Raw genomic sequence first — 72,089 nt, 5'->3', positions numbered from 1 at the left:
ATAAGTGACACATTGAGCAACCTTATGACAAAAATGATGACAAATGAAGCATTGACCATTGCAATAGAAATTCATGGGAGTATAGTGCCTTTTTGTGTAGTTTCCCTTTTAAGTGTGGTAAGGATGTTTTACTTGAGAGACATTTGATCCCTCATTCCTTTGTTGAGAGCTAGAATTTTGTTGACTACTTCCCTTTATTGCACCAAGACAGCTTCCTGTACCTGTTTCAGAAGTTTTTACAGTCTTTGATGATTCTCCATTGTATCCAAGACCTTGTTTTTATTAGAGGAGAGCATTGTACTTTGATGATTTCTTCTAGGGTATCAAATCCTTTAGAAAATCTAAGGTTTAGACATTTTGTTTTCTCAAGTTCCTTTCTTAGACTTACTATTTCTAGTTCTAACTTTTCATTATGCCTCTCCCTTTCTAGAATTTGTTTCTTCAGTGCCTCTTCTGCTAATTTAACTTCTTCTAGACAAATTTTAAGCTGAGTTATTTCTTCAATGAGATTATCCTTTTCTTCTAGGGCATCCATAAAAACATCATCAGACTCATCAATACATTTATCTTCAAATTCCATAAGTAATTGATATTCTTGATCAGACTCACCTTCTTCACCATTTGAAAGACCATCACTATCTTTGTGTGTGTAGAAACTTTTCTTGTTTTCAAACCTTCCTCTAAAATTTACTTTTGTAGAATTCTTCCTTTTTTCATGGCTTTGTTTATAAGGGAATTTAACAACATAAATTACCAACTCTTCCACAAGCAGAGCATTTGAAGGGAATCTTACATCTAAATCTTTCAGTTCCTACTTGGAGTTTCTTTACGAAGTTCACCTCTTCTTCATCTGATATGTAACTTTATTCCTTAAGCTCCTCCTTTTATTTTCCTTTAGAACTAGCTTTGAATGTTGCTTCTCTGATATTTGAGGTACCCCCTTTTCTCATTTCTTAAGCTATTAAGATACCATGAAGATGTTCAACAGTAAGGTTCTTCAAATCCCGCCTTTCTTCAATGGCAGATAATTTCAAATCGAATTTTGGGGTTAGATATCTTAGAATTTTTTCAACAAGCATTGAATCTTTTACTTCATCAGCAAGATTTATCATTGAATTAACGATCTCATCTACCCTAAGAAAGAAACTTGAAATTATTTCATCACTATGCATTCTAAGAGTTTCATATTGAATTCTAAATGTTTGAATTTTGGCACTGTTTACCTTAGTGTCACCTTCATAACTTTGGATTATCTTGTCCCATATAGCCTTTTCTATATTCAATTGCATAACATTCACAAATTCTGATTTTGCCAATCTTCCTAATAGAGTATTGACAACCTTTGCATTGGTCTCATATTTTTTATTTTATGCTTCATCTGTGGGAATGGAGGATGGATATTGATGGCATCCTTCAACGATTTCCCAAACATAAGCTCCAAGTGATTGTAGATAAGCTCTTGTACTTCTAGCTTTCCAAAAAACCAAATTGGTTCCATTAAACAATGGTGGCTTGATAGATGCTAGTCCCTCTTTATTTCTCATCTTGATGAAACTTCCTTCAAGCAATCAAGTTTCTTCTGAAGGATCCTCTCTGAAATTAATTGTTAGGAAAAATATTGAGAGGGGGGTGGGTGAATCAATATTTTACACACTTCAATTTCAACTTATTATTTTGATTTCTATACGTGACTTTTGTAATGGAAACTAGCATGTGTACACGATTGTTACTACAAAAACCCATGTATATTCATATAACTTATCTAATTACCCATGAAGTATTAATCAATGCATTAGTATTCCATTATTCATCAATTAAACAATAATTATGAGAAATCAAGAAGAAGATAGAACATTAACCCAAAAAACCATATGAACAAAAGGATTTTTAGGTGGAAACCCATTGTGGGAAAAAACCACCACTTCTTTTGTCTATGTCTTATTAGTTTATTAAAAATAATATTCTTACAATCTTGTATTGATGCAAACTTTAACTAGTACGCAAGATCCTACCTGCAGAAGGCTACAACCTTCTCTTGTTTTCCAGCTCCTACTAGAAGAGAGTTACAACCCCCTTTCTAAAGATTGATATCCTCAACTCTTTGTGGATCACTTTTCAGAATATTTCAAACTGGATCCACTCCCAACAATTCTAAAATCAAATGCTCAAACACTGAATCATCAAATCTAGTAATGTAACGAATGCAACTAGATCAAACTAGATTAGAACAAATCATATCAATGCATAGCCACTCATCAATATACCAAGTCGAACAATGTTACTCATCACAAAAACCAACTGTTGCCACTGCAAACCCTGATTAAGCATGCATCATATTGTATATACTACTATTCTTAATCATACCTGTGTATCTACACACTTCTCCTGAAGAATACCTACGTACAGATCTCAAAATATTGATAATTGAATCTCAATCACTGTGCCACTTAATCAATCACATAAAACATACACTGAAGCTAAAATAAATCACTGAACCAAATACAAATGATCACATAGTAGCATCATCACTTAGTCAAGTTCTAATTCATAATCAGTTCAGCCCAATTAGTGTTGTCAAACATAGATTATTACAAGAGAGACTTCATTGATAGACATCAACAAACATAACATAATAGATCAACCACTATCATAAAACCATAATAGATGTACATGATTCTTATAAATCACTTCCGTGTATGTACACACTTTTCATACTTGACACCTGCTTCCAAATTTGTCCACACTGCAGAATATATACATGACTAGTCATAAGAAGATCAACATATGTACGCAATCTCGTAGAGACAAACCAATGTACAGATCTGAAATCACTAAGTCATGCTTTTGATGCAACCACATAATATACTTTGCAACCCTTACTATCTCATATTCATGTCAGAGTATCATTAGCATCACATATCTATCATAGTTAGATATGATCAACAAGAAAATCAAACAAGTACATATGATACCATACTTCAGATATTTTAGATCTGTGTCTTTTCCTTGCTCCTCAGTGCACACCTATTTTAGATCAAATCATTCATAGAAAACAAAAAAAATTCACACCTAACACTTTGATCTCCATCTTCTTATATATTTTAAGCCTTAACTAATACCTTAGGCCAATCCCTTAGTAATGCTAATGGTATTCTTTGACGGGATCAAAGATCCATTGCCGTGCTCATTACTATGGGCCAATACCATGGTAAAGACCCATGGTATTGACAATACCATGGTGCAGAAACTGTACGCGACATTTCTTCACCATATCCATGTAAGTAGCAACCTTTATTCACAGGACCCACACATACTTTCCAAACTTCACCTTTATCATTCCTCTGTCTTTGAACTGATATTCCTTTGTCTATATCACCAGTAGTATCTTCATAAACATCACATTGACATATTTATCAAGTAGGTTTCCATCAAGGAAAACATATTAGTCATACTACTAACACTTCTGAGTTGTTGGGTGTTACTTTGCTTGGGGAATTTTCTTTCTTCTTTTGCAAGGCCGAAGCAAGCTTCTCAGCCCCGAGGCCAATGGGGATGGTATCCCTTAGGGAAAGAGAAGAACCACCATCATCTTGGGACACTTCCATGACCACATAACGATTAACATCCTCGCCTACACCATCCTCCTGACTTGAGACCCCGTGGGGAGGGTCAGGTTTGCTTTAGCTCGGGCCCACATTCAGGGGGGAGGGCTTAACATTTGTGGAGGTCCCACTATGTTGCTTTATGTTTCCATTTTTTTATTTTTTATTTTTCCATTGATCGTTCACATCTCCTTGATGATTCTTTGAGATATCTTGGTATTTTAGGTAGCTTTTGGAAAAATGCCCATATTTATGGAATATTTTGCATTTGAAGGATAGTTGGTCATAGTTGAATTCCTAAACATGCATCCAACTATCCATATAGATATTTACAGTGGTAGGGAGCCCTTTTTCCAGGTCGACTTCCACACATATTCTTTTGCAAGTAAAGAGTCCATCCTTTGGTTCTACACAGTCAAATACTTCGCCAAAGGGTTCCCAATTAGGCGAAAGGTTGCATCATCCCATCAATGAAGGGGGAGGTACGAGAATTTCACCTAGACAGGGTAGAAGGGACATCACTATCCAGGTTGAAGCTGGGACTCCACCTATCCAGGTAGAGGCCTTGATATCCCATGAAATAAGGACCACTCCTAAAAGGTAGGTCTTGATCCAGCCTATTTTCAAAGTAAAAAGTGTAGAAGCCCTTACCAAAAAATGACGATATGACTTCTCCCTTGATGAGCAGCTTCCAATTCTTCTCGATCCAATACTAAATTGAGAACATAGAGGGCCAGAGTCCCATGAATTGGAGAATAAGGCCATGGTAAGAAAGCTATAGGGCATGATATAGAGCTTTAGGGGCCCTAATCGTAATCTTTAGAATTTCTTCCATCGTTTTCACAAAGAGAGAAGGGCCTTGCTTCTGTAACTTGGGTGCAACAACAACTAGGGATTTGAAGGTCACAATTTCCTCGGCCAAAGAGACATCTTGTGCCAGTGCAACCATTAGGATTAACTGACTAAAGGTTGTAAAAATGACAAACCTGGATGGGAAATGGAGGAAGAGGGGGGAACGCAGATGTAGGAATGGGAGGCAAACGACACTCAGCAAGAAGCCATGGTCGTGAAAAGCAGGTTCATTAACAAGACAATACTATCAAAATCGTATGTATAACATTCGAATGTTATTATTGAATGAAAAAGAGTAAATTAGATGTGAAGACAATCCTTGTAAAGTTACAATTTGTTTTCGATAATCTGAAATACTGGTAGTAGAAGTAACAAAGTATGTTAGATCACAACAATGAAGAATTGTGTAGATAGAGATATTGTAAGAAAATTAGTTCACAAGAGAGTACTTTTGCATGATAATATACAATTTATTGTTATACAAGAGAATAATTAAGAAACAATACATAATATAAGTATATATAAATGAAATGATAGATTAAAAGGAAGGAAAATACCATATAACAATCACAAATGTACAGTCGTTAGAATAATGAGAGAAACTTCATCCAAGGCTAGTCATGTAGACATAATTTTGGTTAATACATAAGACAAACAAGGAATTTATAAACATATATAAATAATCGAGTTTGTATGTATAGTATATTTTTTTTGAAAACTATTTTCACAAAAATACTATTTCTTTACAGAACTATCTATCTATCTATATATATATATATATATATATATATATATATATATATAAGCCATTCTAATTAAATATGGAATTAGATTAAAAAAATAAATTTTTTATTTAATTGAAAAATAATAACTGTTGTTTAGCCTTAGCTAGGCACTAATGCCTATTGACAAATAAAAGAGAGTCTTTCTAGTAGATAACAATTTCCATGGTGTACAATATAATAAAACTAGAGGGAAATTAATAAAATTACACTTAGTTATTCATCCAATAAGTCTGTATTGATTATGGAAACCCAAAAGGTTGAGAAGTATTTCCAACTTGGAGATGAAATTGGGTTATATGTTAATAATTGGAAAGTCCCAAAACAAATTTCCGAAGCTATTAGAGTCGTGAAACAATACAGGAACGAACAAGAGAGTACATGGAGCAATAGGATTATAATTCATCGATCATTATGAATACCCATGAAATAAAAAGATCAAAGTAGTAATTTAACTGAAGGATTTAGGGAAGAATATTACCTAGTATAACTGTGATGTCACTCCTGGTACCCATTAGGTAAAGGAACAACAAACAAGGTTTATAAAACAATTTTCACAACTCGAAATCAAATATAATAAATAAAAGCCCCATGGTAATGTGTGATGAAATGAATATATATATATATATATATATATATATATATATATATATATATATATATATATATATATATATATATATATATATATAGATATAATTTGGAAAGAGGAATTAGGGGTCATGACATACAATACTTTCAAACACCGAAATGAATAATGTAATCTTGTTAGGTGACTATACAAGAATAGAAACTATTTTTGCAAGTCCAGTTAAAACCTTTATATATACACATATGAACAGTCGAAACTTCCTTCTAGACTAGAAAAACCCTAGGGTTTGAAAGAGAAAGGAAACCTTTCCTCCAATCCTAATGGGTACAAAAGAAAAAGAAATTGTAGCGTAGATTTAATACACTTATACAGAGGAAAAAAAACCTCGATGGTAGCAAAATAAGACTACTGTAAATTCATTTCTGCAAAACATAATGAATAAAAAAAGGGAAATTTATGTACATGTTACCGTAACCCTACATGGAAGAAACCCTATGGGAAAACAAAAAGACATTCCTTTGAATAATCCTACTATATTGAAAATATTTGGAAAATATGTAACTAATATGAGTTTAATTGAAAATCTCCTTCAAAGAAGTAATAAAGGAAAATTCAATTAAGTTTTAGCATATACCCAAAGGGCTTTGCGCACACATGGTAATCATTCAAAGGAATAATACAAACAAGATGTTACTAGACACCCTACAAACCTAAATACATGAGTACTCAAAGGTATCAATATATAGAATGAAAATTTTACATAATAAAAGATAGGAAAAACTAGAATGTAGTAAAATGACCAACTACAAGCTCTTTAAAATAAGAAATACCATTGAGAGCATTCTCTGGAACAACCAGACAAGTAATTGTTCTCTCTTGACAGAAGGTGAGGTTAAAATGCCATTGCATGACAAATGGAGTCCATGTTTTAGTAAAAGGGTATGATTACACTTGTTCTCATGCCATTGACAAGAATTCTATACAAGAATAAAAAGAGTCATAAGCCATTATAAAAATGACAAAATATTTTGGCACAAATTCTCAATTTAAAATTCAAACACAATCCTTTTATTGTTAGCTTAATAGGATTGGAAACTTGAGATATTATGGTAGACATTTAATGTTATATCACAAACGCCTATCTCTATAGAAATTGTTGATTAGGAAATAGATTTTAGATATTAAACTAATGACGATAATTTATAAAATAAAAATAATTTTTTTTGTTGGTATTATATATTCTTTACAAAATTGCCATGGATATCTATTAGAAAGTTTGTTACAATAGATCTAATAAACGTATACTTAAAAATTTGAAGTTTACACTATTAGGGTTTATTTATATTTATATTTATATGTATGTAGTTGTATATTATTGTTTATTGTGTATGCATGAAAATGAAAATTTATGTTAAAAATAGAGAACAATGAAATAAAAACTCACAAAATGCATTTGAAACAAGAGATATCATAGGAAACCATTTGGGAGAAAACCCACTTGGAAGATGAGGTTGCTTTTATCTCTTTCTTTGAATAGAAAATATATTTGAGTACAAAGAAGTAAGGAATGTAACTCATGGATGACTACATTACACAAATCCTCTTTGTGTGCTCTCTCCATATCCCACTTGTCTATTCTACTCGTTTATGGAATAAGCACACTGGTAAAGAATGAAACCCCTTTTCCTCCTAATGGCTTGGTTATAACACAACTCTATAGCTTACTAGTGGTGAGGTTTGACTACCTCATCTCTTAACTAGAGTTATAATATGTACTATTCTAGAGTCTTCTTCATTAAAATCACATGAATAACCTCTTTTCCATAAGTTATGGAGACTGACATGGCATCCTCTCAGATTATGGTGGTGAAAACAAGAAGGTTAACTTTCAAGTGGCATAAATTTTGCATATGAAATTTGATTGAGGAAATTCTTGTGTCGTTGGAAAGATATTTGTGTGTAGAATAGGAAAAAAAGGTGTTGTGCTAAAGTAGACAAGTTTTACCCCAAAAATGTCAATTGATGCCTCAAAATTCTTTCGAAAAGTTTCGAACACCAATATGCCAAAGTGGGTACTACCAGTAAAAATGGTCCCATGAGCTGACTCCTCCACTTTTTCCACTCCAAAAACATCAAGATGAATGAAAAACAATGTAATTTTCCAATCTAGATCACATGTGGATGAAAAAATAAGAAACCATACTCGTTGATTATTACAATAGTAAGTCAAGAGGCGAGCTATCTTTTTAATCCACGTAAGGATTCTTATGATTATCTAAAGAAGTTAAAGGACTTATATGAATCACACTTAGAACATAAACTTATGAAATTGTCGGTGAAGCTTTTCAACCTAGAGTTGAAGGATGATGACCTTGTAACTTTAGCCTCTAAGATCAAAGCCATCATGCATGGAATAGATGTCATTAGAGTTAGTATAGAACTTATTCTCATAACATTCATCAATGCCTTGAACCCTACATATTTTGACTACTGTTGATGGTGCTAGACCTGCCAACATTCAAGTCTCAACTAGACCTCACACCATTTGGAGTAGGAGTCCCAACAGTAGGTGGTAATATTATGACTTGACTACGAAAACACATAGAGTGAAGTATGGTAAATTTGGGTGAGAGCAAGTGTGTGACCCTGAAGAGAGTCAAGTGTGATGCATGAAGGTTCCAACTCACGAAGGGAAAAGGAAATGTGCCCCTTGGAAGCATGTAAGAGTACACAGGAAGAAAGGAACACACGCACGTAATGACATCACAAGCTAAGATGTGGATTAGTCCATAAGTTAAAGTGATGAATTAATACAACAACACACATTCAACAAGATTCATACAAATGCAAATGAAATAGTTCATAAGCATAAGCATAAGTTAAATAACATACATTGCAAATACAAAAAGAATAGTCCTACTATATTGACAACATATGCATGAAAGCGTGCTAGCTCTGATTTTATTATAAGTGAAAGTTCCATTCATACACATACCATTGACGACCACTAGCCCCAATAGTGGAACATTAAAGTTAAGAATAGTCAAAAATGCATTTTAAACAACAAAAAATCTTGAAATTGTATTGCCAGATCTTGGTGAATTCCAGTGAAAAAGGCTATTTCATCTATATGTTAGACTATGCCTAAAAATATATATAGACAATTAAATATAAATCATAAATATAGATAGTTAAATTTAAACATAAAATATATAGATGGTTATTTTAATAAAAGTTCCATATATTGAGGGATTTCGATAAAAGTAGAAAATTAGAAATAATATATTAAAAAATTGTATTAAATCTCGTGCTAATAAATATTGTGGAACATAGATAAAAGTAAATTAATATGAAAAAATTGTCTACATGGAATTTTTTTATTAATTTGTTGATTTTTCCTTAGGAGGCCACTTTTAGGCTGAAATTTCCTCAAATGAGAGGGGGTGACTCTTCAACTCCCCTTTGTGACCTTTGGAAGTTACCCTCATAACTCTTCAACTTCTTTAAAAAATGACTCATTACATTACATAATGACTCTTCATATTCCAATATTGACAATTGGATTTTCACTTACAACATAATTACAAATAATATTACAATTTACACTCATACCCATATAGGACAAAATAGGGTAGAGACAACTTGATAGCCTAACAAGACAAAACACTATGATGCTTGATTTTGGGAACAATTTAGCTTGAAAACCTATACTTGATGCTTCTCAGTCATGTATTGATGCCAAGCTTGGTACTGTGCGATGACATCCCCAAAATTCATGATGGTTTCAACCTAGAAGCAGACTCTAGCATCCATAACATTCAGGTATAATAATTTGGAACTAGTCTTAACTTCTTTCTCAAGTAAGAGCAACATTGTTATGATCTAGACATGATCACCGATGCAATTCTACACGTTTTGTTTGTTTAGCTCTAAATCCTCGTTGGTGGCAACCTATTTCAGCTGTTCCAGGTGCTCTTCAATCTTCTTCCTGACTTTGAGTTTGCGTTTAGCTTTGATGAGTGAGCTGAATGATGGGATCTTGTGGGTTCTCACCATGAAATCTAAAATGTTGTACAACCATACATATGAGGCAAGCTATTTGTTGTTTTGAATCAACATTCAAATTCTCTCTTTCTCCATCTCTGCCTACGACTTCATCTTATTTGGAAAAGTAAGCAGTGTGCCTTTGTATCACATTGTCTATTCTTGCACAATGGTGATGGCAGTTTTCACATTCCTAAGAGTCTTGATAAATTCCCTGCTCTATTGTTGCAAACCATGCAAGTAAACAACTACCTTATGTATGGTTATGAGCTCCTCATAGAGGTCCTGCATGGTCTCTCCAAGTCTTGATACTTCACCAAGTATCACTGCTCTCATTTCCTCCAAGTAGACTTATGCAGAGACTATGTTTTGTGCTATTGTGCAGAGTTGTTCTTGTTGGCATTATGATTCTGGTATGACTCTATGTTACAGGTGTTGTACTTGATGGCAACTCACTCAAGTAGCAATGCTCAGGCTCTCAAAATGTTGGAAATTAAGAGGTACGCAGGTGAATGGTTCAAAAGGTGCGGACCCGCAGGTACGCCGGCCAGGAAGTGCGTTCATACCCGCAGGTTACCCGTTCATGAGGTGCGGACCCCCAGTTCACTCACTTCAAGGCAGAGAAGCGCGCTCACGTGGGGTTTCTTATTTTTGGCCCGTGGTATTTAGCCTGCCGTTCTTGATTCTATGGTTTTGGCCCATGGTATAGGATCTAATTTAGCCCCGGTTTGGATCCCTTGTTTTGGTTATTTGATGGTTTTGTCCCATGGTGTGAATGAGGGCTTGACTATAAATAGGGAAGGAGATCACTTGGCCAAGGTATCTTTTGCAAATTGAATATCTTAAGATCTGAAATATTGGGTTATCGGTTTAAAAGCTTGATCTATATAAAAGTGAAGTTGAAAGTGAATCTATGAAGTGTGATCTCTCGGGCGCATGATCAGATCTGGGCATCTGACTATCTATGGCACACTGGTGGACTGCCAATTTGGCCCTAATCAGAGGTTCGCAGGTAATTAATTGTGCAAGTGCGGGGGTACGCACAGCAGAAGAAGGCGCAGTGCGTGGGTACGCAGCGCGATAGAGGTTCAGGTGCGGAAGAACAGTAAAGGTACGTGGCATGGCAGAGGTTCAGGTGCGGAGGCACAGTGAAAGTACGTGGTGCTACAGAAGCCGCATGTGCGTAGATACGCAACGCGATAGCATCTGAGGGTGCGTGGCCACAGTAGTAGTACGCGGCGTGATTGAAGAAACAGTGCGTGGGTACGCGGTGCAGTGGAAGGCTCTCTGCGGGGATGTGCAGAGACGTAGAAGGTGAAGTGCGAAGCCACGCAGTCCAGATAAAGAAAAATTGCGTATCTGTCCTAAAACATTTGTTGATCATCTTCTATTTATTGCTACAGAGTTCTGGGTTTATATTTCTGGTACTATCTTTCTGTTTACAACATTCTGAGAAGTTGGGTAGTTCTTGGTTGATTGTATAAGGAGTTTGGGTAATTTGCATGTACTTGATGTTTATTTGATATTCTTGGATCCAGTTTGAAAATTTATGAAAAGTGGTCCTTGAAAGAAAAGAAGTAGGGGGTTGTAGCTCCCTTCCAGGAGAGACTGGAAAACGAGAGAGAGTTGTAGCTCTCTGCAGGTTGCAGCCTGCGTACTGGTAAAGGACTGCACCAGTACAAAATCATTGTAAAAGGAGTTTCTAATTGAAAGAAGATAGAAACATATTGCAGCAGGTGGTTTTCACCCACATTGGGTTTCCACCTTATATCTGGTGTTCTTTGGTGTGACTATCTGTTTTTCTTGTTCATGCTCATTGTTTTATGGTACTGACATACAAGAATAATTCAAAGTATAAATAAGGAAGATTTATTAAAAAGAACTTGATAATACTGATTCACCCCCCCTCTCAGTATTATTTCCAACAGTTCTATCTCTTGTCAAGAAGCCTGTAATTTCTGTGCCAATTTCTTATTCTTAACCGTCAAATACTGAGTGTTTTATCTTGTTACGCCTGTGAAGGGCAAGTTGGCTTTAGAAATGGCATTTAGATTCCTAATGGTGTCTGCCACTATCACCCTTTCTCTAATGAATGCAGGTGATGCATGACCATCTAGAAAATTCTCTCTCCACACTTGTATAATCCTCTTCTAAAGTCAATTATATGACATATTGTACACATCCATTATCGGATCATCATCAAGAGGAACTATGTCCCCTTCCTTGCTCGGGGCTAACTCTGCTGGTGGAGGTGGTGGAGACCGAACTGTGACCTGTTGTGCATTGGGCATCATGTCAACCTCTTCACCCTATGGTTCCGCTTCCAAATTCATGTACGCAACTTCAATCAGGTATTCAATCTACTAAGAAAACTCCTGATCTTGCATCTGTGCACTCTCTCCCTCTACTGCTAGTTGGTTCTATCCTTTCTCTTCAACTTGAATTGGTGTTGCTTCTTCCGCCATTGTGCCTTACCTTTCTTATTCTTCCTATGTATGCTTCTCCTCCTGTTATCTCCTTCTATATTCCTGTTCTTCCCTCAATTCTTGTTCTTCAAATTTCAATCTCAGTTCTTCTTCCCGCAATCTCTGCTTTTTTCTCTTCTTCTGCTATGCTCTTTACATCCTCTTCTTCCTCTTCACTTTTTCTACTAAATCTTCTTCCATAAGGATTGGATCCACTTTCATCTTGCAAATTTGTTCTCCCCCTAGACTATCACAACCTTTCTCTTTCCCTTTTCCTGTATGGGATTTTTGCCTTCTTCTACTGCTACTAGAATTGCTTCCATGTTAGTGTTGACTCCTTTCTGTAAATAATTGAGTGTCAACATATATTAGCAAGTTAATTGGAGCTTTCTCAATTGCTTCCCCAACACTGCTTTTAGTGGAATATTTTGAAGAAACTCTCTTTGCTGCCATGGTAATAGCGACTGCTGGAGAGAGGTTCTCAACGATTGTGGTACCTATGGGATAGAAAAGACACTCATGGCAAGCAAATATCAGTCTTAAGAAAATCTACTTACAAGGCATGATCAAGCAGCAAACCAGGAATCTAATGGGAAGGATTGAACAATTTTCACTGGCAAGAGGGATTGGATTCCTTTAGAAACTACGCAATTTGCAGTCCCAGCAACCCATGATGAATCTTGTGGCTTGAGATTGTGCAATGCGCAGTTCAGCCTAGGTAGTGGCTAGGAGAGACTATGTATTGCGTAGTCTCAGTGGCCAAGATGATAGGATGGATCCTGGAACTGTGCAATGCATAGTTGGGGCCAACATGTACTTCTCACTGCACAGTTCCAGAGGCCAAGCTTATGGTTTGAGCCTTAGGATTGTGTAGTGCCTAGTTGGGCAAAGTGAAATACAACCAAGGAAAGTACAGATCTACTCAAGGGAAGTGTAGAGAACAAGTAGATTTGAGAGATAGTGTGAGCTTGAGTGCAAATCTAATTAAGTATGAGTAAATACATGTATATCAAGTGCAAAAATGAATCAAATAGAAGGAAAATCAAGTATGTGGGGCGAGTCACCGCAATGACGACCATTGGTGCAAAAACACAAAAACTAATACGACACTTGGGAAAGGAAATCTAAAACTTAAAAAAACACTTATACAAGTTAAACAAAAGTTGAAATTCCAAAAATCATGAAGAGAAATAGATGAAACAACACTTACACAAGAAAAACGACAAAAAGCGATGGAAAAAATGGCAAAAAACAACAAAAGCGAAACTCACTTGGAAAAGTGACAACGATCACACCGAAGGTTCAATGATCTCCTCAGAAATGTTAAATCTCTAAGATCGAATGTGAAAATGATCTCTAGCATCATCAATTAAATAGATTTGAGTGAATTATGGTTTATGATGCACATGCCTAAAATCAAGGAAAAAGCAACACTTGGCGAAAGTTTCTAAAAATAGCGAAAGTGCCTCCTTCGAGATACTAAAAATAGATCCCTATTTTTTGGGGATTCCTTTTTTTTTCTTTTTTATATTTTTTTCTTTTTCCAGGGAAAATTTCCATGCACATTTCTAGGAAAGACTGTGTAGTTCTAGGGAACTTGGTAACTTACCGGCTCAGTGCCCTGCGTAGTTTCCGAGCTTAGTGAGGGATTACACAATTTCTAGGCTCAGTGTTGGGATGAATTCCATGAATACATAGTTTTTGAGCTCAAGGATGAATTTCGGTTAGGATTATGCAATTCCTATCATCAAGGCTTCTTTCCCTCAAGGATTGAGTAGTTTCTGGAGGCAAGCCTAGAAGTGTTGTGAGAGCAAGTTGGGAGATCATGAACTTGTGAGTTAGAAAGATCAGCCAAGTTTGAAAACACAAGAAAAATGAAAAAGATAATTTTCAATCGAAGCATGAATACCTGGATATTTGCAAGATGAGCTACCGTGGATAAGAGGGAAGGCTCCAAAATCAAAGCATAGTAATAATTTTGGGGGGTGGTTGTAGTCGCTACAACATTGGCGCCGCACTGGTAGAAATCCAGCTCTCTGTATGTGACTTGTCTGATGAAAAAAAAGTGTGACGATTCTAGAAGTATTTTTAAGTTCATTGATTGTCACAACTTTTTCACTTAGCTTGAGTTAAATATATAGTCCCTACCATTATCTTCATCGTAAACAAACATACCAAGGCAAGTCAAACTGAGTTGTTTTGATTGGGAATGAGGAGTATATAAATGCACAAGTAAAAGAGATTTCCAGAGTCTTAGTTTTCATCTCTGGTGTTGCTCTTCTGCCAACAGGCCTAGACAATACCCCGGTGGAGACAGTTCAGGAACACAAGCATTGCTCTGCTACCAACGAGCCTAGATAGTACCCCAACGAAGTTGCTTTCTTCACCTCCCTGCACAGGAAACCTTTCTCTTCCTTCGCCCTTTATTTTATATTTTCCTTTTTTTCATTTTATTTGTTCAAAGAACTATGTATAGGTACTTATTTATTTCATGGGGGTAGAAGAGGGATCCCAAATTATTGATAGCATAAGAGGTTGTACCTTAAGAGAAGGATATTTATGTAGACGTCTGATATTTATGTACATGTCTGACATACTTTTTAAGGTTTTCCTCCCCTCCTTACTCTACTCGACTTAGTTGACAAGGGTTAACTGAAAATAGAAGACCGATTAGAGTAGGCGGTGCTAATTAGAAGTGCAAGCATCATGATTTCACCATGACTCTCTCTGAAAGGAACACATTTTCCATCAGAGTATCATCGACTAATAGAAATTCAAGATTGACATAAAGAGAGGGAATAAATAGATAACCAAGTGTTGATAGTAGTACAACTTCTTCTTGTATTTCACTGAGCTTGTCTGTGAATCCAAACATGGTCTCATGTGGAAGCTATCCTATGATAGAAAATAAAACAAATGAAGGGAAGAAGCAAAGTGAAAGCAAAACAAAATAAAAAAAATCGAAGGAAACAATAGAGAAAAGAAAAACTACTCCTACTGCTAGCCTAAACAAAGAATATGCCAAACTTACATAAAGTGATACTTCCAATGCAACCACCGATGTATTGGCTGGCCTATGTAGGCGAGGGAATTCATGTCAAGAAAGATATACACGCATAACAGTAAACAAGAAATATAAGACAATACAAAACAAAATGTTTGAAGTTTAAATGAACACTAAGAAAAGTAAAAACGAAAAGTGCACGAAAGACACTCTACAGATGTACGATGGTGTTTAGACACATTGTGAGTCATGACATGTAGGCACACACTTTAAAACTTGAAAGAAAAGAAAACATGAATAAAGAAGAAAATTTTCACTTTGAAACCATGCTCGCCACATATTACTCCTCCAATAACAGAGAGATATGATCGTGTAACATAGATGGAGGATGGGAATATTGTAAAATAGATTGATTTTCAATGCGTACAAGAGAGTGACGAGGAGCCTTAAAAGATGCAACACACTTATGATCGAAAGTGGAACTAACCTCAAGACTACGAGAACCTGACATAACCATTAGCTCGGGCTGAAGTGCCTCGATAGCTTGGGGAGGTTCCAATTCATCGGAAGATGGATCATCAAAGATCAGTGGCTTAGAAAGATCAAGAGTGGAAAAATAAGAATCGTGATCAAAAGAATCAATGAAAAGATCATGACGGCCATGATAAAAAAGTTTAAGATTACATACAGAGGCATCCTCATGATCTGATGAATGATAAAGAGGGGATAATAAAAGATGAGAAATTTCACCCTCTATATTTCCATAAAGATAAGATGAGAGATTAGGAGGATAAGACATAACAGATTTTTCCTCTCTGCATTCAGATGAAAAACTGGAATTCCACATGTTTTGAGAATGATTGAAAGTAGTAAGATCCATAGAAACTGAACTTTCAAATATTCAACAGGAGTGAAAAAATCATGGAAAATGTTAGGATAATGCAGAAGAGGTGCGTACAAAAGGAGGTCATCCTACACCACAGATTCTTATTCAGATTCCCACACATACTCATAAAAAATGATACCACAGGTTGGTTGTTCAACACCAACTCCATCTAGAACTTGATCCTCATGAACTTCAAAGGACAGATTCAAAATAAGTGAACACAACACACCACAATTTGGAGGATCAGAAGGAACAAAGGATGGAGGACAAGGAGATAACACTTCATCACAACAGTCAAACTGACAGTCCAAACCTACACTGAAATTTTGGGCATGTGGGGTGGGAGAATATGGTGGTAGATCAATAAATGATTTTTCAACTTCTCCCACCTCGACTTTTGGAACTAGAGCTGTTCGATGAGAAGAGGATGTAGGGTCACTTGGAACAACAACCTCATCCATCGCAGACTTGGAAGCTCTAACATTGAGGTATCTTGGGAGAGGTTTAAAGGATTCAAGTTCATGTGGATTTTTTGAAATGTGAACAAGAGATTGAAATCTTCTTGTCAAGAACTTCCAATCAAATTCATCTTTCAGAAATTCAAAACAAAAATTCATGAAATGATTGTGAAAATGGTGCGGTGATTCATCAGGTGATTTTCACAATTCTAAAATTTTCTTTTATAGATGTTTACGATCGTACATGTCAAAACTATGAGATAGTTCTATGAAAAGATGTTCGAAAGAGTGTATGGAGGCACCGGTCAATGTGTGAAAAAATTTCCTTATGCACCCCTCGAACGCGAGGATGAAAAACCTATAAGAAAAATCATCACAGTGGATGTTGTGCTCTGTGTAGAATTCAAGAAAACAATTAGTGTTCTCAAGTAAGGTTGTCTCACCCTCGCCATAAAATTTGAGAGTTGACAATCCATCTACAATACTCACCGACACTTGCGGACTTACATTTCTAGAAAAACATGTCGGGGTTATGATTGTGGAATAAGTCAATAAATGAGTGTATAAATTCAAAACAGACTTCAAGGGCTCAACTTGTCATCTGATCCTCCTTTTAGCACCATAAATGTTGACGGTTCTTGACCCGCCAACATTAAGGGGATCTCCCCAATATTAAGTCCCAATTAGACCTTAAACCGTTTGGAGTAGGAGCCCCAATAGTGGGTGGTAATGTTATGCCTTGACTGTGAAAATTCGCAGAGTTGAGTATGGTAACTTTGGGTGAGAGCAAGTGTGTGACCCTGTAGAGAGTCAAGTATGATGCATGAAGGTTCCAACACATGAAGGGAAAAGGAAGTGTGCCCCTTGGAAGCCTGTAATAGTACACAACTAGAAATGAAAAAACAAGTGTAATGAAATCACAAGCTAATATGCAGAATAGTCCACAAGTTAAAGTGATGAATTAATAAAACAACACACATTCAAAAAGATTCATACAAATTCAAACAAAATAGTTCATAAGCATAAGCATAATTTAAATAACATACATTGCAAATACAACAAGAATAGTCCTACTGTATTCACAAAATATGCATGAAAGCATGTTGGATCTGATTTTTATTATTATGTGGAAGTTCCATTCATACATACACCATTGATGGCCACTAGCCCCAATGGTGGAACATTAAATTCAAGAACACCTGCTCCTCCAAATAAGTATACTCGCTCTACGCTACGGAGAAGCCAAGGCTCTTCACAATACTCCCAAGCTCATTCTAAACCTAAGCCTAGCCAAAATCTTGGCTCCCAAAAGCCTGTTGCATGAGTTATGAGGTTCTATTTATCACAAGAGGGGGTGACTCATCAACTCCCCTTTGTGGCCTTAGGACTACCCTCATGAATCTTCAACTTATTTACAAAATAACTCATTACATTAAATCATGACTCTTCATATTCCAATATTGACACTTGGAATTTCATTTACAAAATAATTGAAAATAATATTACAATTTAAACTCATACCCATATAGGAAAAAATAGGGTAGAGACAACATGAAAACCTAACAAGAGAAAACACTATGCTGCTTAAGTTTGGGAACACTCTAGCTTGACAGCTTCTACTTGATGCTTCTCGGTCACATATCGATACCAAGCTTGGTATTGTGTGATGACATCCCAAAACTACATGATGGTGTCAGGCTGGAAGAAAAATCTGGCCTCCATATCATCTAGGTACAATGATTTGGAACCAATCTTAACTTCTTTCTCGAGTAGGAGCAACATGGTTCTGATATGCACCAGACCACCAATTTAGTTCTACATGTTTTATCTGTTCAACTCTAAATCCTCCTTGGTGGCAACTTATCTCATCTATTCTAGGTACTCTTCAATATTCTTCCTAACTTGGTGTTTGTGTTTAGGTTTAGTGAGTGAGCTTATTGATGGGATCTTGTGGGTTCTCAACATGAAATCTAAAATGTTGTACAACTGTACATATGATCCCTAAATGTTTCCAATGAATGAGGCGAGCTATTTTTTGTTCTGAATCAACAATTTAACTCTCAATTTCTCCATATCTACCTACGACTTCATATTCTTTGGAAAAGTAAGTGGTTCCCCTTTGTATCACATTGTCCATTTTTGCACGGCGGTGATGGAAGTTTTCACATTCCTAAGAGTCTTGAAAAATTCCTTGCTCTTCTACTGCAAACCATGCAAGTGAAAACCTGCCTTAAGTATGGTTATGATCTCCTCATAGAGGTCCCACATGGTCTATCCAAGTGTTGAAACTTCACCAAGTATCGCTGCTCTCATTTCCTCCAAGTGGACCTGTGCATAGACTACGTTCTATGCTATTGTGCAAAGCTGTTCTATTTCTTGCTAGGAAACCTGTAATTTTTGTGACAATTTCTTATTCTTGGTCATCAAATACTAACCTTTTGATCTTGTTGCACTCACGAAGGCCAAGTTGGCTTTGGAATTTGCATTTGGATTCATGTTGGTGTCCACCACTATCACCCTTTATCTAATGAATGAAGGTGATGCATGACCATCTGAAAAATTATCTCTTTGCACTTGTACAATCCTCTTCTGAAGTTCATTATATGATAGATTGTACACATCCATTACCAAATCATCATCAAGAAGAATATGTCCCCTTCCTCGCTCAGGGTTAACTCTACGGGTGGAGGTGGTGGAGATCGAACGGTGACCTATGGTGCACTGGGCATCAAGTCAAAATCTTCATCTTGTGGTTCTAGTTCCAATTCCATGTCCACAAATTCAATCAATTCTTCAATCTGGTAAGAAATTTCCTAATCCTGCATCTGTGCACTCTCTCCATCTACTGATATTTGGTTATGTTCTTTCTCTTCAACGTAAATCAGTGCTGCTTCTTCTATCATTGCAGCTTGCCTTTGTTATTCTTCCTAATTCTTCTTCTCATCTTGTTCTCTCCTCCTTTGTTCCTGTTCTTCCCTCAATTCTTGTTCTGCTTGCTTTAATCTTACTTCTGCTTTCTGCAAGCTCTGCTTTTCTCTTCTTTTTCTCCGCTCTCTGTATCCTCTACTTCCTCTTCACTTTTGCTACTCAATATACTTTCATAAGGATTGGATCCACTTTCATCTTTCAGATTTGTTCTCCCCCTAGACTATCAATAACCTTTCTCTTTCCCTTATCCTATACAAGATTGTTTCTTTTTTCTACTACTGCTAGAATTTCTGCCATATTAGTGTTGACTCCTTTTTTGTAAATAATAAAGTGTTTTCATATGTTGGCAAGTTAACTAGAGCTTTCTCAACTACTTCCCCAATACTTCTTTCAGTGGAATATTTTGAAGCATCTCTCTTTGGTTCCATGGTAAGAGTGACTACTAGAGAGAGGTGGTCAACAACTGTGGGATAGAAAAGACACTCATGGCAAGCAAATATTAGTGTTAAGAAAATCTACTTACAAGGTATGATCAGGCAACAAACCAAGAATTTGATGGCAAGGATTATGTAATTTTCACTGGAAAGAGGGACTGGCTTCCTGTGGGAACTTCACACTACACAGTCCTAACAAACAGGGATGAAGCATGTGGCTTGAGATTGCACAATGCGCAATTTAGCCTGGGTAGTGGCTGGGAGTGACTATGCATTGCACAATATTGGTGGCCAAGATGAAATGTTGGCTCCTAGAGTTGCGCAGTTGGGGCTAGCCTGTACTACGCACTACATAATTCCATAGGCCAAGCTTGTGGATTGAGCTTTAGGATTGCATAGTTCCCAGTTAGGCAAAGTGAAAAACGACTAAGGAAAGTGCAGATCTACCCAAGGGAAGTGTGGAAAATGAGTAGATATGAGAGATAGCGTGAGATTGAGTGTAGATATGACTAAGTATGATTAAATCGATGTAGATCAAGTGCAACAATTAATTAAACAAAAGGAAAATCAAGTATGTGGGGAGAGTTTCCACAATAATGACCATTGGTGAAAAAACATGAAAACTAATATGACACTCGAGAAAGACAATATAAAACTTAAAAAAATACTTCTACAAATTAAAACAAGTTTAAATGCCAGCAACCATGAAGAGAAATAAGTGAAACAACACTCACACAAGAAAAATGACAAAAAGTGATAGAAAAAGCGGCAAAAGATGACAAAAGAAAATCTGACTTGGAAAAGAGACGACGATCACACCAAAAGTTCCTTGATATCCTTGGGAATGCTAGAGCTCTAATATAAGATGTGAAAATGAGATCTAGTAGTGCCTATTAAGTAGATTTGAGCGAATTATGGTGGTGGGCTCCAGTATTGCAGCAATAATGCTGCAACTCCTGGGACTCCCTTCTTTACTTTTATCAACCCGGTAGTTCGTAACAAACTTGGAAGCGACGGTGCTGTATGCACAAGTCTATTAGGAGCTTAAGCCAACTTCTATGAGCTCTGAGAAGAAGCTTTTTAACTGATGGATGAAAGCTAACTCAAAGAAGGTTGATCTACTTGCAGAAAGAAACTAGGAAGCTGAAAGGAAACGTAAACCCTAGCAAACCCTAATTTTACCAGCTAGCCCTACTGATGCAAGAAAGAGGATGCAAGCTACTAAAAGAGATGCCATTGACTTCTAGGAAGGTAGAATGCATGTGTCTAAGCTACTTTTACAATAACATCTGAAAAGAAACATCTTTTTGTATTTTTGAATAAGTTGCCAGAATTATCATGCATGCGATTTAACTGTTTTTGACTGTGCAGAGGTGTATTGGTGAGAGGAAATGCTTGGAGGAGGTCGGGAAGGTTCAGAGAGGGCCTAAGGGGTCCCTAACACCCTTCCAGAGAGTTTCACAGAGTTTGGCTATCAAGAAACCTCATTCGTGAGCTTCTACAGGAAGTCTACAGGGGTTCTATAGGATGTTCTGGAATTTCTACAGGATGTCTGTAATTTTCTATAGGATGCTCAGAAATGGGATTTTGGAGGATGGATGGAGAGAGAAAGGTGAAGGAGTGAGTATGGGGGTAGGAAAAGGGTGTGAGGAGGTCTAGGACTTGGTGGATGGAGCTGAGGAGAGATGAAGATGGTTGGATTTGTTCAAAGAGGAGTGAAGCAATGTTGCACAAAAATTAGGGTTATGTGAGAAAATGTGGCAAATGTGAGGCAAGAATCCACATTAGGGGATGGAGCAGATGGGATTGATGGAGTATGGGCAGATAGAGAAGTGGTATGGGTGCTCTGCAAGTTGCTTTTCCAACTGAACCAACGAAGACTTGTAAAATCAGAGACCTAGTTACGTTGACCTAATCTGATCTAGCTAACAGTAAAGAGAATGAACAAAAGTTTATTTGCACTGAAACCATGTATACCAACTATGCAGTGAAGTAATCAAGGCTCTGAACATGTAACCAACTTCTGCAAATAAAAATCAAACACTAATGATTGCATGGCGAAGCAAAGACTCTGTTTTTGTTGGCAGCAAGGTCACCTTGATCCCTGCTCATGATCCCACTGAGGGAGAGGTGAAATCAGAGGTGCTTGATGGCATTTTTCTAAAGCTTGTCCCTATTAATAACCTATCAACTCAATCTGAACATCAAAGGTATTTCTAATCATCAACAGTGACCTAGATAATCAGCAAGATTTTAATCTACTTAGCAAAAATTATTTTGCAAAGACATAAAAAGCAAATAACAATACATAAGGAAGCCCTGGCACTTGGGTTGGGCCCAACCCCAAGAGCTACAGGCTCCTATAAAGAACTCAGAACTGATGCTAAATAAATCTGCCTTTCATTACCCAAAAATAATCATGTCACAAGAAAGTTATACAACTGTAGCTACAAAAACGAGCTGAGATAATGATAGCACTGTTGGGCAATTTATTTGCTTAAATTGCTTTCATTAAATTATCGACCAGGGAAACTCGTAAGCTTGTGATGGTGCCAGCAATATATATGCAGGAGTAGGCAACTAACTCTATGTCTAGCTAAACTATTTACGATTCAATATAATATGAAAGGGAAGAGGCTCCTAACTAAGGAGGTCCTGGTTGTCCTTCCCTACAGTATCATAGAGAAATCATTGATTACATAAAACTAAAAACTTGAAATGAAGACAAGAGAATGAACTTAATTGTTGTTCAGATTCAAGTAGAGAAAGAGACTAACTTAGTCTCTTGATTGTCCTCTGTACTAATCCAAACTAAACTAAGATTCATTCATAAGCATAAGAAATGAAATAACTTGAAACATAAAAGCAAAAGAATGAATTTCATTTATCATGCAAATCAAATAGAGAGAGAGCCTAACTTAGACCCTTGGTTGTCCTCTCATATGCTGATAAGATTTAAAACTCATTCATCAATCATAAACAAATCCTCAAACATCTAAGCAATTAAATGAAATAAGATCTAATATGAAATAACATGTTCCTTTGATCCTTCTAGAGTGAGCTCAATTCTCCTAAGAACAAAGTGACAAGCTATTCCATATACTACATTAAGGCAACTTATATCTAAAACTACATAATGGAAATATATGTAAAATGAAGCTTTATTCTATTCCATCATAAGTTGGATACATGCTCCAAGAGTCCTCCCTTTGGAATGGAGGAGGTACTCCTATTTATACAATGGGATGAGATAACAAACTCATAATGATGATCCATTAATCTCTCCTTAGTTTCATACATTTCTCAACCATCTAGACACAGAACCCTATCCTCCATGATTTCCTCCATGAGGTCCATGATCTTCTCCATGAGATCATGATCTTTTCCATGAGGCTTATCTTATCAAATTCGAATTTGATCATTCAAGGCCACATAAAGATGCCCTGGAAGCTTCCTTTGTACCTACACATGTCAACAAACTCATTCTAATTGTTAGGTATAAGTATAAGCATATTATTTTCTAAAGTTTAGCCATAAATCCACTTAAAATGTTAAGAATTAATAAACTTTGGAAAAGCATTGTTATAACCCAATAATGAGGTAAATGTAATGATGTGGAGGTGGAATGGAGGTGACATGAAGGTAAAATGTGAAGGTATTGGTGAATAATGGAGTGAAAATAAGGAATATTTTGTGGCCCAACAAGCACTATAGTGCAAAACCCAACAGTTCCAAAAGTAAACTACGAAGGCTGAGGCCTTCCTATTTATACACTACGAGGGGCCTAACAGCCCTCCTTAATTCAAGGGACTCGGATGTTCAAACTGCCAGTAAACAGTCACTCTTCCCAATGCTGCTCGGCTGCCTTTAGGATTCATTTTGGTGGCTTGTTGAGCTCAGAGTTGAGGGTGGAAATTTCAAGGAAGGGCCATTTAATGCAAGAGGCAACCTCCCTACGAATCCTCACCCTTGCTTCCTCAAGCTTGGCTGTCACCTAGCTCATAATTGCTTGGCTTTGCTCCAAAATTTGTCCAAAAAACCTAAAATAACCACGTATTAGCCTCCTTGGTAAAGTGACCACCCTTATTTGTTCAAATAACATAAACATACTCAAAAAACATGCATAATCTATGAAAAATGGTGGATTGAGCAAGGACAATTAGGCAGAATGAGCCCAATAAGTTACCCAATTTGGGGCTCATCATCACCCCCCTGCTAAATGGGTTGCTCATCCTCTGAGCAACTAGTCCAGCTCATCATCCTTTATAGCTTTGACCACCTCCCCCACGTCCTAGGCCTTCACGGTGATATCTTCTTCTCGGTCGTGGAATCCTGCTTTCCTTTCCACTTCCTCCCACTGTCTGTCTTCCTCCTCTTCCTTAACTCCTTCTAGAAATCCCAAAAGCAAAGGAGGATTGAATTTCAGACTAATCCAATTGGCCTGCAGATTTTACATCAACTGTTTGTAGAGAGGTACCCTTTCCAAGGCCTCCCTCATCCTAGTGGGAGAGTGGTATTCTCTTATCTTCAAGCTGTGAGGCAGGGTGTTCCACCGCCTTGTGCAGGCATGCAGGCAATTTTCCCCCCAACAGTCTCTCCATGTCCTCAAATTGGGCAATAGCTTGAGCCTGTTGCTCAATGTATTCTGGTAAATCCCGAGGGCTGTTGGCCAAGTGCTGGTGGATGCTTATCACTGCTGAGGGGTCATCCGGCTCTACTCTGATAATTAGTGGCTCACTGAGTTCTCTGCTCATAATACTGCAGACCTCTGCTGCCCTCTTTTCCTCATGATTCATCCAAGATGCCATGGCCATAAGTTGGACATCTCCTATCATAGTGTTGGGATCCCATGCATTCATGTTTGGAAGGGATAAGTTGTGCAAATAAAATTCTGATAATTTGGCCCTGTCCTTTGATGAACTACTGCCAGATAAAGCTGCAAATTGATGATAATTTTGAAATGGAGTGATGCCCCTTTGGGCCAAGGTGTTGATCTGAAACTGCAACCACTGATCCTTAAGGTATAGGGCGTACGATTTGGCAGGCTACCTACACTGCAGAGCTTCCATCACCCAGCTGGCCATGCAGGCCAGTTGGGCCTCCTTTTCTTGTACCTGCTATTTCAGAGACTGTACCTCTTGGCCTGCTTGCAATTCCTTCCCCTGTAGCTGTCTATTCAGTGTCTCAATTTTAGCCTGCAACCCATCTCTCTTCTACTATTCATCAGGGGTTTCTTTGTCTGTTGTGGGCTCCTCTTGTTGCTATTGTTCTCCCAAGATGTGAGGCCTGTCTTCCTTCTTCTATCACTGTAGCTATAGCTGCTATTTAAGCAGCTCATTTTCTTCTTATAGCTTGACCCGCTGGCTGCTCTCCACATGCCGTACCATAGCCAATTCCCTTCTCACCTCTTTGAGTTGTTCCTCCAGGGGACCTATATCTGCCACACCCTTGGACTTAGCGATCTTCATCCAAGTGTGGGTCCTCACTCTCTCTTCTTCTAGTGCAAGGAAAAGTGGCAATGTGAATTTTTGGGGAATGATCTTTCCGGCCTCTAAGAAGTTATAGTAGGAGCCCAAGCTGGGCTGGGGGCTAGGTTCCACAATTTTCTCCACCTTTTCTTCCTCCTGTGGTGATTTAGCTGCCTCTCCTTCCATTTCTTCGGTCTCCTTTAGCCTAGCAAGTGTTTCCTGTAGAACAGTCTCCGCATCTTGTAGAGAGGCCTTTGTGTCCAACATTTTCATTCTTTCTCTCCAGGTGGATGTCTTTGAGCTTCCTCATTCATAGGTGATGGATGCCTTTGAGGGAGACCTCTCCTTTTGTGTAGCTGGGGTGTCTAAAATCGTGATTGGCTCTTTTGATGGTGGCTCGGGTCTGCCAGTCTTTATCCTCATGCTCCTTCTTGCCTTAAAATACATGGAAGGCTCCCTCTTTCGCTTCCCTTTTTGCTCCAGAGATGTGCTTAGGGTAGCTAGCACAGCTGCTGCCTCCCTGGCTAAAATCTTAGGCGATTTTTCCTTTTGTTTCCCTGTCTCCAGACTTCCTGTAGAAAGTCCTGTGCTAACTGTTTTTTGGCTTCCTATAGAAACTGTTTTCTGGCTTCCTGTAGAAACTGTCTTCACTGTTTTGGTCTGCTTGGCTGGGGGTTCCTTCCCTTTTAATTTTGGTGTGGTTGTCTTGGTTGTGTCCTCACTTTCTTGGACTTTTTCAGTCCTCTTTGCCCTGCTCTACAATCATTTCTCCCTTGGTGTTTGTGCCTTTGTTCCACCCACAGTTTTGGGCTCAGCAGCTTGGCCTTTCCCTTGTTTCTCTTCTTGTTCTTTCTGTGGTGGTCTGTCTCGGGTTTCCTTACCCTTGGATTTCTCTTCTGCCTCAATGTGCTCCCTTTCCTCACTGCTGGATGAAGTGAGTTCCTCGGCCAGAATTCGAATATCATCATCCTTGGACATGTTGTGGGAAATCTCCCAGGAAAGGGGGACAGTGTAGGTATGGAGGGCATCTTCCACTAGAAGTTTGATAAGCCCATGATGGGCTAGCTGATCTGGTGTCCCTTCCTGTTATAGACACTTTTGTGCCCTACAACTCTAAGCATGAAATGTCCATAGTCCAAGGGATCCTAAGTCCCTAAGAGTGTTGTTCCTACCCCTAGAGGAACAAGGTCAACCAATTACAACTTCTCCCAGAAGTTCTCCACCAGAAACTGCTCAGAATCAGTCAAATCAGGATCATTTCAGCTGCTCCACTAGCTAGCTGCGTTGCATAGCACCCCAGTGCACTAGCTAGGTGCGTTGCAACGCACCTAAATGCACTACCAAGGTGCGCTGAGCGGGAAATGACAAATGGCAGTGTCATTCCGCGAGGTGGACAGACAATGGAAGCTTCCAGAATCTTCCCCAATGACACTTGCCCCACTGAGTTCGACCAAGGATGAGTAAGAGGCTCTCAGTCTCCAAGTGGAAGCAAGAACTGACAGAGAGAGGCCACAAGTCAAATCATAAGCTGACTCATCCTCTTTGCATACATCTATATATGGATCCCTCATCCCAGAGATCCAGAGGCTGGAATTTTGTACTTTGCAGAGAATTGTTGTTGGTTTTGAGATAGAGATCAGTGCATTGGGTGATTTATGCTTTGTTGGAGGTGAAGATGGGATTCCTTTGCTGGGGGGTTGATGCTGGATTAGGAATCATCGGTTGTAACTCCTCCTGGACCTTCTTGTGATATCAATAAAACTATTTGAGTTTCTCCTACATGCTTGTGTATCAATGATGTTTTTGTTATATTTGCATGTTTAGCTTAAATCTGATCCTAAGCTATTTATGAATGTAAATCCATGTCTTTGTGTAGTTTTCCTCTTCTGTGATCTTGCAGGAACTTGGTGAAGCTGGGCAAGTAAGGGAACAGATAGCTGGAAGCTGTCAAAGAGGAGAGAGATTGGATCAAAGGACTAGCGCAAGACACAGGTTGGTTCATCCTATTCCTCTTCGTTTACAGTTCATAAAGAAGAATACGAAAGTAGTTTTCCTTGTTTGTTGCTAAGGTACTGTCACACCTTAGTGGGATAGGGACGTTCTGAGTAGACACTTTTTCTGTCAACAAAATGGCGACTCCACTGGGGATCCTGTCTAGTTAGTTTGTTTGTGTTTCTCTTGTTGTTTGTTTCATAAACACAGAAGTAGCGATCGAACTGCATTTGCCATTATCAAATGCAAAGTAGACACCTGCTACTTCAATCCTTTCACTGGATTTGTTTATGATTTGAACAGCTGATTCACAAATGATCTGATTACCCTTTGTGATAGCTCTTAGACTTCCTTTAAATCCACCCTCTGATTGTGCATTACTGATTGCTTTTACTCGGCCAAAATCCATAGATTAAACTGCAAACCATGACCCAGAACCCGGATAGAAGTCTCATTTCTGCCCCAACGCAGGCACTGTGAAGAGACTCTGCATTTCAACGCAATTCCCGAGAGGGCCACCTACGCTGCAATTCAGTTTCTCTGTGTAACAGGTGCGCTGATCAGCCTAGCCCTGTGCAGCTGAGGTTCTTTGCTTCATTTTCTCAGTTTTGTCTCTGATTTTGCAGCCCGTGATTAGTGTGTATCTGTTTAAAAACCCCTTTTCTTTGCCTTAATTCTTCCTCCTTTGTACAAAAAGACTGTAGATGTTCTTTGTGTGTTTGTTACATCATTTACAGTTTTCCATTGAAAGAGTAGAATAGTCATACTGTCGTCCTTGGATTTAGATCTGTCGTAAGTGTCGATTTTGATCTTAGGAGAAAGTTTGTTTGCTGTTGACAGTTGATTATGCTTTTACTTTTGCCTTTGGTTTGAATTTGTCTCTTTCTAGTTTCGAAACGAGTGTTTATTTCAAAATCATAAAGTGTCGTAATCTTCTCTACCTTTTGATTTCGAAAAGAAGCTTGTTTGTGTTTTTCACTTGAAAGCAAATTCAGATTTGTACATCAACTTTCTTTTTAGGCATCAATATTAAGAAAGTGAAAAACAAATACATGCACATGTGCATTTGCATATTGACAGTCTGTTTGGCTTGATTTAGGAAAAGTGCATTTACAGTGTGCTCTTTGCTCTTTGAGAAAAGATTGTGTCTTTCTTTTCCCCTTGTAGCTAGGATTTTCATTGCTGAAAAGAGATAAAAGCTTGCTTATCATCTTTAGATTGCATTTTAGGAATTACATCTACATCTCGTGGTGATCCCAAAAGGCAAACTTCTAAGAAAGATCAACTTAAAATAAATTGAATGAATCTAACAACGCTTTGGAACTTAACGCACACCATTTAGAGGTCTAGGCTAGAGACGTATTCTGGCGTCGTAAAGCCTGGTAACTATTGTCCTCACTGATGGTTGGGTGATTCCTCCACTTTGAGATGATAAGTGCCAGTACGGACTTGTGCTCCCACGTACCGTCAAGTATATATTGGGAGACCCCTATAGGCATAAAACCTTTATCCATAGGAAGCCGTTTCGGTCGCCCTACTGATCGCAATGCACCGAACACAGCATTTGGGAAGATTGACTGCCGTACCGTAAAAAGTATTCTGCAGTTTTGCGATTGGTTTGGTACTCCCTCTACCTAGATCTCCAGAGCAGTCCCTTTCGTTCCTTTTCAGACTCCTTAACGGAAAAGGTCCATCTGAGCACTTGTCACTTCAGGCTCATTAAAAATCGAAGGAGACTAGAGTCATCATTTGTTTTTTCTCGACTCTTAAAAACTGAAAAAACAAGTTGTGTCAAAGCGTGTTAAAATTTATTTTAAACAGAATAATCATCACCATTCCCTCGTTGGTCTTCGAAGTTAGTCTCTTTTCATCGCAAGTTCTTGTAGAATCGCTAGGAAATCTTTTGGATAGACTAGATATGTCTGAACAACCGTCGACATCTAGGACTGTGTCATTCGACACAGCAGCAGCAGAACCTCCTGCTGCTACTCCAACAATGTTCGATGGTATATCATCTGTCCCGGCAAGTTATCAACAACAAGCCGGAGTCCAATCAGGGACTGTCTCGACGACATGGTCTGTTCCTATTTCTTCATCCGGATTATCATCTGGTATTTCTTATGTTGAAACTCAACAAACTGATCCAATGTGTCTTCAAAGGCCAATTTACCCTTTGAGTACTGGATTTCCACCATATGGAGGGCAATATGCCTTTTCATTGTTCCCTCCCGGAGAACAACCATATGGGAGTTTACAACAAAGTTTAGGTCAAACTGGAATTACATCCAGCGGTTGGGTACCAATACTGCCTCAGCAACCAAGGGTTGTATATTCAATGCAACCAGTCCACCCTGTGTCGAATATTCCCACTATACCTGCTATGGTGACTGCATCGCAAGTACAAGCGCTACCTGTTGTATGTCAACCCCAACAGCCTCAGGTTGCAATACAACAGCCTCTTGTCTCAACGACTCAATCACAACCTCAGGTTAGTGCCTCCTTATTCGGAACGACTCAGGCTCAAACAAGTACTATGACTTCTCATCTTGGTCAATCATCCAGTATTGGACAACAGCAAATGGTCCAACAACCAGGGCTGGTTCAATCTCAACAACCGCCATTCCAGCAATCATATCAAGGACCTGAGCAACAAGTCTTTGTAAGTAATGGGCAACCGCATTTCCAAAGCGGTTATCAACAACCATATTATAATGGTTATGCCCATCAACCTTGTCAAAGTTGCCAACATCAAATACATTATGCTGGTATGCAAAGACCCATTTCTCAGGCGATTCCATCTTATCCTGGGTATGCTTCGCCTAACCTAAATCAACAGTTGCCCTTTGTAGCAACTCTAGAATTACCAGATCTAAACCGGCTGACGAATGATCCAATTGCTTATGCCCCTTGGTGGCCAGTGATTCTGCATAAACTTCCGTCAGATATTCCTAAATTTAATGGAAATCCGGGTGAAGATCCGTCGAATCATGTGATGACATTTCATCTGTGGTGTTCATAAAACACCCTAAATGATGATTCGATAAGACTTCGCCTCTTTCAGAGGACATTAACGGGTCCGGCAGCAAAATGGTACATTGAATTGCCTAGAGCTTCATTCGACAACTTCAGTACCTTAGCCACAACCTTTTTAACCCATTTTCAGTTACCAATAAGGTACGAAATGGGAATAGAACTTCTTACCAACTTAAAACAGACAACGGCGACTCACATATCTGATCATATACATGAGTGGCGACGTCGTCGTAGGATGGTAAAAACGTATGTCCCCGATCAGCTCTTAGCTGAATGGTTTATCAAGTCATTACTACCTTCCATCACGGAAGATGTGGCAAAGGGGGGAGTCGTAACAGAAGAGCAAGTTATCGCTCGTGCGCAATATCTGGACTTGATTTACACTCAGTCTGGCATGCTCTACGACAAAATACCTGATGCCCCTAGACCGGAATTCTCAATTCCTCCTCCTCCTAAATCAAACAATGACTCTCATGCCGGCGATGGCGTGATTGGCACGACAGACACGAAATCGACAAAGGCTACATCTAAAAAGGCCTGTAAGATTTCTAGTCATAATGCAAATGAGGAACTTCTTGCCTCGGAAGTAAATGTCGTGTCGGCCGACAAGGGCAAACAACTGAAGCAACCAGGGGGCAAGAAGAAAAAGAAAGGGAGAAAAAGGAAACCCCCTGCGGGGTGTCATATATGCGATGAGGATCATCGGACGAGAGATTGTCCACATAAAGTTGAAGTTAAGAAACTCTTTAAGAGTTCAAAAACCTCAGCAGTATTGACTGATCCGTTTCCAAACCCAGGAACCAAACTGGTTGCTAATCAAAATTCTTCCCGATCCCAAGTGCTTATGTTGTCTATATCAAAGCAACAAAATGATGCTTTGGCAAGGAATAAAGATTACGGGAATCCACAAGTGTCGAATAACAAGGCTAATGAACAACCTAGTAGTTCGACAACAACTTTAACCAAAGTTGTGCCACCCATCATTCCTGAACAAATGATAAAGTCGCCAAAGGGAGTAGTACACAAATCGACATTTAATCCTCGTGCAAAAATAGCACAGAATTATAATATAATAGAGGACCTAGCCCAATCACCGTCCGCTATGTCGACACTCGAGGTACCGCAAAATTGCCTCTCCCAAGAGCAAGCTTTATTATTAGCAATAGGTGGGATTGACGCAATGGATTCCAATCTTGTGGCCTTTGATCATAAAGGATATGACCCTCAGTTACCAGCTCAACTAGCTTTCCTTATTCAAGTGAAAGCCCTTAACAAAACTATTCATCGAACAATTATTGATGAGGGGGCATCTACATGCATTATGTCGATGAGTTGCTGGAAAACTTTAGGATCTCCAACCTTGTCACGATCTTCGACGACATTAAAAGCATTCGACGGAAGGACATATACCCCATATGGTATCCTAAGTAACTTGAAAGTTGAACTAGGAGGGAAAACATTAGAAATTGATGTTGAAGTAATCGACGGAAACCTTGATTACAACATCCTACTGGGAAGGCCCTGGATATATGCCATGGCCGCAATTGTGTCAACCTACTTCAGGAAGATTGCATTTCCCTTCCAAGGAGGAATTACAATCGTCGACCAACAAACATTTCTCCCCAACAATTCAAAAGTTACGGGAAGCATTCCAATGATCCATGGAAGCAATCATTCGCTCCAAAATATTGGAGTAGGTCTCCTAAAAGACCCTGCCTTAATGGGTACTTTTGCCCTACCGCCTCCGAGTAATCTGGCGGAAGTGGCCACAGTGGAATATGAAACCTTCCATATCTAATGGATTTGGACTCCGAGGACGGTTCTTACCTGTGTCAACCTCATTAAAAAATGAAACAAATCCCCTTTCCAAATCTCAAAGGTAAACCTTCATTCCAACCACCGAGTTGAATGCAATGAAACTTGGGGGGCATGCACCTCGATTTGCGTTTTTATACCTGGGGGCATGAAAACCTTTTGGAGTGCAAGCGAAGAGTGATCATTTATCTTCTTTTTGGATTGGTCGTTTCCTAACTTGCATAAAGAAAGGATGTGGGGCAAAAATCTAAAAGTTGTCGTTTTATATGAGACATTCTTATCATATGACTGGATTAATCGAGCAGTTTTAGCACATAGTTCAAGCTCGTTAAAAAATAAACATAAGACATGAGCAAGTGTTTCCACCCGCGTTTAAGCTCATTAAAAAATGAACTATCCTCCGGTAAATAACCACCGTGAATGAAGATTTCAGCCATTAAAGCCTTGGTCGTGTTTGCACCGTCACCTCCACTTTTCCATTGGCCGATCATTCACCTCCATTTGATTGTTTACCCATTTTGAGGAACAGCTGCGAAGAGTGATTTCACTAGCCATCCTTGTGACACTGCCGTGATTGGAAAATTCCAACCCTTACCTGGAATTAGCTGCTACCCATTTTATCACTCGTTCCTCAAAAGACGAGTCTTCTTTAAGCTCTTTTCAACTGACTCGTGAAATATGAAAAGATTGCCGAGTTTTGGCCTTCCAGCTCATTAAAGCGACCGGAAGTGCTATCCCTCCTCTAGATTTTAATCTTTTTGGACCTGAGGGATTATTGCACAAAAAGATCGAGCGCTTGTTTTGTTCGGCTCGTTAAAACTATCGAAAATTCATCCCTTCTGTATTGTTTTATACTTTTTCGGGCTTAAGGGATTAGATGACGAAAAAGGAATCTTGGAGTTACCTTTACGTACCTTTTCAGACTCTCTAAAAATGAAAAGGACCGAGTTATCTTTGTCGTTAAACTCGTTAAAAAGATTAATAGCGACAAACTTGTCTTTAGACGAGAACGAGTTTCACTATAGCTAGGCTCGTTAAAACATAGCGATGGGTTTGCCCGAAGGGCAAATTATAGAACAAGCATATGTTATCCTCCTCAAGCTTGACAAAAATAAAGAGGTACTGGTCAGCAATGACTGGGGAAAAGTTGGGAAGAAACTCAAAGAATCTTTATTGGTAGCAAGTCGCTCTTGAACATGACACTTCCACTCCGTGCCTGAGTCGGGTTGGGTTGTTTCATTCACCGGTCACATCACCATGGTCACGCCATACCATCCACATTTGGGGTAAATGTTACCAATCCATCACATAAGTGTCGCCGACATGTTCAAGAGAAGTCATCCAGAGAAGTCACCCGTGTTCCATCCACTACCATACATCATACTTCATTCCTTCATGACCGCCATCCTGAACCATATATCATCATATCGTTTTCACCTCCATCAAAATCATTTGCTCCGTTCCGTGTCATTGATGTGGGATTCATTAAGGCCCTCCTTTGACGGGTCACTTCTTGTCAACACCAGCTCATTATCCAAGAAGTTGATCTAGGAACACCCCATTCAGTACTTTGAAGCTTGCATGCCTCAATGGCAAGTTTCTCACTTCCGGCGACAGGTATACATCAATGACCTTCGACCGAAAGATTTTGCGTGGTGTTCGACGCCAAGTCCTTTATTCACACCACGTGAATTGTACTGCAGTACCTTGAGGGTCATCATCATTATCAGTGATTCCTCTCGCGCTTGTTAACAGTTTACATCATCGACTGGTAATCAAGCGATGTCTTTCCATGTTCGACTTCAAAACATTTCTCACATGGATCGACTTGTACTTCGAGTGAAGATCGGACGAGATTGAAGACCTCGGATCTAGTTTCATCCATCCGGGCTACGATATATATTCAGAAAAAATAAAAACATTGACATGTACATCATTGCAGCACAAATAGTCATCCTACCAAAAGGATGATGACTCCATCAGAATCATCAGTCTACCATCAGACGATTGTCTGTCCTGTGTACATAAAAATGAGTTTATAGAGCTGAGCATGGGAATGCCCGCCTCAGCTAGATCATGAAAACAATATGAAGATAATGTATTGTATTGTATCTTATTACTGGTCTCCTCCCAGCATTGAAAGAACTTCGGATCCTCCTAATAAAGCATTTCACCCGATAAACAGCCTCATACTTTAGGGGGCAACTGTTATAGACATTTTTGTGCCTTACAGCTCTAAGCATGAAATGTCCATAATCCAAGGGATCCTAAGTCCCTAAGAGTGTTGTTCCTACCCCTAGAGGAACAAGGTCAACCAATTATAGCTTCTCCCAGAAGTTCTCCACCAGAAACTGCTCAGAATCAGTCAAACCAGGATCATTTCAGCTGCTCCACTAGCTAGCTGCGTTGCATAGCACCCCAGTGCACTAGCTAGGTGCGTTGCAATGCACCTAAATGCACTACCAGGGTGCGCTGAGCGGGAAATGACAAATGGCAGTGTCATTCCGCGAGGTGGACAGACAATGGAAGCTTCCAGAATCTTCCCCAATGACACTTGCCCCACTGAGTTTGACCAAGGATGAGTAAGAGGCTCTCAGTCTCCAAGTGGAAGCAAGAACTGACAAAGAGAGGCCACAAGTCAAATCATAAGCTGACTCATCCTCTTTGCATACATCTATATATGGATCCCTCATCCCAGAGATCCAGAGGCTAGAATTTTGTACTTTGCAGAGAATTGCTGTTGGTTTTGAGATAGAGATCAGTGCATTGGGTGATTTATGCTTTGTTGGAGGTGAAGAGGGGATTCCTTTGCTGGGGGGTTGATGCTGGATCAGGAATCATCGGTTGTAACTCCTCCTAGACCTTCTTGTGATATCAATAAAACTATTTGAGTTTCTCCTACATGCTTGTGTATCAATGATGTTTTTGTTATATTTGCATGTTTAGCTTAAATCTGATCCTAAGCTATTTATGAATGTAAATCCATGTCTTTGTGTAGTTTTCCTCTTCTGTGATCTTGTAGGAACTTGGTGAAGCTGGGCAAGTAAGGGAACAGATAGCTGGAAGCTGTCAAAGAGGAGAGAGATTGGATCAAAGGACTAGCGCAAGACACAGGTTGGTTCATCCTATTCCTCTTCGTTTACAGTTCATAAAGAAGAATACGAAAGTAGTTTTCCTTGTTTGTTGCTAAGGTACTGTCACACCTTAGTGGGATAGGGGCGTTCTGAGTAGACACTTTTCCTGTCAACACTTCCTTCAATTTTGTGCCACACTCAATTAATGATTGTAGGAGGAAATAGGGGATGCTTAACTTCTATTCTGGAGGTAAATCCATCCTATGTCTGAGTTCACTTAGCAACCGGAAGTGATAACTGTAGACAATACTGAACCGCCCCTCACAGGTAATGTATTTCATGATCCGAAGGCTGACCTCGCTCCAAAAAGGATGTAGGCTGGCTCTCTAGACCCCATTCTTATCTTCTTAAAACTGTTCCTCTGGTAGGAAGAATTATTTCTTGGATTTTTGGCCCAATGCCCTCTCCTCTTTGCTCCAGGACCTTAATACAACTCCTTCTCCATTTGGAATGGTGGCTCCGACTGGATATAATGGGACCAGTTTCCCAGTAATGACTAAAAGGGGTGGATGAATGATTGATTATCTAATCTAATGATAGGTGAATAACTTAATATATTAGCAAAAATAAAAGAACTACTACTAATCCCGGGAACTATTATTCCTTGAAATGTAGCACTTGATGATCTTTGTCTATTGACAAGCATATAGATGACTCTATCTAATAAACATAGACATTTATTCATTCAATGATTACTTTGTTTAAATAGTTAAACAAAGTGATTAACACAATATTGCTACACTTATCATTTATATTATCGATACATATATGATCAGAAGAAAAGCATACTGTAAACATCCAATAGTGGAAGGAATAAAGAATGTTGTTTAAAACACATGCATATATCCGATAATAGCAAAAGTGATCAAATGACTATTCATATAAAAAGAATGAACTCAGACATAGATAATAGTACCATATGAGCTGCTAATCACTCCCAATATCAATCGCTATTTGAAATTCTTCTTCCAACTCAGAAATACTTTCAAACAAAGACAGTAATGCACATCCGCATAAAAGCTTCTTTGTCAAAATCAGAATGATTGGCCCAGTTTTATAAAAGAATATGCCTGAAGTATAGTAGTGTAACTTCAGGTTTTAAGTCATATACAAAACTTACGACCCTTTCTAAATACATGAAAGGGTCTATAAATACTTAATTAAGCTAACTACCTATGAAACTAAAATCCTACTTAATTGGTATCACTTGATTCTGAATATCTCTTTCACGTCAATCTGGTAGTCGGCGACATGAATCATCATTTAGGCTATTTGCCTTTAAATCTGAGCTGGCATATCGCAAGCATTGGCTCCACTTCGGGTGGTCTGTTGAGGCAAGAATTGAGTTGGGCGGAATAGGTGGCATCCTATATATCGGGAATGATATACCCAATTGCATCTGTGAGGCATTTGAGGGCGGCTCTCTAGCTGTATGGTTTGACTAAGAAGAACCAATAGGTGTCCCATGTCAAACTGTTAATTCCTGTGATTAATCTCCCATTTTTCTCTAATTCTGGATAACATGACTGCTCCAATGTTTTAGCCGCTGTCAATTTACCTGGAGTACATTGAGAAATCATGTTAGACAAGTAGAGAGTATTATTAACCAATTCAACCAAATTACTTGTGGTTAATTTGCATCTTGAAATTGCTCTCTCTGCTTTCATTAACTGGGACTGCCATTCCGTAAATAATATCTCCTTATGTGATTCTAAAATTTTTGGTAAATTAGCCGCCTGTCCCTGATCGGTATCTTGCCACTCAAGAAAATTAGTTAATGTTTCATCGGCTTGATCCAAGTCTGTTCTAGCTTTTTCCGATTTTTCACTTATTGATGTCATCAAATCGCATAACGGTTCCGCCTGGGCGATTTGTTGACATAAAAGCTTTATCTGTGTTATCAATGCCTTGTTTATCTGTAATGCCTCTGCTCTGAATTCAGCTAGCTGTGGAAGATTCTTTGTTTTCTCTAGCTAGGCTGATAGTTGAGCAATTTGCTCATCTTTCGACTTCAGCATTTGTTCATTTGCTGCTTTTAGTTGTGCCAATGCCTCAGACAACTCTTTCTGCTTTTGAACTGCACTGTAATCAATCCTCTGTTTCTCTTCCTGCAATTGTTTAGTCAATTGATTTTTTATTTGTTGTTGTGTAAACAATTGCCGTTCTGCTTGCTTCGCCTTCTGTTGTGCCTCCGATAGTTGTGCTTGTAGTGAAAAGATCTCCTGGTCTTTTGTTTTTAATAAATTACTCACCTCTGATGCCTTGTCTATTGTTGCTGCCGAATAGGCTCCAGCATATTGGGATAGTTTTGTTAGGTCATCAGAGGGGTCAAATTATTCTTTCCAAACCACGTTGCCCATCACTGTTTGTTCTGGGAATAGGGAAGGTTGATCAATCCTTCTCCTTTTCCGCTATCGTTTTGCCACAGCCTTGTGTCTTGGGCTATAGGAGACATCTAAGGGAGGAATTTCTTCTACTTGCAAAATAATCTGATTGAAGGGATCCTTTGGGATTATCTCTACTTCTTTAGAACTGGGTAGGCCGCTGGTTCCACTTGGAACCTGTTTTGAAGTTGTCTCCTGTGTGTCAGCCGCTTTTGATGTCTCGGCTTCCTTAGAGCACTCAAGATTGCTGATGATTGAGTTGAATTGCTGCCATTCCTGGAGAAATTTCGGGTCAATCTGAGCATCTACATTCACCTCTATGCTGCTATGTTCCTGCTCTTTTGTCTGGGTTTCCTCTTGTTTTTTCATATGCACTTCCTCTTGTTCTTTTGATGTAACAGGAGGTTCCTCAGTGAGTCACTGCTCAGGCTCGCTTGATTTTGTCGTTGGGGTTGTTGCTAACAGATCTAGAGGCAAAGTTTGCAACCTCTGTTCTCTAAGTCTGTTGAATTCAACTAACCCGTCATCTTTGTATTCCATTCTGACCAGCGATTTAACTTGGGACATTGACTCAACTGAGGAGAACAGGTCATCGAACTTATCTTCTTTATGATCAAACTTTGTCAATTTGGCCCGTTCAAGTGCATTATAGGCGACTTTGTTTGGATCAAATCGCCTATTAGGGAGAGTTGCTAGAGTTAATGCCTTCATCTTTTCAGCTTCTTTCTCTGCATGTTTAAAATCATGCAAAGTGTAGACACCACATCTCAGAGGAAAAGAGGGCCAAACCTGCTTCTTATTTTTCTTTAGAGTTTGTGTGACTCCTTCGGACATAATCTGATAGGCTATCACCCTAGCCAACAGTTTATCGGGTATGTACAAAGGAAGGACATGAGGTTTAGCTTGGCCGCCGAAAATTCTTATATAAGTAAATTTTTCCTCTCCGAACCATCTTCCTATGGATGTTAAATCAACCCCTGCTTGGTAGGAAATCCTAGGAGCAGGTTTATCAAAAATAGAGTAATGAATGGGTAACATAAAGCCATTGCAGACTTGGTATAAATGGTGCTTATAGTAAGTTTTCCACAACTTCTGATGGTATATGTGAATGGGCATGGGGTCTTGGGGAGTCCACCTCCATCCAAGCATGGGAAATTCATAATTAAAACACAGGGTGTCCAGGATATAAGCACTGTAGTAGAATGGGGGAATAAGCCTTTTAGTGACGCGGGTTTTGCTTCTAAAATCAAGAACTACGGTTGCTAGCTTATCTGACAGTATAGTTGCCCAATCCATTATTTCACTATTACATGCCGCCTCCATCAAAGGAACCATTTCTATAGTGAAATTTTCAGAATCGTGTAACCCCCACAATCTACACATCATTATCCCAGCATAACAATAAGGAGAACATAGAGAATCAACAGAGTACTTACACGAAGATTCATTCTTGTGTTTTGCCGGATTTTGCCTCCAATCCCAAATGGGTTCGGATTCAATTTCGTTCTCATCTCGGAATTTCTCCAGGAATGCTTTATTGTACTTCTTCTCCGGTTAAATCATTAGGTTGAAATGAACTAAAGATTCTCCCATCTCTTGTGCAAAAGGTTCTGTCTGTGATTGGGATTTCCTCAATTGCCCACCTCACTACATTCGTATATGGGAGAATTTGTTCCCGAGCTGCTATTTGATGAAGGAAAGAGTCAGCTAAATCCTTTAGAGTAGCATCAGATTTTCGAGTCGTATCTATTGTGGCTTGCATTGCTGTCACCTCGGGTTCTTCGGCTTCAATAAAATTATAGGTACTTTGCCAAGTAGTTTTTCCGAGTCCTAGACATGTAGTATCGGATATCAATCCTTTTCTTTTAGCTCCTAGATCAGCGATGAGTTGTCCTGTGGCTGGCGAAGTGGAGGCTATTGCAGTCTTCTTAGACTTCTTTCCCATTCTGCTTAAATCTACTGCTTCGGAAGAGTTCTGCACAGGAGTGAAAATGAACGTAATACAGAGAATTGGTAGCGTAAACCAAAATTGAGCAAGATATATTAATCAATGCATGATGAAGGATTAACTTAAAGTGGCCGCGGATACAATCTGTGAAAAGATTTTTTAGACTTACTATTTCATTAAATGGCAGTTAAAACTTGTCAATCCTTTAAATGCCCATCATATCGTTTATTGGCCGAATGATTCGTTTAAGTGTCCCTTGGATGTTTTGGCAGTTGAGCGCAGGTGAATCGCTGTTGGGAAGATAAGGCCTTTAATACGAATTAATCGTAATATCCCTGCTTTATCAAGTTTTTGAAATTCGTGCTTTCAGGTTTATCGCAATCGGCCGTCGGGGAAAACTTAAATCGTTATATTGGTTCCTTTTGGAATCCCCGATTGCCGATAGCGATATCACATCGCATCGGGAGTATTAACTGAGAACTTTGAAAAGCATGCATGGTACATCTCCGATCGCCGATAGCGATATCGCATCGCATCGGAGTGAAAGGGACTTTATTGCATCACATCGGAGCGAAAGGAACTTTTGTTATGATAAATTGTTATTGTCGATATCCGATAGCCTTTTGCGTGTTGTCGCGTCAGAGAAAACCAATGGGTCTTTAAGTTATGCCTCCTTTGTCATTGCGACATGCAATCTGACGATTGCTTTATCGCAATGATAAAAGATTACTCATTTATATATTATAAGACCAATTAATTGGTTTATCAAAAAGGTTTTGTAATTTTTTCATTTTGTTTTCGGATCTTTTTGAATAATACTAAGTTGATACCAATTAAAATAAAATGGGGCCCATTTCATATTATAGTTTTGAGAATAAAAATGATATGAAATGGGGGGTTGTTGTAGAGCACAACAATTGGCGATTCGCTGGAAGAAACAGTTATCTCTAAAAAGTACGGTAACACTTAAACTTTTTTAAAATAGGAATCTCATCAGAGGGGAAAATTCTAATATAACTAGGTATATATGCATTCCAAATAAAATGAAACTATCTTTGCTAATTTCCTCTCTTGTTTAAAATTAGATACATTCTAAGTTTTAAATTGGCCTCTATTGGTTGATAATGATAAAATAGAAAACCTTTCCAAATCAGCTTTTAGAATTGACTCCTTTGTCATAGGTAGAGCCTCTGCTGCTAGCAAACATTCATAGTTTCGACAGGGATACCTTTTAACCATGTTATTGTCCATTGTCCCATCCATTTCAGAATATGATTAACAGAATGAATTCAAAACATGCTTTTCACATTTTGCATTTCTTTTCTATTTTTCTGTTATTTTGTAAGATAAAAAGCCATTGTCCTGGTTTGGTGACCAGCTGAGTGACAATGCCATTCACTGGTAGTAATTTAACCAAACAAGCTGGCTCGTGATGAGACCCCTTGTCTTATAATTCTAAGCCATTACCCTGTTTTGGTATGCAGTATTGGTAACGTCGGTTAAACTATTTCCCTATGATCATGGTAAGCAGGCTTGTAATAAGACCTCTTATCTTTTATATCAAATATTTTGGAATTTCACTCTGAGTAATCATAAGCTTTGGTGAGTGGGATGGACAATTTTCTCCTTAAGAGTAAAAATGGATGACAAGGTAAGAGTTAAAGATGCTGAAGTTGGATTAGTTCCTATTTTGATATCGATAACCTTTTTGTGACCAATTTGAAAACATAAAATGATTTACAATACTTCTAAACTTTGAGAAGCATTCACAAAAATTGAAGTGTGGTTTCAAAATGCAATTATACCTAGTTTCCTAGAAATTATCCCTTTTGTTTAAGACTTCTATTATTTTAAAAGCAAGTATCAACACTACTTCTTTTGAACAACTTTTAAATACAGCAAAGGTCAATGGAAGATACCTTACAACTTTATTTTCTAATGGTCCTACAAACTACAAAATTCTACTAAACTAAAAAGGAGAAGGGGTTACCTCCTCAATTGAAGAATTTTTTTAAGATAAGGCCATTAACAGGGAGAGAATCTCTCAAACCTGATAAATCTTGTAATATGAAGGTCGAATGGCCTATCTTCTCACAGATCTGAAATGGACCAAGCCACATCTTCTAGAACTTGGTGTGTTTTCCCTTATCTTCATGGGCTTTGTCCCATTTCAGAACTAAATCACCGACTTGAAATTGTTTTGAACCGGATGAGGCTAAATCAAAGGATGACTTGATAATTTGCTTATGTTTTGCATGAATAACCTTGTCTTTTTCTCTTTCCTCTTCTAATTTTAGAATTTGGTCATGTCTAAGTTGAATAGAAGAAGGGCTTTCCTCAATAAACTGAACTAGGGCTAGAGAAGGAAGGACAAGATTTGTTGGTAGCACTGCTTCTTTTCCATACACGAGATTGAACGGAGAAGAACCTATGGAAACCTTCTGCGTTATCCTATCGGCCCATAGTGCAAATATTAAGGATTTGTGCCATTTTTTATGATTCTGTTCGATAGTCCGCTTAATAATTTTAATCAGATTTTTATTTGTGGATTCTGCTAAACCATTACCCTGGGGATAGTAATTAGTAGAATATTTCAATTTAAATCCTCTTTTAATAGCGAAATCAAACATAACATTGCCTGAGAAGTAAGATGCATTATCAAAAACAAGAGCATTTGGGACACCAAACCTGGTAAGGATGAATTGATCTATGAATTCTATAATTACCTCAGAATTTGTTGTCTTTAAAGGAATTGCTTCAACCCACTTAGTAAAATAATCAGTAGCGGTAAGGATATACTCATGCTGTTTGGAAGAATGTGGAGTAATTTCTCCAATGATGTCCAATCCCCATTGCTCAAATGGTTGTTCAATGTTGACTGGTTGCAAAGGGAAAGCTGGTTTTCTTTGTCTTCCACTAGAAGTTTGACAATTTCGGCATTTCCTTACATATTCATGAGCATCTCTAAACAGAGTGGGCCAATAATATCCAACATGAATGATTTTGTGGGCTGTTGTGTCAGCTCCAAAATGTCCTCCTGCTGGTCCATCATGTAATTCCTGCAAAACCTTTTGTGCTTCAGGTTTTTCTAGGCATCTTAATAAGATTGAATCATAATTTTGCCTAAAAATCACATCATCAATAATTGTGAAATTTTTTCTTTTAATCTAATGGCCCTTTTGTTTTTGTAAGACAGGTTAGGAGGTGCATATCCATTTTTCAAATAAAAAATTAAGTCAGCATATTGTGATTCAGAATTAGTAATACTTATCTGGTTGATATCTTCAGTTTGATCTATATCACTTGATTCTTGAATGTTGGATGCTCCTGCCAATAACCTGCAAAAACCTTGGCCTCTAACAATCTTTGCTGGTTTAATTTCCAAGTCATATTCTTGAAGTGCTGTAACCCAATTTGCCCTTTTTTCACCTAATTCCCTTTGGATTAATAGTTGCCTTACCGCAGGGAAAGGAACTATAACTTTTGTATGGGCTTTTAAAAGGAAGGGTCTATAATGTTTGACAGCTTTATATACCGCAAAGGCTTGTTTTTCTACTTCGGAGTAATTCAATTCAGCACCCTAAAGATTTGAACTATAGAATGAAATGGGTGCTTCTAAGTTATGATTGTTAATATGTGTGAGTACTACTGCATAAGACAAATCGAATGCGATAGTATACAATGTGAAATGATTAGAAAAATTAGGAGTATTTAAAGCGGGGGCATTGATTATTGATTTTTTGATTAAATCAAATGCTTCCTTTTCTGCTGATCCCCATCTAAAGACTGAATTTTTCTTAATCATAGTTTGAAATGGCAAAATGATTTGAGAAAAGTCTAGAACGAATCTTTTTACAAAATTGATTTGGCCTAGAAATGACTGCATGGATTTTTTATTATGAGGGAAAGGGATTTCAGAGATTTCTTTAATCCTATCCGGATCAATATAAATGCCATCTTTAGAAACAATAAAGCCTAAGAGCTTTCCTTGGTCAAGAGCAAAGAAGGATTTTTTAGGATTAAGTGAAATACCGTACCTTTTGCAGCGTTGAAAGATTTGATTTAAATCATGCAAATGATTGGATTTCTTTTTAGAAAATACAGTAATATCGTCTAAGTAGACAACTACTGTTTTGCTAATCAACCCTTTGAAAGCAATATCCATCGCTCTTTGGAACGTGGCTCCTACATTAATAAGTCTGAAAGGCATTTTCTAATAAGCATAAGTTCCCCATTTTGTTCTGAACGTGGTTTTGAGTCGGTCATCAGGATGGACCAAAACTTGGTTATATCCTGAAAAACCGTCTAAAAAGGACATCAACTCAGAGCCTCCCACTGATTGGAGTATCTGCTCCATAGTAGGTAATGGGAAATTATCTTTTAGGCTCGCCTTATTCAAATTTCTGAAATCTATACAAATCCTGACGTCGCCATTTTTCTTTCTGACAGGCACCATATTGGAGACCCAGTTTGAGTGCCGAATGGGAAAAATAATCTTAGATTTCAAGAGTTTATTGAGTTTCGATTTTATTTGACTCTCTAAGTTCGGATGTATTTTTCTCAACTTCTGTTGAATTGGTTTCTGTTTGGGAAGCATTGGAATGGTATGTTGGATGATGGATGTATCGTATGTCTTTAAATCGTCATATTTCCAAGCAAAAACATGTTTATTTTTCCGTAACAGTCTAATGAATGCTTCCTTTTCTTCGACGGAAAGTCCTAATCCTAAATTAATGTTTTGAGGATTTTGCTCAGTGCCAAGGTTTATCAATTCAAACTTTAAGGTGGAACTTTGGAGCTTTGTATTGGTCACAGGTTTAAACCTGTCTTTAATATCATAAAGATCCTCAAGATTCACCACAGGCTTTGGGATTGAATTTTCCTCGTGTTTACCTTTCATTTGAAGGTCATGCTCATTTTCCTCAATGATTTGATCATCATAGGACTTTTCGGAAGTTAAAAATTGTAAAATGTCTTCATCGTGGTTGAATACTCTCCAATTAGTGACATTGTCAGGAATCGATGGCCTAAAATGTAATTCTACTGAAAATCTATCTGGGCTATAATATTCAGAAGGTAGGAGCTTGGAAGCAACATTGGCTAGCAAGTCGGCTGCTGAATTTTGAGACCTGGGGATGGAAGAAATATTGAATGCCGAAAAGTGGGAGGTGAGTTCCTGTAACAGCGACTGATAATGTTTGAGATGGCTAGAAAGACAATGAATTGTATTCCTTACCTATTTAATAATAATTTCAAAATCTCCAAATACTTTCAAATATTGAACCTTGAGGCCAATCGCTTTATATAGTCCTTGGACTAAGGCTTCATACTCAGTTGTATTATTCATGCATTCAAACTCCAACCTACAGGACAACATTGTTTTTTCTCCCTGAGGGCTAACCAAAATACATCCTGCTCCCGAGCCCTCGCTAGACTTAGACCCATCGAAATATAGTGACCAAAATAAAGAAGTATTAACAATTTTATTTACAGTTTCCTCAGTATCATTAAAACATCTTGACCTATCTGTTTGTGAATAATTTTCGATCTGAGATGTAGAATTGTTTACTGAGAAAGGAGATGGTTGGGCAGTGAAGTTGCCAAAGAATGACTCAGATGAATAATTCCCCAAAATGTTGTTATTAATTGCTATTGGTTGGTTTTCTTGTTCAAATTCTGTAACTCTATGGGTCATGTGTTTCTCCCAATCGATTTTTATTTGATTTGGCTTTCCCTTATAGGGAAGCCACACATGGGACCAATCGGTAGAAATATACCCATGGAGTTTTTCAGACCAATCCCTACTCAAGATCAAACCATAAAATTCAGGTATATCGGCGATTAAGATATCAATTCTTTGAACTACTCTAGGATCAGTTGATAGCCTGATAGTTACTAAGTTGATTTCTCCTAAAACCTGGACTTTAGTCCTGTCTAACTGCACAATATGAATAGCGGACTTTTGGGGTTCAATGTTTAGTTTGGAACAAACTGAAGCTGGCATTATATTAGAGGATGCCCCTGAGTTAATCAAACAGTTGTGCAGGTTTCTATTGTAGATCTCGTAGGTTAGAAGGAAAGGTGGAGTATGAGAATTTGATCTATCTCCAATCAGAACTGCATCAGTAGCTTCGACCATACCAGAAGGTGGTTGACCTACATCATTTGCAGCTTTAGCACTGGGAAGGGGTGAAGTAGGAACAACATTCAATTCTTTGAGAAGCAATTTTTGCTGATGTTTCAATTTACTAAGTTCAAACATGGTAATGTTTGGCTTAGTCTTCTTCATGTCATCAAGAATATTGTAATCCATTAAATCGGATACTACCAATGTCTTAGATGTTGACAGAATATTTGAGGTTGAAGGTTGGTTTTGCGGAACTGTTGCAGGTGACTTCTTTGGGGGCACCTTTTCCTTTGTTGTAGTAGCACCTGTACTCCTTTTCTTTGAAGTTGTCTGAACAGGTTCGGAGGTACTTTTACTCCTAGTAGTGACAGGAAACGCTTCTTCTTCATTTTCTGTATCGGATTTAGGTAATATAAAATCCCACATTCCATGACATTCAACAACTTCCTCCTCTTCATCAGTTGGTGAGACTGTTTCTTCTTCTCCTTCTTCAAGATCTGAATCTGCATTAGATATAACATTTGGTGGTTTTGATTCAGTTTTCTTGTAATTCTTAAAGGGCCTTTTGGTTGAGGTTTCAGCTACTTGTTTTTTGATTTCAACCATTTCATTTGACATAGTTTTGAGGACCTTTTGTAGACCCTCCATGTCATATGGATCTTTAGGGGTTTTCTTCTTTGAATCATCTTTAAAAGAAACTTTTTTGGCTTTTCTATCTTCAAGAGCAGCTTTCTGCTCTAGAGCATTAATACGTTTCTCCATAGCAAGTGCTTCTTTCATGTTTTCAGCTAAAGTTGGTTTTCCAGCCCTGTCTACAAAAATGGCTATATTGGCAGGTAGGGCAGTTATATACCACTCGCTTCTGATTTGCTCACTTGGTTTGGAGGCCGTTGGGATTTTATTCAAGAGTTTATTGAATCGCGCATTAAATTCTTTAATCAGTTCCCTATGCTCTATCCTAAGATTGGAGAGATCATTTATTAGTGTAGCTAAAGACCTATCATCACCATACTTAGTAAGAAATTGTTCTTGGCAAGTCGTCCAACTAGTAATAGAACCAGAAGGCTAGGAAAAATACCAGGATCCTGCTGATCCTTGCAAAGTATAAGGGAAAAGCCTAACGACAACATCTTGCTCTGTTACTCCCTTCAAATTAACCGCTAACATGAAGTTATTAATATGTTCCTCAGCTTGTGTTCCATCATCTAGATTAAACTTCGGTAGCCATTTCTCAGGAGCATCAGGTAATGCATGCAATGGTGCAGGCATGTTGACTGCACCAGGCCTAGTCCATGGATCTACCATTGTAACCGTAGTAGTGGATGATACTACTGTTGAACTTCCATATGTCTGGGAAGGAGTTGATATTGAGGATTTCGCAGGTTGGGATATTGAAGTTGCTAACCCCTGATGAACAACAATGTGTGATGAGGGAGTGGATGGTTGACTTCGCACTGGGGAAGGTGAGATGGAGGATGTGGATGAAAGTTCTTCACTGTCAGATCATTCAGCGTTTTTCTTCGTATTTTTCCTTTTAGGTAAAGGGAACTCAGTAGGTTCAATACCGAGCTTTCCACTCTGAAATCTGGTGAGAGGGTGAGGTAAATTGAATTGCGAAGTCGCACTGCTTTGAGATACCTCAGATTTATGTGGTGATATCGAGAAGCTCTGAAGTTTATGGATGAGAGACTGAACTTCAGGAGATTCAAGACTTAATTGTTCTGGAGTATTGTGGGTTTGAGCAGTGGTAGTTGATTCCTCTTCTTCTCGTTTGGATACTAGAGAACCAACATGCAATTGGGAAGTACGAGGTGATGTGGAGGGGGAATTACTCTTAGAATGGTCTGTAGATTTGGGTTTGCTTGCCATTCACAGTTGAGGCCCTCCTTCTAGTGCCAAAAATGTTGATGCTTCGAAAATCGTTGTATCAACATTGGGGTTAACCACCCGGTCCAGACCTTAATACAGCTCCTTCTCCGTTTGGAATGGTGGCTCCGACTGGATATAATGGGACCAGTTTTCCAGTAATGAATAAAAGGGGTGGATGAACGATTGATTATCTAATCTAATGATAGGTGAATAAATTAATCTATTAGCAAAAATAAAAGAACTACTACTAATCCCGGGAACTATTATTCTTTGAAATGTAGCGCTTGATGATCTTTGTCTATTGACAGGCATATAGATGACTCTATCTAATAAACATAGACATTTATTCATTCAATGATTACTTTGTTTAAATAGTTAAACAAAGTGATTAACACAATATTGCTACACTTATCATTTATATTATCGATACATATATGATCAGAGGAAAGCATACTGTAAACATCCAATAGTGGAAGGAATAAAGAACGCTGTTTAAAACACATGCATATATCCGATAATAGCAAAAGCGATCAAATGACAATTCATATAAAAAGAATGAACTCAGACATAGATAATAGTACCATATGAGCTGCTAATCACTCCCAATATCAATTTCTATTTGAAATTCTTCTTCCGACTCAGAAATACTTTCAAACAAAGACAGTAGTGCACATCCGCATAAAAGCTTCTTTGTCAAAATCAGAATGATTGGCCCAGTTTTATAAAAGAATATGCCTGAAGTACAGTAGTGTAACTTCAAGTTTTAAGTCATATAAAAAACTTACGACCCTTTCTAAATACATGAAAGGGTCTATAAATACTTAATTAATCTAACTACCTATGAAACTAAAATCCTACTTAATTGGTATCACTTGATTCTGAATATCTCTTTCACGACAATCTGGCAGTCAGCGGCATGAATCATCATTTAGGTTGTTTGCCTTTAAACCTGAGCTGGCATATCGCAAGCATTGGCTCCACTTCGGGTGGTCTGTTGAGGCGAGAATTGAGTTGGGCGGCATAGGTGGCATCCTGTATATCTGGAAGTATATACCCGATTGCATCTGTGAGGCATTTGAGGGCGGCTCTCTGGCTGTATGGTTTGACTAAGAAGAACCAATAGGTGTCCCATGTCAAACTGTTAATTCCTGTGATTAATCTCCCATTTTTCTCTAATTCCAGATAACATGACTGCTCCAATGTTTTAGCCGCCATCAATTTACCTGGAGTACATTGAGAAATCATGTTAGACAAGTAGAGAGTATTATTAACCAATTCAACCAAATTACTTGTGGTTAATTTGCATCTTGAAATTGCTCTCTCTGCTTTCATTAACTGGGACTGCCATTCCGTAAATAATATCTCCTTATGTGATTCTAAAATTTTTGGTAAATTATTCGCCTGTCCCTGATCGGTATCTTGCCACTCAAGAAAATTAGTTAATGTTTCATCGGCTTGATCCAAGTCTGTTCTAGCTTTTTCTGATTTTTCACTTATTGATGTCGTCAAATCGCATAACGGTTCCGCCTGGGCGATTCATTGACATAAAAGCTTTATCTGTGTTATCAATGCCTTGTTTATCTGTAATGCCTCTACTCTGAATTCAGCTAGTTGTGGAAGATTCTTTGTTTTCTCTAGCTGGGCTGATAGTTGAGCAATTTGCTCATCTTTCGACTTTAGCATTTGTTCATTTGCTGCTTTTAGTTGTGCCAATGCCTCAGACAGCTCTTTCTGCTTTTGAACTGCACTGTAATCAATCCTCTGTTTCTCTTCCTGCAATTGTTTAGTCAATTGATTATTTATTTGTTGTTGTGTAAACAATTGCCGTTCTGCTTGCTCCGCCTTCTGCTGTGCCTCTGATAGTTGTGCTTGTAGTGAAAAGATCTCCTGGTCTTTTGTTTTTAATAAATTACTCACCTCTGATGCCTTGTCTATTGTTGCTGCCGAATAGGCTCCAGCATATTGGGATAGTTTTGTTAGGTCATCAGAGGGGTCAAATTCCTCTTTCCAAACCACGTTGCCCGTCACTGTTTGTTCTGGGAATAGGGAAGGTTGATTAGTCCTTCTCCTTTTCCACTGTCATTTTACCACAGCCTTGTGTCTTGGGCTATAGAAGACATCTAAGGATGGAATTTCTTCTACTTGCAAAATAATCTGATCGGAGGGATCCTTTGGGATTATCTCTACTTCTTTAGAACTGGGTAGGCTGCTGGTTCCACTTAGAACCTGTTTTGAAGTTGTCTCCTGTGTTTCAGCCGCTTTTGATGTCTCGGCTTCCTTAGAGCACTCAAGATTGCTGATGATTGAGTCGAATTGATGCCATTCCTGGAGCAATTTCGGGTCAATCTGAGCATCTACATTCACCTCTATGCTGCTCTGTTCCTACTCTTTTGTCTGGGTTTCCTCTTGTTTTTTCATATGCACTTCCTCCTGTTCTTTTGATGTAACAGGAGGTTCCTCAGTGAGTCACTTCTCAGGCTCGCTTGATTCTGTCGTTGGGGTTGTTGCTAACAGATCTAGAGGCAGAGTTTGCAACCTCTGTTCTCTAAGTCTGTTGAATTAAACTAACCCGTCATCTTTGTATTCCATTTTGGCTAGCGATTTAACTTGGGACATTGACTCAGCTGAGGAGAATAGGTCATCGAACTTATCTTCTTTATGATCAAACTTTGTCAATTTGGCCTGTTCAAGTGCATTATAGGCGACTTTGTTTGGATCAAATTGCCTATTAGGGAGAGTTGCTAGAGTTAATACCTTCATCTTTTCAGCTTCTTTCTCTGCATGTTTAAAATCATGCAAAGTGTAGACACCGCATCTCAGAGGAAAAGAGGGCCAAACCTGCTTCTTATTTTTCTTTAGAGTTTGTGTAACTCCTTTGGACATAATCTGATAGGCTATCTCCCTAGCCAACAGTTTATCGGGTATGTACAAAGGAAGGACATGAGGTTTAGCTTGGCTGCCGAAAATTCTTATATAAGTAAATTTTTCCTCTCCAAACCATCTTCCTATGGATGTCAAATCAACCCCTGCTTGGTAGGAAATCTTAGGAGCAGGTTTATCAAAAATAGAGTAATGAATGGGTAACATAAAGCCATTGCAGACTTGGTATAAATGGTGCTTATAGTAAGTTTTCCACAACTTTTGATGGTATATGTGAATGGGCATGGGGTCTTGTGGAGTCCACCTCCATCCAAGCACAGGAAATTCAGAATTAAAACACAGGGTTTCAAGGATATAAGCACTGTAGTAGAATGGGGGACTAAGCCTTCCAATGACGTGGGTTTTGCTTCTAAAATCAAGAACTGTGGTTGCTAGCTTATCTGACAGTATAGTTGCCCAATCCATTATTTCACTATTACATGCCACCTCCATCAAAGGAACCATTTCTATAGTGAAATTTGCAGAATCGTGTAACCCCCACAATCTACACATCATTATCCTAGCATAACAATAAGGAGAACATAGAGAATCAACAGAGTACTTACCCGAAGATTCATGCTTGTGTTTTGCCGGATTTTTCCTCCAATCCCGAATGGGTTCAGATTCAATTTCGTTCTCATCTCGGAATTTCTCCAGGAATGCCTTGTTGTACTTCTTCTCCGGTACAGGCAAATGATACATTTGCCTTAAATCATTAGGTTGAAATAAACCGAAGATTCTCCCATCTCTAGTGCAAAAGGTTCTGTCTATGATTGGGATTTCCTCAATTTCCCACCTCACTACATCCGTATATGGGAGAATTTGTTCCCGAACTGCTATCCGATGAAGGAAAGAGTCGGCTAAATCCTTTAGAGTAGCATCAGATTTTCGAGTCGTATCTACTGTGGCTTGCACTTCTGTCACCTCGGGTTCTTCGGCTTCAATCAAATTATAGGTAGTTTGCCAACTAGTTTTGCCAAGTCCTAGACATGTAGTATCGGATATCAATCCTTTTCTTTTAGCTCCTGGATCAGCGATGAGTTTTCCTGTGGTTGGCGAAGCGGAGGCTATTGCAGTCTTCTTAGACTTCTTTCCCATTCTGCTTAAATCTACTACTTCGGAAGAGTTCTGCACAGGAGTGAAAATGAACGTAATACAGAGAATTGGTAGTGCAAACCAAAATTGAGCGAGATATATTAATCAATTCATGATGAAGGATTAACTTAAAGTGGTCACGGATACAATCTGTGAAAAGATTTTTTAGACTTACTATTTCATTAAATGGCAGTTAAAACCTGTCAATCCTTTAAATGCCCATCATATCGTTTATTGGCCGAATAATTCGTTTAAGCGTGCCTTGGATGTTTTGGCGATTGAGCGTAGGTGAATCGCTGTTGGGAAGATAAGGCCTTTAATACGAATTAATCGTAATATCCCTGCTTTATCAAGTTTTTGAAATTCGCGCTTTCAGCTTTATCGTAATCGGCTGTCGGGGAAAACTTAAATCGTTATATTGGTTCCTTTTGGAATCCCCGATTTCCGATAGCGATATCGCATCGCATCGGGAGTATTAACTGAGAACTTTGAAAAGCATGCATGGTACATCTCCGATCGCCGATAGCGATATCGCACCACATCGGAGCGAAAGGGACTTTATCGCATCGCATCAGAGCGAAAGGAACTTTTGTTATGATAACTCGTTATTGCCGATATCCGATAGCCTTTTGCGTGTTGTGGCATCGGAGAAAACCAATGGGTCTTTAAGTTATGCCTCCTTTGTCATTGCGACATGCGATCTGGCGATTGCTTTATCGCAATGATAAAAGATTACTCATTTATATATTATAAGACCAATTAATTGGTTTATCAAAAAGGTTTTGTAATTTTTCATTTTTTTTTCGGATCTTTTTGAATAATACTAAGTTGATACCAATTAAAATAAAAAGGGGCCCATTTCATATTATAGTTTTGAGAATAAAAATGATATGAAATGGGGGGTTGTTGTAGAGCACAACACCACCTCGGGGTTTCACACAATTTTCTGGAATCCGACGATTCCTTCCTGATAAACCCTCCTGGCATGGTGAGAGTGCCCTGTTTCAATGCTCCGAGTAGAAAGGAACTGATGTTTTATGGTTTCTTCTTTCGATCCTCAGGATAGGATTTCTCAGGTGTTTGTATTTCAACTTTGCACCGATTCCCTGTTTCTAATTCTTTTGCTGCCCAAAACTCGACTATCACAAGGGAATTAGGCTCCCACAGATAGAGTGCAGAGCTTAATTTCATCCCCAGCATGCATACAACCACATAAAATTTACATTCTTCATGCACAGGTTAACCCTCACAGTGGTTTATCGTTTCTAGTGGAGGAATTTCTTAACAGGAACTATGGAGGAGAATTTGACATAGAACCAACTGAAACATTCCGTGTAACACATAGGCAAACTACTATTCTTGACCCATAGGCAGACTTGCCTCTAATTCTCCTACTCCATACAGTTCAATTCACCACCTTTCAATATATACCATGTAGGGAAGAGTGGTTTTCGAGCCTACCTCTTTCGAGACTCTGAATTTGTCGAAGAAAAATCCATTTGCTCTGCTCCGGAAGGCTATGTTGTATTTCCTGTAGATCCTCTTCCTGTAGAATGCTTTGCCGGCTTCTGGAGGATGTCACGATGCTTCTAAACAAGCCTAGGACGCGGGAGGATTTTGAAATAGGTCGAGAAGCTCGGGCTAACAGACTGCGAAGGAGGAGGACACGTACTTCGCTGAGAACGGTTGCAAGTTTAAATGACAGTGGTTAACGTGAGTTCTTCGGCCGAGAATTTTTGAATTACTGCGCAATTCATGGCGAGGGGGTGAGGTGGCCAGGCTGATCCGTTAGCCAACGTCACGACCATCATTCCTCTACGTGTCTCTGACTGCCATTACCTTTCCTCTGCCATTAACCACCGCCACCACTGCTAATCCCGCCTATTCTCCCCAACTGGACACTTCCCACGTGTCAGCTACACGTCTCTTTGGAGAATTCAAATGTAACTGAGCTCTTTCAGATCCCACGAGGCCATTCGACTGATTGTGAGTGGTCAGTTGATTGGCCACCGAATTTGTTCAATCTGAACCATTCACAGACATGTAGTTTTCGGAATATAGTCTATGCAATTTGATGAATAAGGTTAGACACTTACCTGTGTGGCCGTGGACGTGTTCTGCAGGTTTCGGGACTTGGAACGATGGCTTTGCTCGCTGCTGCTTCGTGCACAAGTGCTAGAACTCCTTCTTTCATTGGTTGATGTTGTATGCACGGCTTTGGAACCCAATCCTCTAGTTGTAAACGCTGCATGCACATGCTCTGTTTGATTTCAGCTATCGAGGAGGTGTTCACATCCAAGCGGAGTTTTTTTATGTGCCCTGTGTCGATTTTAGCTGCTACTGACTCAGAGTATGTGCTCTAGACGGATCAACTGCTACAGGATTCCTGTAGGATATCCTGTAGCTGCTTCTCCTCCTGGGATGCATGCTTAAACGAGCAGGGTTTTATTCACTGATGAAGAGTCCTGATGGAGCTTTGACAGGTAGAGTGTGCGAGCCTTTGTGTGCTTGATTTTTCACTTGGGAAAAAAAAATTCCAATCTGAGAAAAACAATATTTCTTGCATGACTGTAGGAACACATAACCAGATTGTTGCAATGGCAGTGGGAAGAGATGAAACAGGGGATGGATGGAAGAGAGGGGTGGCTGCAGGCCTAATAAACAGATTTAAAGCTTCAAATCCCTTTCCAAAATCGTATTTGGCTTGCCCGAAGGCTCTACAGGATGTTTCCTGTAGAAATTCAGAACTTCCTGTAGAAAGCCCCAAAACTTCCTGTAGAAAGCTCAGAACTTCCTGTAGGAGGTTGAATCTCGACCCGAATGTGTTCAAATCCTGGGAAAAGTGAGTGGCTATGGAGGGAGTGTCTGTAAGGATGTCCTATAGCCTGGTACGGACCCCTGTCCTCGTTTTGCACGACCTTCTTTATCTGCAATGTATTCCCTGCAACCTGTAATAATTTTCCGGAGATTAGACCTGTTTCTTTTTCTTTTTCTCTTTTTTCTTTTTTCTCTTTTTTTTCTTCTTTTTTTCTTTTTTCTTTTTTTTTGAGAGACAACAAGGGCGCCTCCATGAGGTTTTCACCCCCACTATCTGCCCTGGGCACCTCAGAGAGGTTTTCACCCAAGGATCTTTTTTTTATTCCATTTCTTTATTTTCTGAGAGACAGCTGGGGCGCCCCCATGAGGTTTTCACCCTGACTGTCTGTCCTGGGTGCCTCAGAGAGGTTTTCACCCAGGGATCTTTTTTATTCCTTTTTTTTTTATGATCAAGGTGTGGGCAGAATAGAGGCAGAACCCTGCTCCACTACCAACACTAATTTTTCCAAAGTTTCATTGAACTCCTACCTCGAAAGGGGTTTCCTGTAGATTTTCAATCGATGCCCATTGACAAGCATGGGGATGGCTTCTTCATCAATGGTCCTCATAAGGACTGAACCATTGTCATTGCATTTCTCCACTGTATATGGTCCTAACCATCTTGTCCTCAACTTTCCTTTGAAATCCTTGTATCTTGAGTCATACAGCAGCGCCCAATCTCGCGGCTAGAATTGCTTTTCATTAAGGTGTCGGTCATGCCATATCTTCCTCTGGAGTTGAACTACTTCTGAGTGGAGGAGGGCCTGCATTCACTGTTCATCTAATCCATTCAGCTGCTGTAATCTTTCACGTTGAGCATGGCTAAGATCTAAGTCCAGCTGAGCTGCCATCCTCAATGTATTGTACTCGAACTCTATGGACAGCAAAGCTTTCTTCCCGTAGACCAGCTCATAAGGTGTGAAACCTATTGTAGTCTTCCAAGTGGTGTTGTAGGCCCAGGTTGCCTCAACCAGGCGATCTGCCCAATCCTTTTGCTGTTGCTCACCACCTTAGTCAAAATCCCTTCCAATGCTCTATTAGTGACTTCCACCTGCCCATTTGCTTGTGGATGATATGGGGTGAAAGTCCTGTGCTTGATCTTGTGATGAGCGAGCAAGTCTTCAATCAGGTTGGAGGTAAACTGGCTTCCTTGATCGGTGACTAACTCTCTTGGGTAGCCAAACTTGTAGAAGATGTTTTCCCTTAAAAACTCAGCCACCTTTTCTTCTATTGCTGCTTTGATTGCCTTTGTTTCTGCCCACTTTGTCAGATAGTTGGTGCACACAATGATGTAAGACCTTTGCTTTGAAGGAGGGTTGATAGGACCCACAAAATCCATGCCCCACTTCTCAAATGGCTAGAAGGTCACTTGAGGTTGGAGAGGCATTTCATCCCTTGGAGTCGGTTTCCCCATCCTCTGACATCAGTCACACTGGCTGATGTATCTTTTGACATCTTGTTGAAGAGTAGGCCAATAGTAGCCTGCCTGTAGAATTTTGAAGGTAGTCCTTTTTGCTGCAAAGTGGCCTCCACAAGGTCCATCATTATAGGTTAGGAGGATGTCAAAGTCTTCCTCCTCCCTAACACAATGACTCGAGATCTGATCTGGGCCAAGTTTAAACAGGTTGCCCTCGATCCAAGTGAACGGGGCACTCTTCCTCACAATTCTACTCTTCTCCTTTGAGGATAGATGCGGAGGGAACTGTGCTGAGACCAAGTAATTTGCTATATCAACAAACCATGGAGAGTGTATTGAGATAACAAATAGGTGTTCATCTGAAATCTGGTTATCCACTGTCCCTTCTTCACCTGCAGGCAACTCCAATCTAGACAAGAAGCCAGCAACAACATTTTCTTTACCTGGCTTGTCGACAATAGTCAAATCAAATTGCTGCAACAAAAGTAACCATCTAATGATACGAGCATTCACATCAGGCTTATCCATTAAGTATCTAATCACAGCATGATTAGTGTGTACAAATGTTTGATAACCAGTGATGTAGTGTCTAAACTTGTTTAGGGAATGGACTACAGCTAGGAAATCTTTCTCGGTTACAGTATAGTTCATTTCTGCCTTGGACAGGATTTTGCTGATGAAGTATATGGCATATGGTAGTTTCTCCTCAACTTGTCCTAAGGCTACCCCTATGGCTTTGTTCGATGCATCAGTGTGGATGTGGAAAGGTAGGGCCTAGTTTGGACTTCTTAAGATTGGGGCGGACACCAGTTTATCTTTCAACTCATCCAGAGCCCCTTGATAGTCGTCAATCCATTTAAACTCAACATCTTTCCCTAAGAGGCCAAAAAATGGCGAGGCTAGCTTACTAAATTCTTTAATGAATCTTCTATAATATCCTACTAAGCCTAGGAAACTCCGAACATCTCTCACCTTTTGAGGAGGTGGGACCTTCTGGATGATAGCAATCTTGTTAGGATCCACCTGTAATCCTTGCCGAGAAATGGTATGACCTAGAACGGTCCCTTCAGTCATCAGGAATTCACATTTTTCAGGACTGAGGGACAGGTTCATCTCAATGCACTTGGTTAGAACTTTTCCCAAATTAGTCAATGCTTCATGTAAGTTGGACCCATAAGGAGTAAAGTCATCCATATAGATTTCTACCGAATCATGGACCAACTCAGAAAATATGCTCAATACTGCTCTCTGGAAATTGGCAGGAGCATTGCATAGCCCAAAGGGAAGGACTCGGTAGGCAAAGGTACCCCATGGACAAGTGAAGGTGGCTTTATCTTGGTCCTCTAGGCTTATTTGGATCTGGTTATACTCGGTGAACCCATCTAGGAAAGAGAAGAACTTCTTCCCTGCCAGTCCATCCAACACTTGATCTATGAAAGGCAAAGGGAAATGGTCTTTCTTGGTGGCTTTGTTAAGTTCTTGGTAATCTACACATATTATCCACTTCCCATTCTTCTTGGGCACAAGCACTAGAGGTGAGACCCACTCACTATCGAAGATGGGGTAGATGAATCCTGCATCCAACAATTTTTGCAATTCTTCTTTGACAATGTCTTTAAGGGCTGGATTCATTCTCCTCTGAGGCTACCCGACTAGTTTAATACCTTCTTTAATGTAAATGTGATGGGTATGGACCATAGGGTGGACTCCTTTCATCTCCTTATAGCTCCAAGCAAAAGCATCCAGATGATTGTTCAGTAAGCTACACAGCTCCTTCTCCTAGGAGGGAGATAGGGAGGAGCTGATCTTTAAAGTTATTTCAGGGCCAAACTCCACATTCTTAACTCTGGGAGAGGTTGGATCAGTCACACAGAGGTCCACGAAAGTACTGGCTTAGGTACCCTCCACCAACTCTTCTAAGGACTGTGCACTGGGAGGTGGATTTCGAATCAAATTCTCAATCAACTCATCCTCGGTTTGAGGACCTCCCCTGGTGGTTTCTACTGTGCATAATGGTGCAGAGTAGACCTCATCCTCATCACCCTCTTCCAACCAAAGTGGTAAGTCATGTTCTAGCAGAGGTTGGGCAGGAGGGTATAGAACTAGCTGCTTGGACATAGGCCCATTGTTAAGTTATGGTATGTTCTATGCTTATAACAGTTTACTTCTTTTTCTTATTATATTCCACCGATTAGCAATCACATGTACATAAAGTAAAGTGCAGATAGAACATTAAACGATCGACAGAAAACAAGCCAAGACAAGAGACACAAGATGTGGCGGCTAGCCAGGGACAAACCCCACAATGTGTGGGGAAACCCTTTGATCAAATCTTCTTTTATCTTCAATAATTCAGTAGAGAGAAATAGTACAATAAATCTTATTCATATCAGCAGTAGCAAACCCTAGATCAGTAGCATCAGCATTAGCGGCTTCATTATCAAACTAGGGCAGACCATATCTCACAAACTGACAGTCAGATTGACTTCATTCCACCACCAAAAGTTTCAGCTTCTAGAGGAGGTTCAGATGAACCTACAGCGCAGTTCAGATGAGGAGATCTTCTAGGCCACGCAAGTCAATCTTTGCTTCTACAGTTGCAGCTTCAGTTTCAGCAGTTTCTGGCTTCAAACTAGGGCAGTCGATATCTTGCAAACCGTTCGTCGGATTGACTTCATTCCACCACCAAAAGTTGCAGCTTTCAGAGGAGGTTAAGATGAACCTATAGTGCAGTTCCAAAGAGGAGATCATCTAGGCCACGCAAGTCAATCTTTACTTCTGCAGTTGCAGCTTCAAATTCAACAGCTTCCAGCTTCACATGTGTGAGAGAGAGAGACCCATTTCAGCGCAGTAGAGAAGAGACTCATATCTGCGCAGTAGAGAGAGAGAGATGTGATGAGATGAGTGAGTCTAAATGAGGAAAAGTCCTCTTATATTTATACACAACGTTGGTGGGTGAATAGATGTGACTGTTGGGCTTCTGAGCCTACATGAGTTGTAGGTCGGCTTGATAATAATTCCATAATCAAAATAAATTCATGTCTCCATGAATACTTATCGGAATTGGATGATCTTTATATCAATCCTACACCTCTCGACGAGAGGAATCTAATAAAAATATTATTAGCCATGAATAAGATGACCCACATGAAGTTTTGCCCTGGTTGCCAATTTTAACACTCCCTCTCAACCATGGAGAACTTCATCTGCAATCTGTCTATCGGTCGTTACTATTCATCCATCAAATGCACTGCCCTGTACAGCTTGACCCTTGCCCTGCTCTGCTCTATTTTGCCTGTTCTGCTTTGTCTTGTTCTGCCTGCACTGATCTGTACTGTTTTGCTCTGTTCTGCTCTGCTTTTGTCCGAATTATGAAGAAGAAGAAATGATCGAGGATGTATCATACTGACTCAAAGTCAGTCTCAGAGTATGTACCACTGGTCCCAGACCAGTCTCAACCAACCCAAAGTCAGCGTCATAGTGAGTACAACTCCAATGGTCCCAGACCAATATCATCCTCCACTGACTCAAAGTCAGTCTCAGAGTATGTACCACTGATCCCAGACCAGTCTCAACCGACCCGAAGTCAGCGTCATAGTATGGTACAACTCCTACCACTGGTCCCAGACCAGTATCATTGATCCCAGATCAATGGAGGTCATCCTAGCATATGGAGTACGGTAGTTACAACGATGCGTCCATCGGTACTACTATGGTCCCTAACTTCATTTCCCTGCTCATTGATTAGATGAGAGGTACTTCCCATGAGTCCCAGACTGCATGGGTAGGATGCCTCGACAGGAGAACTAATCAATCCTGTCCTCACAGGAGAACACATCAATCCTGCTACAATTGCCATGGAGAACACATCAATCCAGGCCTCACAGGAGAACACATCAATCCTGCTACAATTGCCATGGAGAACACATCAATCCAGGCCTCACAGGAGAACACATCAATCCTGCTACAATCGTCGTGGAGAACACATCAATCCAGGCTGCCATGGAGAACACATCAATCCAGGCCTCACAGGAGAACTAATCATCCTGCTACACAGGAGAGCGAATCATCCTGTTCCACAAGAGATCGAATCATCTTGTCCCACAAGAGAGCGAATCATCTTGTTCCAGTGTGCACCACCAGGGGAGGGTGAGTCACCCTGTGGTCATATGTTGCTCCAGTAGGAACCGCAAGCCCTTAGAGCTCCCAGAGCTCAATGTATGCAACATGCAGGACCCTTGTACAAAGGTTTCTTGCCGACTCCAAGTCGTTTTGGAAAATCACAGATTAGATCTTTCCTCAGGGCTTTGACAAGGTGTATCAACCTGTACATCATCTTAATGTGATGGAGCTTCCTTGCTCATCAACTTACCATATCCCAGATGATGTCTATCTGCTAGAGCAATTGACGAATACGGGATTCCTCAATAATCGAATCCCACCTCTGGTTGTTACAGAGAATCACAGTGGTATCCAATGTAAATCCAAACAGCTCACTGAAGAGCTTTCGCAACCAGACTGCCTCAAACGAGGTTATGCTAGCAACAATATATCCTGCTTCGGCGGTGCTCAAAGCTACCACTTCTGCTTCCTGCTCATCCAGGATATCGAAGAAGATCCCAAGGTGAAACAGTACCCGGAAGTGCTCTTACGGTCCTCCACATTGCCTGCCCAGTCAGCATCTGTGTATCCAAATAGTCTCACATCTCTGGCAATGTATCTTAACCCATAAGTGATAGTGCCACGAAGATATCTCAGCAGATTCTTGGCACCAATCCAGTGTATGTGGTGGGGTTCAACCATATGCTGGCTCAACGTGTTGACTGCAAAGCATATATCTGGATGGGAGTTCACTAAGAACATTAATGCTCCGACGAGTTGCCGATACTCGGTAGCATTTCGTAAAACAGGTCCAGCAGCACTACCGCTTAACTTCTTGAAGTCAAGCTCCATCAGAGTAGTTACAGGCTTGCAGTCCACCATTCCGAATCTTTCCAATATCTTCACCACATATTTTCCTTGAGATAGGAAAATTTCTCCTGGCTTTTGCCACACTTCAAGTCCTAGGAAGTAGTGCATCAGTCCTAGGTCTTTCATTTCAAATTCAGAGGCCAGCTCCCTCTTACATTTGTGAATGAGAGGGTCTGCACCTGTTAGAAAGAGGTCATCCACATACAACACCAGTATGAGAGGCTTTTCATCTTCAACCTTAAAGTAAAGGTTAGGATCGACTTCACTCCTAGTGAATCCCAGCTTCATCAAGTAGCTATCGATCCTCTCATACCATGCTCGGGGTGCTTGCTTAAGCCCATAGAGAGCTTTCTTCAACATGCATACATGAGATTTTCGATCATAAATCTCAAATCCTTCAGGTTGCTCCACGTAGACCTCTTCTTTGATCGAGCCATGCAAGAACGCAGTCTTGACATCCATCTGATGTAGGTTCCATCCTTGTGAAGCGGCAAGGGCTATGATCGAGCGGATGGTCGTATATCTGGCAACAGGTGCAAATATCTCATCATAGTCTATACCTTCCTTTTGGGAGAAACCTCGAGCAACAAAACGAGCCTTATACTTTTCCGTGCTTCCATCTGCTGCATGCTTTATCTTGTAAAGCCATTTGGAAGTAACAACAGTCTTGTCCTGGGGTCTGGGAACTACTTCCCAAACATCATTCTTTATGATAGACTCATATTCTTTGGTCATAACATCCTTCCATACTTGATGCTTGACGGCATCTGAGAATGACGAAGGCTCATTTTGTATGATCGTGCTCATGATGGTCAGGTATCCTTGATACCTATTAGGTTTCTTACTTTCACGAAAGGTTCCTCGGGGTGCAGCATGTCCTTCAGCATCATCAAGTAACCCCTTAAGCCATGAAGGCCTCTTCCTAGAAGAGGAAGGCTCATATGGAGGAGGATCAATCGGATCCATGGGTTCTTCTACATCAGGCATTGATTCATCATCCTTTTCTTTCGGTTCCCTGGTGTCGGCTTCTTGAGAGCTCCTCAAAGTCGAAAGATTGATCACCTTGCTGAGAGCCATATCTTCGTCAAAGGTGACATCATGACTAATTATGACTTCCCTTTGACCGGCTACATAGATTCTATAGCCTTTAGTATTTTCACAATAGCCCACGAAAATTCCCTTCTTTCCAGATGCTCCCAATTTATTTCTTTTCTCTTTCAGCACATGAAAGTATACAGGGCTTCCAAAAATTTTAAAATGAGAAACATCAGGTTTCTTACCGGTGAATTTTTCTTTAGGAGTCTTGGAACCCAATGCTTGATGAGGGCATCGATTTTGTACATATACGGCAGTGTTTGCAGCTTCAGCCCATAGAAACTTAGGAAGACTTTGATTATGTATCATGGCCCGGACAGCTTCCATAATTGTGCGGTTCTTCCTTTCTACCACACCATTTTGTTCAGGAGTATATGGTGTAGTAGTCTCCCTCTTGATGCCAGCCTCTTTACAAAAATCATGGAACTCATTAGATTCATATTCAGTCCCATTGTCAGTTCTTAAGATCTTGATCTTCTTTTCGGTTTGATTCTCGATTAGGGCTTTGAAGTGTCGGAACCAAGGGAACACTTCATCCTTCTTTTTCAAGAAGTATATCCAGGTCTTTCGAGAATGGTCATCTGTAAAAGTAAGATAATATGAGTATCCTCCCAAGGAGTTCACAGGCATCATACCTGATATGTCTGAGTGAACTAGTTGTAATATATCGGAGGTCTTGCTTTGACTTGAAGGGAATGGTCACCTTTTGAGCTTTCCTTCGGCACATCCTGGACATACACCTTCTTTCTCTACTTGGAATTCGGGCATCCCTGTCACCATTTGTTTTACACCAAGTAGTGCTTTGTAATGAAGGTGGGCAAACCTCTGATGCCAAAGTTCGGACTGAAGAGTTGTGTCACAAGACATGACACCTAGCGGACTTCCATCGACCTGATATGATGAATCAACACTAAACCCAAGAGTGAAAGCATCTTTAACATTATTTTTCCATATGCGTACCTTATCATCGCTGAAGGTTACCTTATAGCCTTTGTCTTCCATTGCCGAGATGGATACCAGGTTCTTTTTGAGATCAGGTACATATAATACATCCTGGACTTTCTAGCCTTCTTGAATGGTTGTCCTCTTCCTCGATCCCCAGCTCTCCTCTTACCTTTGTTGTTGAATTTGTCATTCCTTTGATTTGCCATCAGAGGGATTTTGATCATTGTCCCGGTGTGAGTCCTTTCTATCAGGGCACTCCCTTGCATAGTGACCTGCTTTATCGCAGATGTAACATCATCCTTTTCTTCCACCCTTAGGTCCAGCCTTTCCTTTTGATTTAGAACCAGAATTATTTCTTTTCTTAGCATGAGAAGAAAAAGCAGCAGGAGGACCTTTAGGCAAGGGCATTTCCTGCTCTTCTACCCTTGTTTGTTCTTGAATGCATCTAGCCATTAATTCCTTGAAACTAGGAATTACATTATTGTTCAGAAGAGTAGTCCTGAACACATACCATTCAGATGGTAATCCTCCGAGAGTTGTGAGTGCCATTTCTCTGTCAGTAATGGTTTCCCCAATAGATAGGAGATCGTTCTTGATCTCGGTGATTCTTAAGAAGTATGCTTGCATACTTTCATCTTTACCCTTCTTGATTTCCCTCAACTTATTTCTAAGAAACAAAACTTGATTTGCATCATTAACTTTAAATAAACTCACCAGTCTGTCGTAGATTTCCTTGGAGGTGTCTAGATCAGAGATGTAGGCCACCAAGCACTTGTCGATAGAGTCCCGAATGATCTTCTTTGTTTTGACTTCTCCATTTTTCCATTTGTTCCAGGCAGCAGCAGATGCATTTGATGAAGGCTCAACAATATTGCCTCTTACATGGTCCAGCACTCCTTGATCTTCAAGGGTTAGATCGATAGATATCTTCCATCCGTGATAGTCAGCTTTCTCACGGAGCTTGTCTTCGGCAGGAAAGAGTGTTGAGGACCCCATAGTTCTTTTAGGACAGCCTTGCCAATCTTCTCTTCAATGATTGCTCTTGCTCTTGCTCAGGCTTTGTCTTCACCTAAGCTCTGATACCATGTTAAGTTATGGTATGTTCTATGCTTATAACAATTTACTTCTTTTTCTTGTTATATTCCACCTATTAGCAATCACATGTACATAAAGTAAAGTGCAGATAGAACATTAAACAATCGACAGAAAACAAGCCAAGACAAGAGACACAAGATGTGGCGGCTAGCCAGGGACAAACCCCACAATGTGTGGGGAAACCCTTTGATCAAATCTTCTTTTATCTTCAATAATTCAGCAAAGAGAAATAGTACAATAAATCTGATTCATATCAGCAGTAGCAAACCCTAGATCAGTAGCATCAGCATTAGCGGCTTCATTATCAAACTAGGGCATACCATATCTCACAAACCGACAGTCGGATTGACATCATTCCACCACCAAAAGTTTCGGCTTCCAGAGGAGGTTCAGATGAACCTACAGCGCAGTTCAGATGAGGAGATCTTCTAGGCCACGCAAGTCAATCTTTGCTTCTGCAGTTGCAGCTTCAGTTTCAGCAGTTTCCGGCTTCAAACTAGGGCAGTCGATATCTTGCAAACCATTCGTCGGATTGACTTCATTCCACCACCAAAAGTTGCGGCTTTCAGAGGAGGTTCAGATGAACCTACAGTGCAGTTCCAAAGAGGAGATCTTCTAGGCCACGCAAGTCAATCTTTACTTCTGTAGTTGCAGCTTCAAATTCAACAGCTTTCGGCTTCACATGTGTGAGAGAGAGAGACCCATTTCAGCGCAGTAGAGAAGAGACTCATATCTGCACAGTAGAGAGAGAGAGATGTGATGAGATGAGTGAGTCTAAATGAGGAAAAGTCCTCTTATATTTATACACAACGTTGGTGGGTGAATAGATGCGACTGTTGGGCTTCTGAGCCTACATGAGTTGTAGGTCGGCTTGATAATAATTCCATAATCAAAATAAATTCATATCTCCACGAATACTTATCGGAATTGGATGATCTTTATATCAATCCTACACCTCTCGATGAGAGGAATCTAATAAAAATATTATTAGCCATGAATAAGATGACCCACATGAGTTTTTCCCTAGTTTCCAATTTTAACACCCATTCTTGATGGACATGCTTCCAGCTCGACAACTGATGTAAGCATCCACAGTGGCTAACCAAGGCCTTCCCAAAATGAGGGGGTATCCAGTGAGCTTTGCCTTTGGCTGAAGGACCAAGAAGTCCGTAGGGTACTCCTAAGAGTCAACATAGACCAAGACATCTTCCACAATGCCTTCGGGAGTCACGGTGGAGCGATATGCTAACTACAGGACTGTCGATGTCTTCCTTAAGGAACTCTGAAGGTTGAGTTTAAGCATGGTGTCCCTGGTCATCACATTAATGGTAGCCCCTAGATCAATCAAGGTATGGGGGATTATGGTGCCATTGATGTGGACATCAACTATAGGACTCCTAGGGTCCAAATAATTTGGACAGATGACTTGCCCCAACATTAGATTAGACAGTTGTCCTATGACATTGATAGTCGGGGAATCTCTCTTTCGCTTGCCTGGGTGCCTGAAACACTTCTCCTTAATAAATTTGTTGTATATTGGTACATATTTTATGGCTTGGAGAAGTGGTATTTTCACACACAACTGTTTAAGTTCTCCCAGAAGTTCAGTCTCTTCGGGGTTTGGTTGTGTGGTTACTGTTAGTCTCTCAGGAAAGGGTGGAATGGCTTTGGGTTCACTTTCCTGTTTCTCTTCCTCGTCCTCTGGGGGAGGAGGTTGGTGATCTAGAAGGGTCTTCCCAGATCGCAGGTTGATATCCTGGATCTCCACAGCATAGGTAGGGCATGTTGTCTCCCCAGTGTATACCTGCTAGGCCTGTCGGTTGTTGGGGTTCAGGTTCGGTTGAGCAGGCATCTGGGGTTGTCTTGGAGGAACAGGAGGTAATGGTTGCAGCTGAGCCGGTGGTGGAGGCAGAATGGTGGGAGGAGAGTTGTATTGGGGCCTCCACCCTGGTTGAGGTGCATTCCACTAAGGTTGTGGATGGACATGTGAGTGAAACGAATGAGTAGTGGGTTGAGTATGGTATTGAGATGGATAAGACCACGGAGGAGGTGCGGACCAGGAAGGATGAGCAGGGGGCCCCCAAGAAGGTATGTGAGCAGATTGGTTGGGGCTATAATAAGCTTGGGATGTCCCTTGCATCCCCTGCTAGTAAGGTCTGGGCCCATGCGGCCTCCTTTGGTTGAGGAAGTAGAGAGGTTCAGTGGTTGCCTCAGTCCCTTGGTACATGGCTTTAAATCCAGGCAAGGTTGGGCATTGGTTGTGGGGTGGTTTTCCTCACAAACGAAACATACCTCTAATGAGTGCAATGGACACTCGTTCTTAGGGTGCTTCCTCGTACATCTAAGACAAAAAATGGCCAACGCCCTCTCAACTTCCTCTTTCTTTTGTTGGATTCGGAAAGTATCAAGTTGCATGGAAATGGTCTGTCTCATCTCACTTTTGAGGTCTTCCATCTGATTAGCAAACTCATGCTTGGAGAAGGTGGTACTAGCTAAAAGTGGATTCCCCCTACCTCTTTTCTGGGCTGCCCTAGAGTGGTTTCTAAACACAGTCTTTATGTCCTCATAAGGTAGTTGGTAGATGTCTCCTCTAGCTAGCATGTGAAGGGTATCAAGAAGGTCTTCAGGGACTCCTCGGAGCAGAACCAGCTTTAGAGATTCAGGGTCAAGTGTGCACTTGGCCCGTTTATAGCTGAGTTGGAACCTTTCCTCGTAGTCTTCTAAAGACTCATCATTTCCCATGGTCATCCGAAAGATTTCTCCCTTCATTTCCTTTGACCTACAGTAGTCCCGGTATTTTTTGTTAAAGGCTTGCTGCATCTGATCCCAAGTGGTGATATTGTTTCTAGGTAACCCCATGAACCAGCGTAATGCTGCATCCTTGAGGGTAGAGGGAAAGAGTTTCAACTTTTGCTCGTCTTCTGCATAGTCATAAGTTCGACAAAGGAAACAAACTCAAACAGGAAGGTATCAGGGTCTTCAATGGTCAATCCATCGAAATGAGGTAAGGCTGAGGGACTTATGTTCTTCATCTTCATGTCCCTGTTGGTCTCTTGGATAGGGAAGGTACCTTCAATTCTCTCATCATCTTCTCTACTGTTTCTGTTTTCAGCCATGGTCTCAAAAGGAATGCTTTCTTGCTCTTCTTCTGGTATAGGATTTTCGTATATCTCAGTAGGTTCACCTATAGGTTCTTCTGGGTCACTGCCACCAAAGAAGAGAGAAGGGTGACTCAGTGATGTGGTGGGGGTGTTGGGTAGGAATTTTTTGGTATTATCTCTGTTCCTACGAGGCATGAAAATATTTTTGGTTGCTTTTGCTTTTTTCATGCTTGTACCTGCAAAACTGAAACAGATGGAATTGCAACTAACTAAAATCTATTTTGCAGAAATGAAAATGCGGAATTGAAATGAAAGAAGGAAAGGACTAAGCTATTTTGTTGAAATCAAATTGCAGGAATGAAATGCTAGACTATTCTTGCAGAATTGAAATTCTATTCTATGCTTGCAGAATTGAAATTGCGGAATTGAAAGGCTAATCTATGAAAGTAGGAAATGTCTAATTTAATTTTGCAGAAATGAAATTGAAGAATGGAACTGAAATAAACCACTTAGTAGAAGGTTGGAGTAGAAAAAATAGAAGAAAATCAGCAATCACAAATACTCTGACGCTTCCTCGACAACGGTGCCAAAAAGAATGGTGGGCTCCAGCATTGTAGCAATAATGCTGCAACTCCTAGGACTCCCTTCTTTACTTTTATCAACCTGGTAGTTCATAACAAACTTGGAAGCGACGGTGCTATATGCACAAGTACTAGCTCTTGCCGCAGCTGTCACTTGGTCAGCTGGCACAAGTCCGCTAGGAGCTTAAGCCAACTTCTATGAGCTCTGAGAAGAATCTTTTTAACTGACAGACGAAAGCTAACTCAAAGAAAGTTGATCTAGTTGCAGAAAGAAATTGGGAAGCTGAAAGGAAACGTAAACCCTAGCAAACCCTAATTTTACCAGCTAGCCCTACTGATGCAAGAAAGAGGATGCAAGCTACTGAAAGAGATGCCATTGACTTCTAGGAAGGTAGAAGGCATGTGTCTAAGCTACTTCTACAGTAACATCTGAAGAAAAAAATATCTTTTTGTATTTTTGAATAAGTTGCCAGAATTATCATGCATGCAATTTAACTGTTTTTTACTATGCAGAGGTGGATTGGCGAGAGGAAATGCTGGGAGGAGGTCGGGAAGGTTCAGAGAGGGCCTACGGGGTCCCTAACACCCTTCCAGAGAGTTTCATAGAGTTTGGCTATCAAGAAACCTCATTCGTGAGCTTCTATAGAAAGTCTGCAGGGGTTCTACAAGATGTTCTGGAATTTCTACAGGATGTCTGTAATTTTCTACAGGATGCTCAAAAATGGGATTTTGGAGGATGGATGGAGAGAGAAAGGTGAAGGAGTGATTATGGGGGTAGGATAGGGGTGTGAGGAGGTCCAGGACTTGGTGGATGGAGATGAGGAGAGATGAAGATGGCTGGATTTGTTCAAAGAGGAGTGAAGCAATGTTGTACAAAAATTAGGGTTATGTGAGCAAATGTGGCAAACGTGAGGCAAGAATCCACGTTAGGGAATGGGGTAGATGGGATTGATGGAGTATGGGCAAATAGAGAAGTGGTACGGGTGCTCTGCAAGTTGTTTTTCTAACTGAACCAACGAAGACTTGTAAAATCAGAGACCTAGTTACGTTGACCTAATCTGATCTAACTAACAGTAAAGAGAATGAACAAAAGTTTATTTGCACTGAAACCATGTATACCAACTATGCAGCGAAGCAATAAAGACTCTAAACATGTAACCAACTTCTGCAAATAAAAATCGAACACTAATGATTGCATGGCGAAGCAAAGACTCTGTTTTTGTTGGTAGCAAGGTCACATTGATCCCAGCTCCTAATCCCACTAAGGGAGAGGTGAAATTAGAGGTGCTTGATGGCATTTTTCTGAAGCTTGTCCCTATTAATAACCTATCAACTCAATCTAAACATCAAAATTATTTCTAATCATCAACAGTGACCTAGATAATCAGCAAGATTTTAATCTACTTAACATAAATTATTTTGTAAAGACATAAAAAGCAAATAACAGTACATAAGGAAGCTCTGGCACTTGGGTTGGGCCCAACCCCAAGAGCTACATGCTCCTATAAAGAAATCAGAGCTGATGCCAAATAGAGCTGCCTTTCATTACCCAAAAATAATCATGTCACAAGAAAGTTATACAACAGTAGCTACAAAAACGAGCTGAGATAATGATAGCACTATATTGAAAAACCCAACAGTTCCAAAAGTAAACTACGAAGGCTGAGGCCTTCCTATTTATACACTACAAGGGGCCTAGCAGCCCTCCTTAATTCAAGGGACTCGGCTGTTCAAATTGCCAGTAAATAGTCACTCTTCCCAAAGCTGCTTGGCTGCCTTTAAGATTCGTTTTGGTGGCCTGTTTAACTCCGAGTTGAGGGTGGAGATTTCGAGGAAGGGCCATTTAATGCAAGAGACAACCTCCCTACGAATCCTCACCCTTGATTCCTCAAGCTTGGCTATCACCTGGCTCATAATTGCTTGGCTTTGCTCCAAAATTTGTCCAAAAAACCTGAAATAACCACGTATTAGCCTCCTTGGTAAAGTGACCACCCTTATTCGTTCAAATAACATAAACATACTCAAAAAACATGCATAATCTATGAAAAATGGTGGATTGATCAAGGACAATTAGGCAAAATGAGCCCAATAAGTTACCCAATTCGAGGCTCATCATATGGTTTATGAAGTGCATGCCTAAAATCAAGGAAAAATCGACACTTGGTAGAGGTTTCTAGAAATAGCGAAACTGCTTCCTTCGAGATACAAAAATAGGGAATATTTTTTTCTTTTTTTCTTTTTCGAGGGAAGCTTGCCATTCACACTGCTGCGAAATAATGTGTAGCTCTAGGGAACTGGGCAACTTTGCAGCTCATGCATTGCACAATTTCTAAGCTTAGTGAGGGATTATGTAATTTCTAGGCTCAGTGTTGGGCTGCCTTCCATGGCTGCGCAATTTCTAAGCTCAAGGGTGACTGTCAGTCAAAACTACATAATTCCTATCATCAAGGCTACTTTCCCTAAAGGATTGTGAAATTTCTAGAGGTAAGCCTAGAACGTTTGTGAGACAAAGTTGGGAGATCAACTTGTGAGTTAGAAATATCAACTAAGTGCAAACAAAATCAAAATGAAAAGGATAAGTCTCACTGAAAACATGAATGCCTAGATCGGTGCAAGGCGTGCTCTTAGGGATAAGAAGGAAGGCTCCATAATCGAAGCATAAGCATAATTTTGAGGGTGGTTGTAGCCGCTACAATAACTATCTTGGATCTCTACAAGCTAGTGGCCAATTAAAGTATGTCACATTTGACTCTGTTGCAAAGAAAGTTGTAGAATGTGAGAAATCCTTTAGAAATAAGAATACAATTCAACCCATTAGAGAGATCGTGTTCCTTTCTTAGAAAGTGAAGAATAAATCACATGATTCTAGAGGAGATGGCAATATAAGAGGTTGTGGAAGAAATAATTTTAGAGGTAAGGGGGCAAAGATAATCAAGGTGAGACATATGATCTTCATTATGTCCGTTGCAAAAGAAATGGACTTGAGGAAAATACGTGTATAATCCCATGGGATAAGATCAAAGAAAAACATAATAAAAAATAGGATAAAGTTATAACTCTAAATTTAGAAAAAGGTAAAGTGCTTAAATCTAATCATTACATCATTTATCATTACAATATTGGAGTAACTAAAGATTTATTTCACACTTCATTTGCTTCTTGGAAAGATAGATGGTTTCTTAACACATGTTTAACATGTCAAATGACCTTCTAGAGAGACTTCTTGGAAGATATGAGTGACAATCTAGATGGTAAAGTTTATGTTATAGATAAATCAAGTCTCAAACTTTTGGGAATTGACACCATCAAGCTTAGTTTGCTTCGATTCCTAGGTTTTTTTATACATGATTTTCTCTATATTCTAGAGCTATGAGGGAAATTATTGTCTCTTCTGCACATTCGATAGCAATTCTACTCCATTCATGTCCTTGATTGATAAATATTTACAAAGGAATGAAATTAAATACATATATAAACAAAAAAAAGAGATACATTGAAAACAAAACTTCAATTCATCAATAACAAAGTACTAAAAAATGTTTATATGCAGAATGGAAATAAACTAGCTCAGGCGATGGTAGCTTATCTCTGAGAAGAGATGTGGCAGCTACATGCCTTATGAACTTTGTTAAAATGAATATATAAGGCCTATTTATTATTGAGAAACAATGGAAAACCCTAAACATCCAAAAAAATCACCCTAGGATATGAAGCGCCAAACATTTGTGGGCCCCGTTGGGGTAAATTGGTACATCAACTTCCTGGGTTTGTAACTTTGGCACATCTCTGTCTGATGCATATGATACCTTGTTAGAAATATCTATCCGACGACTTAAAATTTTGACTGCAAACCTCTACCATTGTCTGCAGGTTTGCTTGTTTTCCAAAAATATGTCGTTTAGGGCCTAAAAACAACTTCGGAAGTTCAGGACTTGAAAAATCACTAAAAATTGTAAATTGTGTTACAATTAAGGAAACTAAAAGAAACAATGGTGGTGGTACAATTAGAATAGGCAGGTGGCCACATATATCCAACTAGACCAGTCCTCCCTGCTTGGGAATGAATGGTTCCCATTACGTTGAGTGCCTCTATGAGATGGGCAAACTTTTGCTAAACTTGGTCCCTAGTGAGCCACTTGCCTTGGTGCAGAAGTTGGCCAACTTTGAAAACCCGATACAGTTGGATCTTCTATTGTT

The sequence above is a fragment of the Pinus tabuliformis genome, chromosome 7 (genome assembly GCF_031772625.1).
Source record: "Pinus tabuliformis cultivar Carrire ecotype Pingquan chromosome 7, CPIR1, whole genome shotgun sequence".
NCBI lineage: Eukaryota > Viridiplantae > Streptophyta > Pinopsida > Pinales > Pinaceae > Pinus > Pinus tabuliformis.
The sequence above is the reverse complement of the archived record's forward strand: the minus strand, read 5'-3'. Positions refer to the sequence as shown.